Here is a 72,089-nt window from a genome sequence, read left to right as displayed (position 1 = left end):
GGAGAATCACTTGAACCCAGGAGGTGGAGGTAGAAGTGAGCCGACATCACACCACTGCACTCCAGGCTGGGCAACAGAGCAAGACTCTGTCTCAAAAAAAAAAAAAAAAAAAAAAAAAACACAGAAAAAAACAAAAAGAAAACAAGTCTACTTGGTTCCTATCTTCCCCAGCCATCAAAATGCATCTTTCTCTTCCTAAGACAATTCCAAGGAATGCTTAAGTGAGAGTTCATAATTTCACATGTAATAATTTGCAAGCACCAGTCCAAATGGATCTCAGGTGCAGCTTCTATAAATGGTAAACTCTCAAGGCTTGCCAGCTGCAGGTGTGACCTGTAAGCAAACCAGTTATAAGAGCAATTCATTCTGTGAAAGATACTGCGCGATGACTTCTCTGAAAATATCCCATGGATTAAAAGGGGTTCTGTTTGTGCAGAAGCACAACTGACAATTGCATCCCAATAGAAACATTAAAAACAAACAATCTAATGGAGATTTGAAAGAATCAGAACTCTCCTGAGAGCCTGGTAAATCCAGGTGCATACTCTCAGCTTGTGCTGTGGGGCCCAAGAAGAAAAACTGGGCAGTAACTCAGGTTGGCAGTTTTGCAGGGGGAGATGAGAGGCCTCTAGAGGGAGAGAAGCAGAGATGATGACCAGCAGAAGCATCCACATCTGTGCAGCAATCAAAACAGTTGGATGGGGTCGGGTGCAGTGGCTCACACCTGTAATCCCAGCACTTTGGAAGGCCAAGGCAGGTGGATCACATGAGGCCAAGAGTTAGAGACCAGCCTGGCCAACATAGCGAAACCTCATCTCTACTAAAAATACAAAAATTAGCTGGATGTGGTGGTGTGCACCTGTAATCACAGCTACTCAAGCTAACCAAGGCTGTGGCATGAGATTTGCTTGAACCCAGGAGACGGAGGTTGTGGTGAGCCAAGATCACGCCACTGTACTCCAGCCTGGGCAGCAGAGAAAGACTCTGTCTCAAAAAACAAAACAAAACAAAAAAAAGCTGGATGGGAGTGAGCTGATGGCTACGTGGCAGGGTCCCCTTTGTGCCAGGAGCAGGTCATCATTTCATGACCTCTGCTTCCCTTTGATAGCTTTTATTCCTCTCCCTACAAACACTTCTACCTCTGCCTGGCATTCCAGGCATTCCTGCCTGCTGTCCAACAGGCCAGAATCCGCAGACACTAAATCAACCTCATGACACCATTGCATTAACAGTGGGGCTCCTGAGATGAAATGAGGAGACAACGTTGTTTTCTCACTTGGCCATTCGAATCCATCTTTTGGGCTGGTTCTTCCTCTACTGTTCAGATAAAAACTAAGATGAATCACTTAGCTCTTAGTCACTGTCAAATAACAAAAAGTCTTCCGATGATGTCATCATTAAAAATTAGTCTCGGTTCAGTGATGAATATGTCCAGTCTAGTGCAATAAGTAAAACTGTAATCTTCATTAAAAGTTAAAGTCTTCCCTCTCAGCTAAGGTCTGCACAGGAACAGGAGGCTTGTGGCTTCTCTCTCTCATTTCTGGCCTTCCACTCCCACAACTGGACACCCCCTCACTTAGGTGCATCTGGTTCCCAGGGACCGAATTCTCCAAAAATCCTCTTCAGCCGTTCTAATTGATGCCAGACACTTTTATGCCTTTCATGTGGGCAATGAATTAAGAGTTGCAAAACTGGATTTGACCCCCTAAATCATTGATTCATTCAACCAATTCATTAAAATATCCATTTGACTTTTTGATTTAATAATTATTTATTAAATATCTGCTGTATACTGAACACTGTGCTAGATACTGCAAGAAGACACACTCCCTACCATCCAAAAAATTTCCCCGTAGTTCAGATGAGAAAAGATCTACACAATGAGACCACAAGACCATGTATGCTAAGGGCCTTGTTGTTCATGAGGACGTAAGTGCTACAATAAATCAGCGAAGGAAACTGTCCTTTCCATTGGGGAGTATTGGAGATGACTTTACGAAGAAGTGGGATTTGGTTTTTTGTTTTTGTTTTGTTTTGTTTTTTTGAGATGGTGTCTTGCTCTGTCACCCAGGCTGGAGTGCAGTGGCTCGATCTCGGCTCGCTGCAACCTCCACCTCCAGGATTCAAGTGATGCTCCTGCCTCAGCCTCCTGAGTAGCTGAGATTACAGGCACCCACCACCACACCAGGCTAATTTTTGTATTTATAGTAGAGACAGGGTTTTGCCCTGTTGGCTGGACTGGTCTCGAACTCCTGACCTCAGGTAATCCGTCCACCTTGGCCTCCCAAAGTGCTGAGATTACAGAGGTGAGCAACTGCACCCGGCCTGGAAGGGGGATTTGAACTTGAATCTTAAAGGCTGTGTAATAATAGCTCAATCGATGTTTTACATGCATATTATTACTTAATCTCTGTAACAACTTTATGAGGTAGGGACTATTATTATCTGCAGTTACACATAAGAAAATTGAAGCATAGCAATATCAAGTAACACGCCCAAGTTCACATAAGTGGGAGGTGAAGTATCAGAGATTCAAGTCTAGAGCACAGGAGAATTTTCCAGAATGAGAGGTAGAGGTGGAAAGTGTTATAAACCGGGAAACAAAGGGAAGAAAGATACAAAATGCTCATGGTGTGGATTAACATGACATCCCATTTTGACATAAGGGAATAATCTCAGGAGGCCTGTTCCTGCTTAACAGGCAGATGGAAGATGATGAAGAATTAGATGAGGCAGTTTGGACTCAGTCATCTCCAAAGTGAGCAGCCATTAAGCACCTTTCACAAAAGAGCACGTCCGGTAGGTGCTGCTTCCATCTATCTTCTCCCACTTCCCCTAGTGCTAACTGCATGACATTTTCTTAAGCTCAACCCTGTCTTCATTTCACCTCTTTATTTCTTTATTTTGGAAGCAGGATTTGATCTGACAACTCCTATATGAGGAGAGTCTCTATCTGCACAGTTCATTTTTGTTACTTTCCTTTTCCATAATTCAGATAAATAAAAATGCCCATCAAAAGTCTCCAGTAGGGGGCTGGGCACAGTGGCTCACACCTGTAATCCCAGCACTTTTGGGAGGCTGAGGCAGGTGGATCACTTGAGCCCAGGAGTTCGAGACTAGCCTGGCCAACATGGTGAAACCCAGTCTCTACTAAAAATACAAAAATTAGCCAGGCATGGTGGTGTGTCCCTGTAATCCCAGCTACTCAGGAGGCTGAGGCAGGAGAATCGCTTGAAGCCGGGAGGCAGAGGTCGCAGTGAGCCGAGACTGATAGCACCACCGCACTCCAGCCTGAGCGACAGAGCAAAGACTCTGTCTCAAAAAAAAAATAAAAGGCTTCCCAATAGGGAAGCCTGCTTGAGTTTAATCTTTTAGTTTGTTTGGGGGCTGGGTGCAAAAAGTGAGACGTCTGAGAGAGGAGGAAGAGTAGCCAATATTAAGGGATAAAATAGCTGGATGACCTGGAGGGATAGAGCTGTCAAAATGGAAGAAAAATTCATTTATGTGCTCAGGAAAGACAGTAGCTTATGATTTTCAGTGGGCCTTAGGAACTGTAATCTAAACTGCCATTTAGCCACAAGGATGCCTTTTTATTTATTTTTTAAATTGCAAATTGCCTATTGCTATGATTCATAGAGTGATGTCCTTATACAATGATGAAAACTAATGGTTTTTCTTCAAAAATCAACTTCAAAGTGCTGCTCCTTCATCTCTCCTGTATCACCATTTCCCCTCCAAGCCAATGTCTACCCATATATGCTTTTCATCCCGAAAAATAGTCAAATGCATCACTAAGATTTGGGTATCTGATAATTCCCCCCAACTCCAATGTATTTGACTAGACTCCCTGACTACTACTTTTTTTTTTTCTAAATTAGAAAGAAACGAACAAAACAACAAACAAGTGTGAGACAGCTGGAGAGAGAATGAGTTAAAACTTCAAAACTCGAGTGTGCAGGCTGTTCCTGGGTCTGGCCCTGTCATTGTAATTCCTGTAGGGGTTCCTATAACTTCTCCTGTGAGTGAAGTACAAGAGGGAATTCTGAAAGCATTAGACACAAACTACTTGATATTTTTCCATGTGGTTTTCACCACTTCTTAGAGTAGGTATGGTCTCAAATTTTGGATTCTTTCTTTAGGCTTTTTTTTTAAAAATAACTTTTGAAACCCTGTTTGTGATTTCTAAAAAGAGCAGAAAATGTTTCAAGGAAAAAAGGAAAAAAAAAAGGTACATGAGAGGCCAATCTAGGAGATTTACAGTGAGGAGCTGATAAGTTCTGTAAAAGTTGTGTTCAGTTCTGTTTCACCTGTGAGTTCCTGTACTTTTTTCTTTTTGTAATCACAATTATTATCCTGTAGCCACATGATAGGAAATGCTGTTATAGATGAAACAAAGACAGGCAGCATCTGGGCCACAGATTAGATAATAATGAAATTCTTTGTGGTTGACAAGAGAAAAATAATGGGTAATACAAAACTATAATCATATTTTTCATGCATTAGCTACCTATAAATTGCATACCCTGAATATAAGCTGTTGCTGTGAAACTTTAAATGTTTAAGATTTAAAAAATGAACAAATCAGAGCTTATCATTTCAAGTCTCAATTTTGTGCTTTTCCCACAGAAATATACTCTAGGTTTCCAGAAAGTTCTCTAGAATTTTTGTTAATGGACGTCCAAAAGGTACCTGAGTTACCTGCCCTGGCTTCTTTTTTTTCTTTGAGACGGAGTTTCATTCTTTTTGTCGTGGCTGGAGTGCAGTGGCGCTATCTCAGTTCACTGCAATCTCCTTCTCTGGGGTTCAAGGGATCCTTCTGCCTCAGCCTCCCCAGTAGCTGGGATCACAGGCGCGTACCACTAACGCCCGGCTAATCTTTGTATTTTTTGGTTGAGACGGGGGTTTCACCATGTTGGCCAGGCTGTTCTCGAACTCCTGACCTGAAGTCAGGAGTTCAGCATTCCTCCCGCCTCGGCATTCCAAAGAGCTGGGATTGTAGGCATGAGCCATCGTGCCCGGCCACCCTGGCTTCTTTTTTCACGTTTATAAATAGGCGTGGCCCATTGAAGACTGCACAGATACAACTGTGTACCAGAAAGTATGACTGCAGAATTTTCTTTTCCAGAAACTGCAGTGGAGCCCTCCTGTGGCTAATTTAATCCAGCCAATTTTCCCTGATCTAAGCAGAAAAACGTATAAAGAAGCAGCTGTAGCTGCCGCCGTCGCCTGAGGGGAGCGAGAAGAGGCCGCGGCGACCAGGGAGAAAACGCGGAGTCGCCACCGGAGAGCAGCCGCCGCCAGAGAGCCGCCCGCCCACCCGTTCGCCCGTCCCCTTGCCCCATTCACAATGCAGCCTGCTTTTGCAAAGTGGTACGATCGAAGGGACTGTGTCTTCACTGAATCTTGTGTTGAAGACAATAAGGATGTTAATGTAAATTTTGAAAAATCCAAACTTACATTCAGTTGTCTTGGAGGAAGTGATAATTTTAAGCATTTAAATGAAATTGATCTTTTTTACTCTATTGATCCAAATGATTCCAAGCATAAAAGAACGGACAGATCAATTTTATGTTGTTAACGAAAAGGAGAATCTGGCCAGTCATGGCCAAGGTTAACAAAAGAAAGGGCAAAGCTTAGCTGGCTTAGTGTGGACTTCAATCATTGGAAAGACTGGGAAGATGGTTCAGATGAAGACAGGTCTAATTTTGATCGTTTCTCCGAGATGATGAACAACATGGGTGGGGATGAGGATGTAGATTCACCAGAAGTAGATGAAGCAGATGATGATTCACAAGACAGTGATGATGAAAAAATGCCAGATCTGGAGTAAGAAATATTTCATCACCTGGATTTTGAGAAAGAAAATAACTTCTCTGCGAGATTTCATAATTGAGAGAATTCCTCAGTTGATAGCCCTAAAGGCAGATGCTGTATTTGCCTACTTTAACCCATTTTTCAACCTGTTTTTTTTTTTTAAAGGCTTCACTAAGGGTTTATATGTACCATTGTATGGGGTAATTTGAAGTCAGCTAAGGCAATAACCTTATGCATGAACATTTCCCAGACTTTCATGAAGCTGTTGAGGTCCTAGGCAATTGATGCAGCAGTTGTGGTAAATAAAAACATCTCACCTAAGTCTCCTTTTCTTCATAACATAGATACTGACATGATAGGAAGCTCTGGGCTTAGGTAAAGAGAACAAAATTTTAGTTTATAGGGGAGAGAATGACATTACTCCCCATATCACAGAGAATGCACACCCCCCTGTGATATTATTCGTAATATCCAGGGAGGGAGAGGGTGACATTAGTCTCCATATCGCAGGGTGAGTACATTCCCCTTGTGATATTGTTCAAAATATCCAGGGAGTGGGAGAGGATAACATTACTCCCTATATAGGAGGGGTGTGCACCCCCCTGTGATATTGTTTATAATATCCAGGAAGGGAGAGGATGACATTACTCTCAATATCACAGGGGATGTACCCCATCCCGTGATATTGTTCATAATATTCAGGGAGGGGGAAGATGATATTACTCCCAATATCGTAAACACCCTGTGTGTACGCCTTCTGTAATATTTTTCATAATATCCAGTGGGAGGAGAGGATGATATAACTCCCAGTGTTGAAGGGGGTGTACACCCCCCTATGATATTGCTGGTAATATCCAGAGAGGGAGAGGATGATATTTCTGCCAATATCGCAGGGGATGTACACTCTGCTGTGATATTGTTCATAATATCAAGAGAAGGAGAGGATGATGTTACTCCCAATGTCGCAGCGGGTGTACACCCCCTGTGATACTGTCTGAAATATCCAGGGCGGGGAGAGAATGATATTACTCCCAATATCATAAAAACCCTGTGTGTACACCCCCTGCTATATTGTTCGTAATATCCAGGGGAAGAGAGGATGATATTACTCTCAATATTGCAGAGGGTGTACAGCCCCTTGTGATACTATTTGTAAAGAGCAGGGGAGGGTAAGATGATGCTACTCCCAATATTGCAGGGTATGTACATTCCCCTGTGATATGGTTCCTAATTTCCAGGGGGAGATAGGATGATATTACTCCCAATATCGCAGGAGGTGTACATACCCCTGTGATAGTCTTCGTAATATTAACTAGAACAGAGGATGATATAACTGCCAATATCGCAGAGAATGTACACCTTCCTGTGATATTTTTCATAATATCGAGCGGGGGGAGAGGATAAAATTATTCCCAATATCACAGGGGATGTACACAACACTGTGATGTTGTTTGTAATATCCATGGGGGGAAAGGATGATATTACTCTTAATATCGCAGGTGGTGTACATTCCCCTATAATATTGTTCATGATATTCAGGGTGGAAAAGGATATTACTCCCAATATCGCAGGGGATGTACACCCCCTTATGATATTGTTTGTAATATTCAGGGTGGGAGAGGATATTACTCCCAATATCGCAGGCGGGTTACATTCCCCTGTGATATTGCTCATAATATCCACGGAAGGAGACGATGATATTTCTCCCAATGTAGCAGAGGATGTACACGCCCCTGTGATATGATATACAATATCCAGGGGGGAAGTGAATGATATTACTTTCAATACGCAGGGGGTGTACACGCCCCTGTGATATTGTTCGTAATATCCAGGGGGAAAGAGGATGATATTACTCCCAATATCCCAGGGAGTGTACACCCTCCTGTGATATTGTTCGTAATCTCCAGGAGAGAGAGGATGATATTACTACAAACATCATAAGGGGTGTACATCCCCTTGTGATATTTTTGAAATATCCAAGGAGGAAATAATTATATTACTCCCAATATCACAGGGGTTGTACATCCCCCTGTGATATATTTTGTAATATCCAAAAGGGGAGAGGATGCTATTACACCCCATATCGCAGGGTGTGTACACCCCCCTGGGATATTGTTCATAATATCCAAGGGGGAAGAGTATAATATTACACTTAATATCACAGAGGGTGTACACCCCCATGTGATATTGTTCGTAATATCTAGGGGGAAGAGGGTGATATTACTCCCAATATCGAGTGGGGTGCGCACCCCCCTGTGATATTGTTCATAATACTCAGGGTGGGAAAGGATGATGTTACTCCCAATATCGCAGGGGTGTACACCTTCTGTGATATTGCTCATATTTTTCAGGAAGGGAACGGATAATATTACTCCCAAAACCCCCCGGGTGAACACGCCCATCTGATATTGTTTGCGTTATTCAAGGGAAGAGAGGATGATATTACTCCCAATATCGCTAGGGGTGTACACCCCCCGTGACATTGTTCGTAATATCCAGGGGAGAAGAGGATGATATTACTCCCAATATCCCAGGGAGTGTAAAACTTTGTCACATTGTTCGCAATATCCAGGGTGGGGAGAGGATGATATTACTCAACAATATCGCAGGGGGTGTACACCTTCTTGTGATATCATTCGTAATATCCAGAAGGGGAGAAAATGATATTACTCCCAATATCGCAAGGGGTGTACAGCCCCCTGTGACATTGCTCATATTATCCAGAGAGGGAGAGGACAATATTATTCCGAGTATCACAGGGGTGTACATCCCCCTGTAATATTATTCGTAATATCCAGGGGGAGAGATGATGATATTGCTTCCAATATCCCAGGGGGTGTACAGGCCCCTGTGATATTGTTCGTAATATCCAGGGGAGGAAAGCATGATATTAATCCCAATATCGGAAACATGCTGTGTGAACAACCCCCAGTGATATTGTTTGTAATATCCACAAGGGGTTAGGATGATGTTACTCTCAATATCGCAAGGGTTGTTCACTTCCAATTGATACTACTTCCAATATTGCAGGGGGTGTACACCCCCCTGTGATGTTGTTTGTAATAATAAAAGGGGGAGAGGAAGATATTACACCCAATATCAAGGTGGTGTACACACCCTTCTGATATTGTTGGGAATATCCGGGAGGGAGGATGATATTACTACTAATATCGCAAGGGGTGTACATCCCCCTGTGAAGTTGTTCGTAATATCCAGGAAGGGAGAGGATGATATTACTCACAATATCGCAGACCCTCCTGCGATATTGTTCGTAATAAGCAGGGAGAGAGAGGAAGATACTACTCCCAATATCGCAGAAGGTGTACACCCCACCCCATGATATTCTTTGTAATTTTCAGGGAAGGAGAGGATGATATTACTCCCAATATCGCAGTGGGTGTACACCCCCCTGTGATATTGTTCATCATATCCAGAAGGGGGATAGGATGATATTATTACCAATATCACAAACGGTGTACACCCTCCTGTGATATTGTTCCTAATATCCACGGGGGAAGACGATGATATTACTCCCAATATCATAGGGGGTGTACACCCCCCTGTGATATACGTCATAATGTCCAGAATGGTAGAGGATGATATTACTCCCAGTATCGCAGGGGGCGTACACCCCCCTGTGATATTGTTCATAATATCCAAGGGGAGTGAGGATGATATTATTCCAACTATTGCAGGGGGTGTATACCCCCTTTTATATTGTTCCAAATATCCAGTGAGGAGAGGATGATATTACTCCGAACATCACAGGGAATGTACACCTTCCGGGATGTTGTTCGCAATTTCCATAAGGGGAGAGGATAATATTACTCCAATATCATATAAGGTGTACTCCACCCTGTGATATTGTTCGTAATATCCAGGGGAAAAGAGGATGATATTACCCCCAATATCCCAGGGAGTGTACACCCCCCTGTGATATTGTTGGTAACATCCGGGGGGGAGAAAATGATGTTGCTCCCCATATCCCAGGGGTTGTACACCCCCCTACGATATTGTCCATAATATCCAGGGGGGAAGGGATGATGTTACTCTTCACATCATAGGGAGCGTACACCCCCCTGAGATATTGTCCGTAATAACCAGGGGGCGAGAGGACGATATTACTCTTCATGTCACAGGAAATCTACACGCCACAGAGATATTGTTCATAATATCCAAGGGGGGAGAGGATGATTTTACTCCCCATATCAAGGGGGGTATACCCACCCCTGTGATATTGTTCATAATATCCACAGGGAAAGGAGATGATGTTCCTTTTCATATCGAGGGGGGTGTACACCTGCTACGATATTGTTTGTAATGTCCGGGTGGGGGAGAGATATTACTCCCAGTATCATAAACATTCTGTGTGTACATCCTCTGTGATACTGTTTGTAATATCCAGGGTGGCAGAGCATATTACTCCCAATATGGCAGGACGCGTAAACCCTCCTGTTATACTGTTCCTAATATCCAGAGGAGGAGAAAATGATATTACTCCCCATATCGCAGGGAGTGTACACTCTCCTGCGATATTGTTCATAATTTTCATGGGGTGGAAGGATGATATTATTTTCAATATCCCAGGGGGCCCACACCTCCGTGATATTGTTTATAATATCCACTGGGGGGGAAATGATATTACTCCCAATATCTCAGGGGTTGTACACCCCCTGTAATATTGTTTATAATATCCAGGGAGGGAGAAGATAATATTGCTCACAATATTACAGGGGGTGTACACCATTCTGCAATATAGTTCATAATATTCAGGAGAGGAGAGGATGATATTACTTCCAATATCGCAGGGTGTGTACACTCCCCTGTGATATTGTTTGTAGTATCCGGGGAGGGGGAGATCATGATATTACTCCAAATATCGCAGGGGGTGTACACACCCCTTGTGATATTGTTCCTAATATCCAGGGGGTGAAAAGGATGATATTACTCCCAATATCACAGCAGGTGTACACCCACCTGTGATATTGTTGCTAATATCTAGAGAGGGGAGAGAGGATGATATTACTCCCAATATCGCAGGGGGATGTAAACCCTTCTGTGATATTGTGTGTAATATCCTGGTGGAAAGAAAATGATATTACCCCCAATATCGCAGGGTGTGTACACCCACCTGTGATATTGTTCATAATTTCTGGGGGGAGAGGATGATATTACTCCCTATATTGCAGGGGAGTGTCCCCCCTCTGCGATATCAAGAGTAATATCCTCTTTTGGCCTGGATATTAGGAGCAATATCACTCTGTAAGTGTACATCCCCTGCGATACTGAAAGTAATATTATCCTCTCCCGCTTTGGCTATTAGGAACAATATCACAGGCCGTGTGTACACAACCTACGATATTGGGAGTAATATCATCCTCTCCCCCCCTCGATATTAGGAACAATATCACCAAAAAGGGTGTACACCGCCTGTGACATTAACAGTAATATCATTCTCTCCCCCCCGGACATTAAAAAAAATCACAGAAGAGTGTAAACCCCCTGCAATATTGGGAGTAATATCATCCTGTTACTCCCTGGATATTACGAAGAATATCACAGGGGGGTGTGCACTTCCTGCGATACTGTTCGTATATCATCCTCTCCCACCTTGGCTATTATAAACAATATCACAAAAGGTGTGTACACCCCCTGTGATATTGGGAGTAATATCATTCTTCCCCCCCCTGTATATTATGAACACTATCACAAAGGGGCGTACACCATCTGCGATATTGAAAGTAATATCATCCTCTCCCCCTCTGGATAATACAAACAATATCACAGTGGGATGTTCCCCCCTGTGATATTGGATATTGACAGTAATATCATCCTGTCCTCCTCCCGGGTATTATGAACAATATCACATGGGAGTGCACACCCTCTGTGATATTGGAAGTAATATCATCCTCTCCCCACTTGACATTACGAACAATATCAGAGTTGGGTGTACACCCTCTGCGATATTGGGAGTAGTATCATCCTCTCCCACCCTGGATATTATGAACAATATCACAGGAGAATGTACACCCCCTGCGATATTGGGAGTAATATTATTCTCTTTCCCCTAGATATTACGAATAATATCACTGGGTGTGTACACCTGCTGCGATATTGGGAGTAATATTATCCTCCCCCTCGGGTATTACGAACAATGTCAAAGGTGAATGTACACCCCATGCGATATGGGGAGTAGTATCATCCTCTTCCCTTTTGCATGTTACAAGCAATATCACAGAAAGTAATATCATCTTCTCTCCGTCTGTGTATTTCAAACAATATCACAGGGGGGTGTACACTTTCTGCAATATTGGGAGTAATATCATCCTCTCCCCACCTGGATATTATGAACAATATCACAGAGGTGTGTACACCTCTTTCAATATTGGGAGTAATATGATCCTTCCCTTGCCGCTGGATATTAGGAATAATGTCACGGGGGGGTGTACACCACCTGCGATATTGGGAGTAATATCATCCTCTTTCCTCCTGGATATTACAAACAATATCACAGGGGGTCCACATCCCCTGCGATACAGGGAATAATATCATCCTCTACCCCCTTGGATATTATGAACAACGTCACAGGGGGGTGTACAGGCCTTGTGATATTGGAGGTAATATCATCCTCTCCCCACCTAGATATTACGAATACTATCACAGAAGGGTGTACACCCCCTGTGATATTGGGAGTAATATCATCTTCTCCCCCACTGGATATTAGCAACAATATCACAGGGGGGTGTACAGCCCCTGCGATATTGGAAGTAATATCATTGTCTCCTCCCCCCGCCCCCGGATATTACGAACAATATAACAAAGGGGGTGTACACTTTCTGCGATATTGAGGGTAATATCATACTCTCTACCCCTGGATATTACAAAGAATATCACAGGGGGGTGTACACCCCCTGTGATTTTGGGAGTAATATCATTCTCTCCCACCCCTGAAAATTATGAACAATATCCCAGGGGAGTGTACCCTCCCTGCGATTTGGGGAGTAATATCCTCTCCTCCCCTGAATATTGCGAACAATATCACAGGGGGTTGTATCCCCCTATGATATTCGGAGTAATATCACCCTCTCCTGTCCTGGATTTTACGAACAATATCAAAAGAGAGTGCATAAATCTTGCGATATTAGGAGGAATATCATCCTCTGCCACCCTGGATATTACAAACAATATCACAGAAAATGTACACGAAGGGTGTTTACAATATTGGGAATAACATCATCTCCCCCCTGGATATTATTAACAATATCGCAGTGGGGTATACACCCCCTCCGATATGGGGAGTAATATCATCATCTCCCCCCCAAATATTACGAACAATATTGTAGGGGTGTGTACATCCCCTGCGATATGTGGAGTAATATCATTTTCTCTCCCCCTGAGTATTATGAACAATATGCAGGGGGATGTACACTACTGGCAATATGGGCAGTAACATCATCTCCTCCCCCCGTGGATATTACAAACAATTTCGCAGGGGTGTGTACACCCACTGCGATATGGGGAGTAACATCATCCTCTCTCCTCCTGGATATTACGAACAATATGGCAGGGGGGTGTATATTCCTTGTGATATAAAGAGTAACATCATCCTCTCCACCCCTGGTTATTACGGACAATATGGCAGGGGGGTGTATATTCCTTGTGATATAAAGAGTAACATCATCCTCTCCACCCCTGGTTATTACGGACAATATCGCAGGGGGGTGTATATTCCTTGTGATATAAAGAGTAACATCATCCTCTCCACCCCTGGTTATTACGGATGTATTGCAGTGGGGTGTACATTCCCTGCAATATGGAAAATAACACCATCCTCTCCCTCCCTGGATATTATGGACAATATCGCAGGTTGTTTATGGGGAGGAACATCATCCTCTCTTCCCCTGGATATTACGGACAATATCACAGGAAGTTGTACACCCCTTGCGATATGGGGAGTAATATCAGCCCCTCCCCCTCTGAATGTTACCGACAATGTTACAGGGGGGTGTGCACATTCTGTGATATGGGGATTAATATCATCCTCCCCTGCCCCGGATGTTGCGGACAATATCACAGGGGACAATATTCCCCTGCGATATGGGGAGCAATATCATCCCCTCCCCCTCTGGATGTTATGGACTATTTTACAGGGGGGTGAACACCCCTTGCAATATGGGAAGTAATGTCATCCCCTCCCCTTCTGGATGTTACGGACAATATTACAGGGGGGTGTACACATTCTGCGATATGGGGATTAATATCCTTCCCCACCCCGGATGTTGCGGACAATATCACAAGGGGGTGTACACCACCTATGATATGGGGAGCAATACCATCCTCTCCCTCCCTGGATGATATGAACAGTATCACAGCAGGCTGTACACACTCTACGACATGGAGAATAATATCATCCTCTTTAGCCTTGAATGTTATGGACAATATTACAGGGGGGTGTATGCACAATGCGATATGGGAAGTAATATCATCCTCTCCACCCTGGATATTATGGACAATATCACAGAGGGGTGTACACCACCTGTGATATTGGGAGTAATATCATCCTGTCTTCTTCTGGATATTACGAACGATATCACAGAGGGGTGTACACCCCCCTGCGATATAGGGAGTAATATCATTTTCTCCTTCCTAAATATTACAAACAATATCAGAGGGGGGTGTACAGCCTCTGCAATATTGGGAGTAATATCATTCCCTCCCCACCCCACCCCCGGATATTACGAACAATGTCACATAGAAGTATACAAACCCTGTGATATTGGGAGTAATATCATCTTCTTTCCCCCTGAATATTACAAACTATATGATGGGGGGGCGTACAACCCCTGTGATGTTGCGTGTAATATCATCCTCTTCCCCCCGGTTATTAGGAACAATATCATAGGAAGGTGTACACCCCCTGCAATATTGGCAGTGATATCATCTTCTGCCCCCTGGACATTATGAACAATATCACGGGGAGGTGTACACCTCCTGCAATATTGGGAATAATATCATATTCTCCCCTTTTGTATATTACAAACAGTACCACAGGGATGTGTACAACCCCAGCTATATTAGAATTAATATCAACCTCTCCCCTCCTTGATATTATGAAGAATATCACAGGAAGGTGTACACCCCCTGCGATATTGGCAGTAATATCATGCTCTTCCCGCTTGGATATTATGAACAATATCACAGTGGGGTGACATTATTCATAGTATCTAAGGGAGAAATTATTCTTAATATCTCATTAGGTGTACACCCTTTCATATTATTTGGAATATCTGAGGAAGGCATTACTCCTAATATCACAGTAGGTGTACATCGTTTGATATTATTCATAATATTTAAGGAAAATATTCCTTTTAATATCGCTGAGGCTGTACACCCTGTGATATTATTCGTGATACCTAAGACAGATATCACTCTTAATATCACAGCAGGTGTACACCCTGTGATATTATTTGTAATAGCTAAAGGAGATAGTACTCCTAACATCAGAGTAGGTATCCCCCCGTGATTTTATTTGTAATATCTAAGGGAGATATTACTCCTAATATCACAGTGGGTTTATACCCTGTATATACACCCTTTGATATTATTTGTAATATCTACGGGAGATATTATTCTTAATATCATAGTGGTTATACACCCTGTGACAATAGTCATAATAGCTAAGGGAGATATCACCCCTAATATCACAGTAGGTGTACACCCTGTGATATTAATAAGTTAGAAGTAATATCTAAGGGAGATATTACTAAATTAGAAGTAATATCTTCTAGTAATATCTAAGGGAGATATTACTTCTAATTTCACAGTGGGTATACACCTTATGATATTATTCGTAATATCTCGGGGAGCTATTACTCCTAATGTCATGGTGGGTGTACACCCTATGATATTATTTGTAATATCTAAGAAAGATATTACTTCTCATATCACAGTGGGTGTACACCCTGTGATATATTATTCATAATATCTAAGAAAGATCTTAATGCTAATATAGCAGTGACTGTACACCCTGTGATATTATTCCTAATATGTAAGAGAGATATTACTCCTAATATCACATTGGATGTACACCCTGTGTTATTATTCATAATATCTAAGGGTAATATTACTCATCATATCACAGTGGGGGTACACATTTTGACATTATTTATAATATATAAGGGAGATATTACTCCTAATATCACATTGGATGTACACCTTGTGTTATTATTCATAATATCTAAGGGTAATATTACTCCTCATATCACAGTGGGGGTACACTCTTTGACATTATTCATAATATATAACGGAGATATTACTCCTAATATCACAGTTGGTGTACACCTGTGGTACTGTTCGTTTTATATATAAGGGAGATATTACTCCTAATATCACAGAGGGTGTACACCCTGTGGTATTGTTCATAATATCTAGGGGAGATATTACTCCTAATATCACAGGGGGTGTACATATATTATTCATATTATTCATATATTATTATTATATTATACTATTCATATATTTAAGGGATATATTATTCATATATTGAAGGGATATATTACTCTTAATATCAATATTAAGTGGCTGTACACCCTGTGATATTATTCATAATATCACAGTGGCTGTACACCCTGAGATATTACTCCTACTATCACAATGTGTGTACACTCTGTGTGTACACCCACAGACACATGGCTTACAGTGGCTCCCAGGAGAGTTTGCAGCCATGGGGAGTCCAATTCTAGGACACTGAACTTTTTCTTTTTTATTTTATTTTATTTTATTTTTTATTATTATTATACTTTAAGTTTTAGGGTACATGTGCACAATGTGCCAGTTAGTTACATATGTATACATGTGCCATGCTGGTGTGCTGCACCCATTAACTCATCATTTAGCATTAGGTATATCTCCTAATGCTATCCCTCCCCCCTCCCCCCACCCCACAACAGTCCCCAGAGTGTGATGTTCCCCTTCCTCTGTCCATGTGTTCTCATTGTTCAATTCCCATCTATGAGTGAGAACATGCGGTGTTTGGTTTTTTGTCCTTGTGATAGTTTATTGAGAATTATGATTTCCAATTTCATCCATGTCCCTACAAAGGACATGAACTCATCATTTTTTATGGCTGCATAGTATTCCACGGTGTAGATGTGCCACATTTTCTTAATCCAGTCTATCATTGTTGGACATTTGGCTTGGTTCCAAGTCTTTGCTATTGTGAATAGTGCTGCAATAAACATACGTGTGCATGTGTCTTTATAGCAGCATGATTTATAGTCCTTTGGGTATATACCCAGTAATGAGATGGCTGGGTCAAATGGTATTTCTAGTTCTAGATCACTGAGGAATCACCACACTGACTTCTACAATGGTTGAACTAGTTTACAGTCCCACCAACACTGTAAAAGTGTTCCTGTTTCTCCACATCCTCTCCAGCACCTGTTGTTTCCTGACTTTTTAATGATTGCCATTCTAACTGGTGTGAGATGGTATCTCACTGTGGTTTTGATATGCATTTCTCTGATGGCCAGTGATGATGAGCATTTTTTCATGTGTCTTTTGGCTGCATAAATGTCTTCTTTTGAGAAGTGTCTGTTCATATCCTTTGCCCACTTTTTGATGGGGTTGTTTTTTTTTCTTGTAAATTTGTTTGAGTTCATTGTAGATTCTGGATATTAGCCCCTTGTCAGATGAGTAGGTTGCAAAAATTTTCTCCCATTTTGTAGGTTGCCTGTTCACTCTGATGGTAGTTTCTTTTGCTGTGCAGAAGCTCTTTAGTTTAATTAGATCCCATTTGTCAATTTTGTCTTTTGTTGCCATTGCTTTTGGTGTTTTAGACATGAAGTCCTTGCCCATGCCTATGTCCTGAATGGTAATGCCTAGGTTTTCTTCTAGGGTTTTTATGGTTTTAGGTCTAACATTTAAGTCTTTAATCTGTCTTGAATTAATTTTTGTATAAGGTGTAAGGAAGGGATCCAGTTTCAGCTTTCTACATATGGCTGGCCAGTTTTCCCAGCACCATTTATTAAATAGGGAATCCTTTCCTCATTGCTTGTTTTTCTCAGGTTTGTCAAAGATCAGATAGTTGTAGATATGCGGCGTTATTTCTGAGGGCTCTGTTCTGTTCCATTGATCTATATCTCTGTTATCCACCATGATCAAGTGGGCTTCATCCCTGGGATGCAAGGCTGGTTCAATATACGCAAATCAATAAATGTAATCCAGCATATAAATAGAACCAAAGACAAAAACCACATGATTATCTCAATAGATGCAGAAAAGGCCTTTGACAAAATTCAACAACTTTTCATGCTAAAAACTCTCAATAAATTAGGTATTGATGGGACGTATCTCAAAATAATAAAAGCTATCTATGACAAACCCACAGCCAATATCATACTGAATGGGCAAAAACTGGAAGTACTCCCTTTGAAAACTGGCACAAGACAGGGATGCCCTCTCTCACCACTCCTATTCAACATAGTGTTGGAAGTTCTGGCCAGGGCAATTAGGCAGGAGAAGGAAATAAAGGGTATTCAATTAGGAAAAGAGGAAGTCAAATTGTCCCTGTTTGCAGATGACATGATTGTATATCTAGAAAACCCCATTGTCTCAGCCCAAAATCTCCTTAAGCTGATAAGCAACTTCAGCAAAGTCTCAGGATACAAAATCAATGTACAAGAATCACAAGCATTCTTATACACCAATAACAGACAGAGAGCCAAATCATGAGTGAACTCCCATTCACAATTGCTTCAAAGAGAATAAAATACTTAGAAATCCAACTTACAAGGGACGTGAAGGACCTCTTCAAGGAGAACTACAAACCACTGCTCAATGAAATAAAAGAGGATACAAACAAATGGAAGAACATTCCATGCTCATGGGTAGGAAGAATCAATATCGTGAAAATGGCCATACTGCCCAAGGTAATTTACAGATTCAATGCTATCCCCATCAAGCTACCAATGACTTTCTTCACAGAATTGGAAAAAACTACTTTAAAGTTCATATGGAACCAAAAAAGAGCCCACGTCGCCAAGTCAATCCTAAGCCAAAAGAACAAAGCTGGAGGCATCATGCTACCTGACTTCAAACTATACTACAAGGCTACAGTAACCAAAACAGCATGGTACTGGTACCAAGACACTGAACTTTTTCATCTTTTTTTTTTTTTCTATGAGAAGGAGTCTCGCTTTTTATCACCCAGGCTGTAATGCAGTGGCTTGATCTCGGCTCACTGCAACCTCTACCTCCTGTGTTCAAGCGATTCTCCTGCCTCAGCCTCCCGGTTAGCTGGGATTACAGGCGCCTGCCACCATGCCTGGCTAATTTTTTGGATTTTTAGTAGACATGAGGTTTCATTATGATGGCCAGGCTGGTCTTGAACTCCTTACCTCAAGTGATCCACCCGCCTCGACCTCCCAAAGTGCAGGAATTACAGGCATGAGCCACTGTACCCGGCCTGACACTGAACTTTTTCAAAACCTACTTCTGCATATATGTCATCTCTGGCTCACCAGCACCCTTCTAAGAACAGAATCTGTCCAGAGACACGGCCACTGGCCAAGAAGGAGGGGACAGAAGCACTGACAGTCTCAGCCAGGATCAGGAAGCCAAAGAACTCACTCTTCTGTCAGTGTTTCTTCCTTCCAGTCACATGGAGAAAACAGATTTGCTTTACAACCACTTGCTGACCACACATTGTCTGCAATCATGAATCTTAGAAATAAATCATTCCCAATGCTCTTTTTACAAAAATTTTTAAAATTCAATATTAAAACATTAAACATTAGCTGGTCATAATGGTGCGTACCTGTAGTCCCAACTACATGGGAGGCTGAGGCGGGAGGATCACTTAAGCCCAGGAGATGGAGGCTGCAGTGTGTTGTGATCGGGCCACTGTACTGCAGCCTATGCAATAGAGTGAGACCCTGACTCAAAAGTAAATAAAATTTTAAAAATAAAATAACACCCAATTTCTTTGTTCTTGTACATTCTTTCAAGGCCTAACCCATGACCTTCTAAGGCATCCTGCATCAATATCCAGTTCACAATGATCTCTTCTTACGAATTTCAACATTGCCACTGTCCCAACAGCTTTCATAGTTGACTATTCCAACTCAGCTCTAAACTCTAGGCTCATGGTGCACAGGGGCTAGGTTTTCTTTCAACTTAGTCTCAACATCTCCTAAAAATTACTCAATACTTAAAAATTAGCCTGATCACATAATAAGGAGACTAAATGTATGAAAGAAAATACCCCAAACATAAGCCATCTCAAAGTCCATGCTGCGGATTATCTAAACCCTTGTCCCCCAATTAAAGAATCCAACTTCATTTCTTTTTCTTCTTTTTTTTGTGTGTGTGGGGGGGTGGGGCGGGGTGGTGGGGTGGGGGATGGAGTCTCACTGTGTCGCCCAGGCTAGAATGCTGTGGCTCAATATCAGCTCACTGTAACCTCCACCTCAGGTTCAAGCAATTGTCCCACCTCAATTGTCCCACCTCAGCCTCTCCGAGTAGCTGGGACCACAGGTGCATACCACCTGGCCTGGCTAATTTTTGTATTTTTAGTAGAGACAGGGTTTCACCATAATCTCCAGGCTTGTCTCAAACTCCTGACCTCAAGTGATCTGCACGCCTCAACCTCCCAAAGTGCTGAGATCACAGGCGTGAGCCACTGTGCCTGGCCCCAACTTCATTTTCTTTAAATGGCCATACACCTGATAATGGTGGGACAGCAGATTGAAATCAAAATGTTATGAATCATTTAACTTCCACTTCTCTTAACAGGTGGCTGACCTGTCCATTGTATCCACTCTTGGAGTTTATGCCTTGGTTAGAAAAATGCGCCTTTCTTAACGATGAAGGCAGAGTGTGAGTAGCACAAGAGTCCACTCTTCTTGTACTTGGCTCATGGGACATACTTGGCTGGGTTCATTCATTTATTCATTCACACAACATTTACCTAGCTTCTCCAAATGCCAAGCAAGTTAACAGGTGCTGGTATAACAGATCCTCACAATAGAGCTATGACAGCAGGGCTGCAGATTTGCTCCACACAGTGAGACAGGAAACATTAGCTGCTGGCTTTACTGACAAGGGATAGAGCTTCAGGTTAAAAAAGAAGGAAAAAAAAAAAAGTCATGGCCGGGAATTCTAGCATCTTGGGAGGCCAAGGAGAGAGGATAGCTTGATATCAGGAGTTCGAGACCAGCCTGGGCAAGATAGTGAGACCCTGTCTCTACAAAAAAAAAAATTTAATTAGCCAGGCGTGGTTTTGTGGACCTGTAGTCCCAGCTACTTGGGAAGCTGAGGTGAGAGGATCACCTGAGCCCACGAGGTCCAGGCTGCAGTGAGTTATGATGGTGCCATTGCACTCCAGCCTGAGCAACAGAGTGAGACCCTGTCAAAAAAAAAAAAAAAAAAAAAAAAAAAAAAAATGAGAGAGAGATAGAAAGGGAAGGAAAAAAGGGAGGGACGGAGGGAAGGCAGGAGGAAGAAAGGAAAAACGGAAGGAAGGAAGGAAGGTAGGAAGGAAGGAAAAATAAGTCACTAGTCTTGCACCAGAACGCTCCTAAGTGTAAGGCTAATCTTGTCCATCTGATCTGAGATCATGGTCAGAAGGACAAATAAACTCTAAATTTTGTCTAAGCCACAAAGATCAGCCGGCTAGGTCAGCTCCTCCCCCTTGCTCTTCCGAGGCCCCTGCCCTGGGGACGGACAAATGGACTCTGGGGACCTCTCCATGGGCTGGATCCAATCTCCGATGCTGCTGCAGCGCCGAGATCTCGACGCATTCACACCACGGTGCAAGAGACGGGCAGTCACTTCAGGAAAGGGAGAGAGGAGAGGACAGGTACAAGGGCAATGGTAGGCGGAGCTTTCCCAAGAAAGGTGCCCAACCAAGGAGAACGCGTTAAAAGCTGCGTTCTTTCTCCAGGAGGGGATGGGAGAAAGCAAAGACCCCTGATCGTGACCGCAGGAATGCAGCCAGGCCCTTAGAAACGGGCGGCGGGCCCCTCCCCTGCGACCTGGACGTGGATCCAGGAGCCCGGCAAGCTGGGCCCCACGGCCACCCGCATTTCCAACAGCTACATGGCGGACCCCTCCTCCGTTCTCCGCACGGGGGCGCCCAGCTCGCCCACCCACCCTAGGGGGCGCGTGGGAACCGCGGAGTCCGCTGCGCACACTTCGAAGTCCCTTCTGGGCGGCTCGGAAGCCTCATCTCGATCGCGGGCCTTCCAGGAGACGCCCCGGTCCACAGCAGGATAGGATGGGGGCTCCCCAAGGGAGGAACTACAGGAAGATGGAACGGGATTTCTTCACCTGCCCTTCATCGCCTAAGTGGGCCTAGATTCTAACCGGCTGTCCCTTCTGTGTCATCGCCACAGTCCCCATGTGCACCCCGTTTGTCCTCCCCACTTCCTGCCCTGTGTCGCCTCCCCCAACTCCACCTCCCTTCGTGACCGCTGGCTGGGTTGACCCTGCCGGGCCGGCGCTCTGGACCTTCAGGCCAGCCTGTCCTCTCTCCCTGTGTGCACCCCAACACCTCCCAGCTCGGCCTGGAGCATCTATTAGGTTGGTGCAAAAGGAATTGCGGTTTTGCGATTTTTTTTTTAATGCCAAAAACCGCAATAACTTTTATACCGCCCATAAATAGGCAGGGGGAACCTGCAAGAAAAGCCTTAGAGAAGGGGCCAAGATCCAACCGCCTAGCCCACCAGGAGTATGGGTTTGCCAGAGGCATATGATATATTGAAGCAGGAAAGGAAGAAAAAAGATTAAGGAGACAAATTTTTCGTGATAAGGGGTTTCGTGATAAACTCAGAAACAGCAACTACCAGTTATAGGGCACTTAAACTGACACTATCTCATTAATCCTCACAACGGTCCTCTGCAGGTGGCGGTTTTGTTTGTTTTTTACCATCTTACATGCCAGAGCTGCAGTTGGTATGCAACAAAGGCAGCATTTGAACCCTGGCCTGCTCATGCCAGCGCGGGGACATCTAACTGCACCCGCCACAAAGGACAATGGAGGAATACTGTGTCATTTGTAATATGAGCAAGTGGGGAAAAGACAAAACAAATGCCTGTATTATGCCCAAGTTGTAAATTTATAAACATGAATGAAATAAACATAAAAGAGGCTAACCGTTTTTTGTTGTTTTTTTTTTTGTTTTGTTTTGTTTTGTTTTTGAGACAGAGTCTTTCTCTGTCACCCAGGCTGGAGGGCAGTGGCACAATCTCAACTCACTGCAACCTCCGCCTTCCCAGGTTCTAGGCGATTCTCCTGCCTTGGCCTCGGAGTAGCTGTAATTACAGGCATGCACCACCACGCCCGGCTAATTTTGTATTTTTAGTAGAGATGGAGTTTCACCACCTTGGCCAGGGTGGTCTTCAACTCCTGACCTCAGGTGATCCATCCATCTCGGCCTCCCAAAGTGCTGGGATTACAGGCGTGAGCCACCACGCCCAGCCATGGCTAACCATTTTCTAAAAACAAAGAGAGTAAATGGGAATTGTCCACAAAATAAAGTTTTAAATTTATGTAGTTTCTTGTTGATTTGTAAAGGGCGCCATTTGTTTGAAATCATTCTTACACGCTTGGATTAAAACACTGGTTCCTTCACACACTTGTATTTTGAAGGGAGTATAAAATGTGATTCCCTCACACCTGTGATCCCAGCACTTTGGGAGGTCGAGGCGGATGGATCACCTTAAATCAGGAGTTTGAGACCAGCCTGGCCAACATGGTGAAACTCCATCTCTGCAAAAAATACAAAAATTAGCCGGGTATGATGGTGGGCGCCTGTAGTCCCAGCTACTCAGGAGGCTGAGGCAGGAGAATCACTTGAACCTGGGAGGCAGAGGTTGCACTGAGCTAAGATCGCATCACTGCACTCCACCCTGAGTGACAGAGCAAGACTCTGTCTCCAAAAAAAAAAAAAAAAAAAAAAAAAAAAAAAAAAAAAAAGTTGTGATTCCATATGATACAAATGTTAGAAAAAATACAGATGTTAGTTTGCTGACTCTGGCAGTGAGTTACCTGTCGGGAGGTAGTTCCCACCACAGCCCAGGATGCTAATGTTTTCTCTAGTTACATGTTAAGGTCTCCAAATCCAGGCATCCCTCCTCAAACCATGCTAGTCCTACACTGCTAAATGTTTACTGAATGAATGGATGGATGAAGGCAACATTTTTAGATGTGGGAATCCCATAGTGCTTGGTTCTCTAGATGAATCTCTGGCGGCCTCTTTTGAACTTTGTTCTTGAACCTCCTCAGTTGCCCACATACTATGTCCTAGAGTGAGGCATTTCTCCAGAGCTCACTTATTACCTTGAAAGTGCCATACTCCTACATGTAGGCCTTGACATGGTAGCTCTTTTGCCTGAACTCTCCCTGCTCCTCTCCCCGCATTCCCCACCTGTCATTTACCTCTATCCACTCTTTTGCTCAGGCCAAAAACCTAGGAATTTTCCCATTACCACTTTGCTCCACTGCTATAACCAGAGGTGATAGTGACTCGTACCAAGGATACATGCCCACCAGCAAGTTCTGGTTACCAGAAAAAAATTAAGAGTACATTTGGTCACCATGTAACAGAAATGCAAATCTAGCGATGGCAGCAGGAGTATCTTGACAGGAGATATAAATTTGGGAGCTTTGACCTGTGATCTGCCATTATCAAAACTGTCCAACCCTGTTTCCAAGCAGGGGTTGACTAGCTCCCTAAAAAAAAAATCTCAGGACATTCTCTCCTAGTATCCCAGAGAGCTCTGGGAGCATTTGAGATCAGTTTCAAACTCATGACCATGAGTCATTAGTGATGTACCAGGGAATAAAGAACTATCAAACTTCTCTGGGTTTTCAGATCTGTGTAATACCAACATCACTTTGGGGTATGTTTTTGTTTTTGTTTTCTTTTTGTGTGTGTGTGTGTTTTGAGACAGAGTCTCACTCTGTCACCCAGGCTGGAGTGCAGTGGTGCAGTCTCGGCTCACTGCAACCTCTGCCTCCCGGGCTCAAGCAATTCTTGTGCCTCAGCCTCCCAGGTAGCTGGAATTACAGGCACGCACCACCACGCCCAGCTAATTTTTGTATTTTTAGGAGAGACAGAGTTTCACCATGTTGGCCAGGCTGGTCTCAAACTCCTAGCCTCAAGCGACCTACCCACCTCAGCCTCCCAAAGTGTTGGGATTACAGGCGTGAGCCACTGCACCCGGCCTGGGGTATGTTTCTTAAAATATTCCTCTGTAAAATGGAGCTAGCTGCTTTGCAGAATTGTGAGACTAACATTTAGATATGTACAAACATACATGTATGTGTGTAGGGTAGGTGGAAAGACAGAAGATAAAGGCGCCCTCTACTATTACATTTCTCTTCTCTCCCCCTTCAAGGCCAAAATGACTCAGAACACAAACTCAAATATCAGGCCAATTAAATATCTGCTTAAAGTTTTGCCCTGAAGGACTATTTTGATTTCGCATTCTTTAAAGTGTGTTTTACTTATTTAAAAAATATGGCCGGGCACGGCGGCTCATGCCTGTAATGCCAGCACTTTGAGAGGCCAAGGCAGGCTGATCACCTGAGGTGAGGAGTTCGAGACCAGCCTGGCCAACATAGTGAAACCCTGTCTCTACTAAAAATACAAAAATTAGCCAGGAGTGGTGGCAGGTGCCTGTAATCCCCGCCACTTGGGAGGCTAATGCAGGAGAATTTCTTGAACCCAGGAAGCAGAGGTTTCAGTGAGCCAAGATCATGCCACTGTACTCCAGCCTGGGTGACAGAGTGAGACTCTGTCTCAAAAAAAAAAAAAAAGAAGAAGAAGAAGAAAAGAAAAGTTATTTCTAGTTCTACTGAAACCTCAAACTATTTACTCCTGGGAGCATTTCAGATCAGTTGCAAACTAATGACAATGAGTCATCAGTGATGTACTAGGGATTGAAGAGCTATCAAACTTCTCTGGGTTTTGAGATCTGTGTAATACCAACATCACTTTGGGGTGCGTTTTTGTTTCCTTTTTGGTTTTTTGTGGGTGTTTTGTTTTGTTTTGTTTAAGGCAGAGTCTCACTCTGTCACCCAGGCTGGAGTGCAGTGGTGCAATCTTGGCTCACTGCAACCTCAAACATACATGTGTGTAACCTCAATTTATGTTCATGACAGTGGGGATTTGTTTAAATGTCTACATTCTTTCTAATAAACTGTTGGAAGACTTCTTGGCTGTCCTTTTAAGTGTCTAGCTTACTGTAATTTTTATGTATTTACCATTTACTGGAATGGAGTTTTTAGTTTTATTTGAGGAAGAATTTGGGATTATTCCTGTTTGAAAAAAGAGGCTTGCTGTAATGTCACAGGAAACCTTTTTAAAGTGGATCTGTAATAGAATATTGTAGATGCACTTTGTAGCAGTTGGAAAAGAAAGTGTTGTGATTTGATAAAAATAAAACTAAATGTGTTGTCCTCCTCTAAAAACAAATAAAAAAGAAGCAGCTGTTCTGCAGCTGTAGCCATGACAATGTGCTTTCCTTCTAAGAGTCCTGGGAATAAGCAGCCCTATGACAAACATGTATTTCCTCCAAAAGAAAATAATGCCTAAAGAGCAAAGGAGCAGAGTTTACCTCTTTATTTTGCAGACAGCATCTGAAACTATTGATAAAGCCATTTTCATCAATTTCATGGTGTAGTTTACCAAAGAAAAAGATCTGAAATTTAGAAGTTATGTCAGCAGTGGGAAAACAGATGTACCTAAAAAAAGCAAAACCACCTATTTCCATGACTCTAATTTCCCAAATGTAAAATAAGAAAACAGTCTCTCATTTATCCAGAAATAATTTATCTGGCAGGCCTCTATTTATCTAAGACACAGCTCAAAAGCAGAAAGTAAGAACAGAAAAAAAATACTGTTCTAATTTTGCCTTATTTGATGATTGCTCCTTGTTAAAAACCAGGGGCAATCATCAAATTCTATCTTGTCTGACAAGGAGCTATTTTGGTCTGCTTGCGTTTGTATAACAGAATACCTGAGACCGGGTAATTTATAAAGAAAAGAGGTTAATTTAGTTCATGGTTCTGCAGGCTGGGAAGTTCAAGCGCAGAGCCCTGGCATCTGGTGCTGCATCATAACATGGTGAAGAAGGTCAAAGGAAGAACAAAATGTGTGAAGAGGCCAAACTCAAAGGCTGCCTCTTAACTTTATAATAACCCACTTTGGTGCGAAAATTCCCATGGGAACTGATCCAGCCTTTAGAGAGTGAGAACTCACTCACTACTGCAAGAACAGCACCAAGCCATTCATGAGGGATCCGCCTCCATAACCCAAATAACTCCAAGGCTGCACCTCCCAACGCCATCACATTGGGGTTCAAATTTCAACATGAGTTTTTGTGGAGACAAATTCAAACCATAGCAGAAGCATTCAAGGACCTGCTCATACATTTACAGCAGAACTGCAAAGACTCACTTCTCACCTAATTTTCCACACATCTCTCAATCTTGACTCACTTTCTAATGACATTTTCTTATCTCTCTTGGCTCAAAGATTCCACGGACCACCCTGATAATGTCCTGGTTCGTTGCTGCCCGTGGAATCCCCTTCCCATACACTGTCTTTATGTACAATTACTACCCTCTCTCTCACCGTCATGTAGCAGGTAGAAAAGTGCATGAATAATTTTGAAATCTTACCTCCTTCCCAGAAAAAAAAGCTCCTGATAAATCTGTTTGGAGCAGACTACCATTGATTCTAGGTAGGGTGGTATACAGTGGCTAAATGATTTTGGAATTTATAGAGACCAACACAATGCCTCCCATATAAGTGACCCCCAATGAATATTTGCTAAATGATGGCCAGGTGGGTAGATGGATGGATAAAAATGTGCTGATTGGTGTTATGCAAGTATTTTATTCTTAATTTTTAATTAATATATTAAATCATTAATGTTGATTGCAACATATATATGGCTTCTACAGTTAAATTTAAAAGAGGACAGCTTGCTGCCTTCCTTACCTGATAATCTTATGTGGATTCCTATATTGAAAAGGACAATGCTAGCTATTATTAATATAATAAGTGAATACCAACATTAATTTATAGTGGGTTAATATAATAAAAGTTTATTTCTTGCTCATAAAGAAGTCCAATCAAATTCAGCTGTTGTGAATTATCAGGTGGCCTGCCTGTGTGTGGTGGTAGAGGCTCAGGTTCCTTCTAACTTTGGCTCTGTTATCCCAAGAGCCTCAAAGCCCTCTTTATCTAGCTGGCAGAGGAGGGAGAGAAAGTGAAGTCACCCTTGCTTCTTGAGAAAACCTGGCCTGGAGGTGACACGCATCTCTCCTACTTACTTGCCATCAGCAACAGTTCATCATGTGGCCGCATCAGGATGCAAGGTAGGCTGGGAAATAAAGTCCCTGGCTAGACAATCGCCTCCTACCTACCACAAATTCATGCTAAGGAAAGCTGAGCACAAAATAGCCATCTCACTGTTTAACCTCAAAAAAAAAATACTAAACAAAACAATTAGCAAAGATTGCGTTTCATGACAATGCTATTTTGAAAAGAGCACTCTCCAATACTGCTTCTAACTGATAAAAACACATTTTCATTCCATTTTCTTTTCTTCTTTTCCAACATCTTTATTTTACAGTTTGAGAAACTGTTTCAGAACAATTGAGTGATTGCTCAAGATTTCTGAGCAGACAAATGCAAGGATGGGACTAGAACCTGGGTTTGCCAATCCTTCATCCAATGCATTTTGTAAAACCTGACCTTCAGGTTATAACTCTGAAGGGGCTGAAGACAAGTAGAATGGAGATAAATCAGACAAGCCCTGACTTTTTTATCCTACCATGTGTAGGTTATTCCCAAGCAGCAGTGCCCTTAACTCATACCAATGGGAAAATAACATATGCTCTTTTTATTTTGTCTCTGTTTATTCATTTATTTTAAAACGTTTTTATTTTACTCTCCTTCCCCACCCCCACCTTATTGAGATATAATTGACAAATAAAAATTCTATATAGTTAAGGTGTACAACTTGATGTTTTAATATACATATATTTTTGTGAAATTATCACCATAATCAAGCTAATTAACATAGCATCACCTCACACAGTACCTTTGTGTGTGTATGTGGTTAGAACATGTAAGATCTGCCCTCCTAGCAAATTTTAAATATGCAATACAATATTCTTAACTGTAGTCACAATGTGGTACATTGTTTTGTTCAATGTCAGACTGCCTTGTTTACAAAGCAATTTGGGAATATGGATTATGACACTAAGTTTATTCCTGTCTGTGAAGCCAGCAGTTCCTCTAAGAACTTAAACTAAGGTAATATTCCAAAATATTTTTTAAAACGTTATGTACAAAAATGTTGACCACAGGGTTATACATAGCAATAAAAAGTTATGACACACAGTAAAAACTTATAACTACGAGAACAGTTACTTTATCAAACATTTGTCCAATGGCATATTTATGTAGCCGTTAAAATATTGATGAAGCATTTTTACAATGTTTATTTGTTATTAAGCTTACTTTTTAAGGCCTATTACCAAATTTTATGTGCAGCATTATTTCATTTAACAAACTATAATAAGATACATGTAGAAAAATACTGAATATACCAAATATTGTCTGAGGCTGCATCTAGGTGGCATAATATAATTAATTTTCTTTTTATTTTTAGATAGTATTCAAATTTTCTAAAATTATTACTACTTTTTATAGAGACAGGGTCTTGCTATGTTGCCCAGACTGGTCTCGAACTCCTGGACTTAAGTGATCCTCCCACCTCAGCCTCCCAAAGTGCTGGGATTACAGGAATGACCCACTGCACCCAGCCCTAAAATTAAGTATAACTTTATATTCAGAAATTAAACACATAACTTGGAAGGTGAGGAGAATGACCTTATACAAGGCAATTACTCAATAGTAATATCCTGTTGGATCCTTCTAGTAACTGCTCCCTACATTCCCAGCTCCTGTTTCCTTGGCTATTTTCCACGATCTTGATCTCAGTTGCTGCTTTTGATGTTCCCTTGTAACATCACCTCGCAAACTCCTCATATTAACTGAGCTTGCTCTCTACCATATCGCCCTTTGTTGTGTCACTTCTTATTTCCTGGTGGTAACACTAGTCATTCAGAATTTTTGCTCTGATCAACTCTGATAGTCACAGAGTAAAATGATTAGATGATTAGATCAATTCTTTTAAAGAGACTACTCTGGAGCAATGTGTCTGGAAGGTTGGAGTGTGATAAAGACTTACATAATTCTTACACTGCTTCTATGTGACTAGCAGGAATACTGACTGTACATTTATAGGACTCCTCAGTACACTATAAGCTCCTGGAACATAGCAACTGTGTCATCTTGGTCTTTTCAGTGCCTAACATAGTTCTGACACATAATTGGGACTTAATAAATGTTTTGAATGAACAAATGACTGAATGGATGAAAGGATGGGCAAGTAACTATTTAATGATGGTGACTGCTATTCATTAAAGAGGTTGATAAGCCAATTAATATTTACCGAGCACCCATTATGTGCCAGTTTGTGCTCAGAGCTAGATTCTAAGAAATTGTGGTAGGAAAAGAATTGGCGAATCAGCTGGAATTTTCATCCACTGTAAATATGAAGACTGGAGAACCTCTGGGGCCTGTCAAAGATGTGTTTGGATCATCCACCTAGTGCTAATTAAAGGTTACATGGTCCCAGAGTAACTGATCTGGATTAAGCATAATTGGGCAGACCAGTTTCACCACCATTTAGCTGTATAATTTGCCAGAGTCAAAGTGGCCAAAGGTAAGGCCAAGAGTGCAGTGTCAAAGATTAATGCTACAGCTCATTTGCAGCCCATCAATAACAATTGTCTGGGATCAGCTCTGCCTGAAGCTTCTGCTAACTTTTAATACAGCAATTTAGAAAAAAAGTTTATCCTTCCCAAATCCGTTTCTTCTGCAATACAATCACCCATATCTCCCAAATTAGGTCCCCCTGCTATGAACAGCCCCTAAAAGAAGTCCTATTTTACAGCCTATTTGGGAATCAGAATCATAATGCTATGGGGGCTCTGGGCCTTCTCAAAGCTGATTTATCCTCCAGGGGTGGCCAACAGCGTGAGTCACAGGACTCAGCTCAATCCTGACTGCCAGAGTGAATGACTTCCATCATTTAGAACCTTAGAAATTCAATTGGATAAGCCTGTAATTCCTTACACATGTGCTGCTCTATGTGGTTATCCTGCCCTGAATACACGTTAATGCTGAATGTCTGTCTGGCTACACTCTCAAGTCCTGGGATCCTAAGTGGCATCCTGTCTTGTCTTTAATTTTCAGCAGCTCTCATAACAAAGGCAGAAAGAAATGCTTAAGACGCTAGCTATGACATCTATGGCCTTCAAAGTGCACAAAGATTGAAAAAAAAAGAAAAACTTGTAAAAATATTCTCTTTTTTTTTTTTTTCTTTTTTGAGACAGAGTCTTGCTCTGTTGCCCAGGCTGGAGTGCAGTGGTGGGATCTCGGCTCACTGCAGCCTCTGCTTCTCAGGTTCAAGTGATTCTCCTGCCTCAGCCACCCAGGTACTAGGATTATAGGCATAAGCCGAGCCCGGCTAATTGTTGTATTTTTTAGAGACGGGGTTTCACCATGTTGGCCAGACTGGTCTTGAATTCCTGACCTCAGGTGATCCGCCCGCCTTGGCCTACCAAAGTGTTGAGATTACAGGCATGAGCCACCACACCCAGTCTAAAAATATTCTCTTTGATCTAGAGCTTAAATTTAGATGAATACTAGAATCAGATGCTCTTAAAGAATACATAGGAACTCTTGCTTCCATTTTCTGTCTTTTATTAATCCATGTTTCACCAAGGACTACCACCTACATAGCAAATCCAGTAACTTTTAGACCTGAAAAGTATACATTTCATAGCTACTATTGTTGTGTGTTCTCTAAATCTGTATTGTGATTAGGATCCTTTTCTTTTTTAGCATTTTATTTGGTTTGAGAACCTCGAACCGTGCCATCCTTACATTTCACTGATTTTACTTGTCACTCTATAGTTCTGGTAGCCCACATCTGAATTCTCATTTATTAGTATTCTACAGAATCACATTCTATATATCTTGTTTGACACAGATTTCTATAAAAACACATATTTTAAGTTATCATAATTATTAAGGGAAAATCAAAGGTGCTGGCAACGACCAATCAATTCTGCTTTCATACAGATAATTTTTCCACATAAGCTCACTAGCATCATCCCCAATGAAGACATAGATCTAAAAGTATATTGATGACCATTGTGTCACCCCAGATTTGACAAAAAAGGAAAAAATAATACAAACAAATATAACTTTCTCCCCAAGCAAAGTCAGCAATCTGATACAAAGCTATGGACATATTATGGCTTAATTCTAGGGAAACTGGCAATTTTTAAATTATTTTTTCTAATAAAACTGATATCCTTCTAGTTTTTTCTTTCTTTCTTTCGAGACAGGGTCTCACTCTGTCACCCAGGCTGGAGTGCAGTGGCGCAATCTTGGTTCACTGCAACCTTTGCCTCCTAGGCTCAAGCGATCCTCCCACCTAGGCCTCCTGAGTATCTGGGACCACAGGCATGTGCTACCATGCCCAGATAATTTCTGTGCTTTTAGTAGAGACAGGGTGTTGCCGTGTTGCCAAAGCTAGTCTCGAACTCCTAAGCTCAGGCAATCCACTTGCCTCGGCCTCCCAAAGTGTTGGGACTACAGGCGTGAACCACTGCGCCCAGACACCTTCTAACTTTTTCTTTGTTTCACTGAGAAACTTAAAAAAAAAGTCTTTCAAAGATACAAATCTCAAAAGAAGATATTATTTATGTCAAACTCACTAGAGGAAAACAAAACATTGAGAGGCTAAAAATTCTGCAATTTCAAACCACTCCCAGTGAATTTTATTTGAAAATTTCCCAGCAACCATAAATACATGAGAAAAGCTCCTGTTAGCCCTAGTGAATAAGAGAAGGTAAGTTATCTTCCTGAAGTAGTGACAAAGAGGTCCTCAATCAACTTAAAGAGGGCAGCAGAATAGTTAAACACTGCATTTCCTCATTTCCTCTTTTACTGGCCGTTTTGAAAATGAGGGACCCACAGTTTTGTCCACTCTCTTGATTAAAGGGAGGTTCAGAGGATACAGTAAAACCTATGTATCCTGGCAGGACGTGGTGGCTCATGCCTGTAATCTCAGCACTTTGGGAGGCTGAGATGGGAGGATGGCTTTGAGCCCAGGAGTTTGAGGCCAGCCTGGGCAATATAGTGAGATCCTGTCTCTCTCTCTTTTTTTTTTAAAGATGCATCCTTTAGACACAAATTTCCTAAGTTAATTAAACTAGGATTAAAAATGCAAGTGGCTCTGTGAACTACAGACTTTATTCAATCCGGCTGATTGCTAGACAGACAGTATTGCATAGCGTTGAAAGTACTCTGAAAGGATAGACTATTCAGGTTTGAATCCCACCTCCAGAGCTTGCTGTGTGACTTTGGAAAATTCACTTAACCTCTTTGAATGTTAGCTGCCTTATCTGTAAAATGGGAGTACAAATAGAAATTACCTCACATGACTGGTATGTGGCTTATATCAGTTAGTCTCAGCAAAGCACTTAGTACTATTGTGGTTTATTCAAAAATGCTCAACATTGCTAGTTATCAGAGAAATACAAATTAAAACCACAATGAGATAGTACCTGACACCTGTTACAATAGCAATAGACATTATCAAAGATAACATGGGTTGGTGAGAATGTAAGAAAAAGGAAACCCTTGTACACTGTTGGTGGGAGTGGAAATTAACACAGCCATTATGACAGTGTGGAGGTTCCTCAAAAAACTAAAACTAGAACTACTATATGATCCAGCAATTGCACTCCTGAGTATATACACAAAGGAATTGCAATCGACATGTTAAAGAGATATCTAGGCATCCATATTGATTGCAGCATTATTCACAATAGCCAACATAAGTATCCATCAACAGATGAATCGATAATGTGGTACATATACAATGGAATACTATTCAGCCTTAACAAACGAAATTCTGTCATTGTTGACAATGTAGGTGAAACTAGAGGACATTATGCTAAGTGAAATAAGCCAGTCACAGAAAGACAAATATTGCATAATCTCACTTATATGTGGAATCTAAAAAAGTTGAACTTACAGAAGTAGAGAGTAGAATGCTGGTTACCAGAGGCTGGGGGTTGGAAATGGGAACTGCAGAGATACTGTCAAAGGGTACAAAGTTTTAGTTAGACAGAAGGAATAAGTTTTTGAGATCTATTGCACCACATAGTGAACATAGTTAATAATAATGTATTACATATGACAACATTGTTAGAAGAGTAGATTTGAAATGTTCCCACTCCAAAAAACAATAGGTATTTGATGTAATGAATATGTAAATTAGCTTGACATAATCATTCCACTGTGTATATATATATATATCAAAACATCACATTGTATTCTATAAATATACACAATTATCTGTCAATTAAAAATAAATATTAGAATAGTATTGCATAGTAAGTACTAGATATAAAACATTTATTAATAATAACTTTGTTTCAAAATGACAGACACTGATAACCTGAAGAAGTGTACCAAATTTGGTCAACTCTACCCATTCCTTCAAAATCACTGTGGAGTAAACATATGAACAGGATAAAATATATTAAATGTCAAATGTTTGAATTAAAATAGAAATTTAATTCTATAAAAGATGGTTACAAATTATTATTCAGAGCAAAGTTTTAGTTCTGAACTTGAACTTGCGTATAATAAGTGCAGTTTTACAGGTTACAACTGCCAACCTGATGTTATTCAACTGAAAAATAGCAACAATAAATCCTCCAGTTAACATACTTAACATACCTTGAAAACATCCACTTTCCTCCACTCCTTAAGAAGCCTCACTAAAACAAAGATAAAGAAGGTTAAAAAGGGGGACAGAGGGACCACATACTCATAAAAACAAAGAAAACTGGAGAAGAGACAACTGAAAAATGTCACAAAACTTTAGAAATCAGTTGATGTGGTTGAATTGCATCCCCCCAAAGGATACATTGACTATAACCATATTTGGAAATAGGGTCTGTGTGGATGTGATCAAAATAAGATAAAGTGACAGCCGGGTGTGGTGCTCACACCTGTAATCCCAGCACTCCGGGAGGCCGAGGCAGATGGATCGTTTGAGGTCAGGAGCTCAAGACCAGCCTGACCAACATGGTGAAACCCTGTCTCTACTAAAAATACAAAAATTAGCTGGGCCTGGTGGTGCGTGCCTGTAGTCCCAGCTACTCAGGAGGCTGAAGCCAGAGAATTGCTTGAACCTGTGAGGTAGAGGTTGCAGTGAGCCGAGATGGCACCACTGTACTCCAGCCTGGGCAACAGAGTAAAACTCCATCTCAAACAAACAAACAAAAAAAGATAAAGTGATACTGGATTAGGGTGGGCCCTAATCTAATGGACTGCTGTCCTTACAAAAAGAAAGTTAGACACAGGCAGATGCACAGGGAGAACACGTAATGACAGAGGCAGATATTGGAGTGATTCATCTGCAAGCCAAGGAACACCAAGGACTGCCAGCAGTCACCAGAAGCTAAGGCAAAGGCATGGCACAGATTGTCCCTCACTCCCCAGAAGGAACCAACCTCCTGACACCTTGATTTTTTATTTCTAGCCTCTGTAACTGTGAGGGTATAAATTTCCATAGTTTTAAGCCACCCAGTTTTTGGTAATTGTTATGGCAGCTTTAGGGAGCTAATATACTGGCGAACATATGGACTTCCCAGAGAAAACGGAAACCCAAGTGTTTTCAGAGGTGATGCCTGGAAGCAAGCTCACTGACACTGCAGAACCTCACAATGGCTCAGGTATTGGAAGTACCATATCTCTTCAGTGGGTTGAGCTGAAAAGAGACCATTAAAAGTCCCAGAAGCAGTTAAGACTCCTAGATTTCCTCCCCTGGCAAAGTCAGGGAAACATTCTCTATCCTCCATTCCCAACCTGAAGATTGTTTCTTTTGGGAGATATGGAACCAGAATATGGATTCAGGGACACCAGACACAGCTGAAGGTAAAAATGCTATTATGAAACAGTGGTGTCAAGTGAAGGTATGCATAATTATATCTTATCTTATTTTTGTTTGAGACGGAGTCTCACTCTGTCGCCCAGGCTGGAGTGCAGTGGCGTGATCTCAGCTCACTACAACCTCTGCCTCCCGGGTTCAAGTGATCCTTGTATCTCAGCCTCCCAAGTAGCTGAGACTACAGGCACGTGCCACCATGCCTGGCTAATTTTTGTATTTTTAGTAGAGATGAGGTTTCACCACATTGGCCAGGCTGGTCTCGAACTCCTGACCTCAAGTGATCCACCCTCCTTGGCCTCCCAAAGTGCTGGGAAACAGGCATGAGCCGCCACACCCGGTGGAGAGTTAATTTTATGTGTCAACTTGACTGGACCACAGGACGCCCAGATACCTGGTTAAACGGTATTTCTGAGTGTCTGCGGGGGCACTAAGCAAAAGAGATTATCCTCACCAATGTGGGTGGGCATCATCTTATCCATTCGGGTCTGAATAAAACAAAAAGGTAGAGGAAGGGAGGATTCACTCTCTCTCTGCTAGATTCTTGAACTGAATCTTTGATCTTTTCCTGCCCTTGGTGATCCTGGTTTGCAAGACTTCAAACTCGAACTGGAATCTACACCATTGGCTCCCCAGTTATCAGGGCTTCAAACTACAATATGGGCTTTCTGGGTCTTCAGCTTGCAGACAGCAGATTATGCAGCTTCTCAACCCCCATAATCACATGAGCTAATAGATAGCTAGATACAGAGGTAGGTATAGATATAGATAAATAGATATCTATTTGTTCTGTTTCTCTGGAGAACCCCGACTAATACAGTGCATATAATGAAATTATTAAGACTTCCAGCCTCCTTCCTGCATTGGGCTCCAAGAAGTCTGTATATTCTGAAAGTGAGTAATTAGAAGATTACTCTCTAGAAGAAAATAAACAGCTGGTTCTTTCCACATCATCTTACACCTTGTCCAGCAGTGAACAAGCCTTGCCTATGTCCCCAAAGCACCTTTTTAGAGCCTCATTTTTACATATAAATTGACAGCAAGGATCACCACACAAGATGAAGAATGCCTCTGGCAGAAACAACAGGAACCAAATATAAACAAACAAACAACCAAAAAAGACTCAAAAGAATCAAAGTCAATGCAGAGTTACGTAGAAAGCATTTTTAAAAACGCTATAATTGACATGTTCAGAGATAAAAGGAGCTATATTCATGAAAAATAATGTAATGCTATAAAAGAACAGAGAATAAAAAGAGCACTGAGAAATAAAGGTATAATACAGAAATTAAGTAATTAATCTTTATTAAGTATAATAAAGAAATTAAGTAATTGTCCAATTAAGTTGAGAAAGTCACAGAGAAAGTAGAATAAAAATATGAAGACATAGAAAATAGGACAGACAGGTAAGAAAAAACATCAGCCAAGAAGGTCCACGATCTAAATAACAAATTTCAAAAAAGAAGAGATACGATGGGGGGTGGGGGGGAAGAAATGATCAAATAAATAATACCAGAAGAATTCCCATAACTGAAGAACATGTGTTTCAGGATTGAAAAACTGGTCGATAGGAATGAGAAAAGACCCATAACCAAGACACTCAATACTGTTTTAGAACACTGGGAATAGGCCGGACGCGGTGGCTCACACCTGTTATCCCAGCACTTTGGGAGGCCGAGGAGGGCGGATCACGAGGTCAGGAGATCGAGACCATCCTGGCTAACACGGTGAAACCCCGTCTCTACTAAAAATACAAAAAAAAAAAAAATTAGCTGGGCGTGGTGGCGGGCGCCTGTAGTCCCAGCTACTCCGGAGGCTGAGTCAGGAGAACGGTGTGAACCCGGGAGGTGGAGCTTGCAGTGAGCTGAGGTGGCACCACTGCACTCCAGCCTGGGCAACAGAGCGAGACTCCGTCTCAAAAAAAAACAAAACAAAACAAAACAAAAAACACTGGAAATAAAGAAAAGATCCTAAAGCTTCCTGAGACAAAACAAAACAGAAAGGAAAGCAGGTTACATATCAAGAAATTTAGTGACCTGTGAAGGAGAAGGAAATATAATGACATAGTTTCTTAACAATTCTGGAAGCTAAAATATTGCGGAGCAAGCCCTCCAATATTCCGAGTGAAAGTTATTTTCAACCTAGAACTGTGCTCAGCCAGAATAAAAACATTTCCAGACATGCACACTCTGTGGGAAAAAAGACCTGGCAGCAACCTCCCTCAAGGAACTATTGGCGGATATGTTCCACAACATGAGGGTATATAATCAAGAAAAAGGAACACCCAGATTGAGGAAATAGAGAACTCATCTCAGGAATGAGGAATAAGACCTTCCCAGGATGGATGTGAAGGAGGCCCAAGGACATCAGTTGAGAGTTGTGCCTTCCAAATTTTATGTGCAAAGGAATTACCAGGGGATCTTGTTGCAATGCAGATATCGATTCAGTAAGTCTGGGTAAGGCCTGAGATTTGGCGTTTTAACAAATTCCCTCAGGATGCTGAGGCCGCTGGTTCAGGGACTACACTTTGCATATCAGAGGTGTAGAGGAAAAACAGTCCAAATTGTACCAAGAAGACGACGGTACAGAGACAGAGACCGACAGACATTTATTTCCTTCTTGGAGACAATCGGGAATGAATTAGTGTAAGCTAATAACCGTAGAGTAGGGTAGGGAGAGGGATGGAGGAGAAGGAGAAAAGGATTAATATTTTAAGTAAATATAAATGAAGAAAAAACAAGGGAGGGGCTGTATTGAGAACAGCCGCATACATCCAACCTTGCCTCTAGTAGACACCTGAAGAGGAAGGTTGGACCACTCTAAGGATTCAGATTCAGTAGTCTGGGGGGGTCTCTGGAGCGACCCTGGAAGATGCTCCAGAAAGCCTAGATGCAGACTACGCTGACAGAAGACGCTCCTTGCACGCGCCCAGCACGGCAGTGGGCGGGGCCTCAACGCGTCCGGTGCCAGGTCTCAGGGGGCGGGGAATGGGCGGAGCCTTTCCCCTAAATTGGCGCGCCCGGGCGGCGCTGAAATTCGGCTTGGAGGCTTTTGAACCCGGAAGCAGTTGGCGGCGCTCGGAAGCGGCCGCGGATCGGGGAATTCTGCTGGCGCTGCAGCTGCAGAATGGTCGGCGGTGGCGGGAAGCGCAGGCCCGGCGGGGAGGGGCCGCAGGTACTGCCGGAAAGGCTGTGCGGGCTACGCGGGGCGCTTTGGGTGACAGCCAGGGCACCAGGAGGCAGCGCTTTTCATTCATCCAGTGACTATTAAGCTTGCTGTGTGTCCAGGGGCTGCGGTTTGCTGCGGGGATCCTGCCCAGGGCCGCTGTTTCGCGCTCTGCAGGGGGTTGGACCAGGAAAGTAGCTCCTCTGCATCTTCTGCCCAGCTCCTCTTGGAGCATTTCCTGGGGAAACGGATTAAGCCAACCAATGGTTCATTCGCCCAGCCAGATTGATTGGGAACCTATTACATACCTGACATTGTGTGGGGCGCTGCGGATTTGGGGGTCAACCTGCTTGCTCCTGCTCCTTGTTGAGCCCCCGGCCTGGGGAGGAGGGGCACAAGCAAATATGCATTCTACTGTGACTTTTTTGTTTGGGATTATAACGCTGGTGTGTAGAAAGTGCTATGGAAACACTGAAGGAGGATTTAACAAGTCCCAGGGGGTGTTAAAGAAGACTTTTAAGACAACTCTTTGAAAATTGGTTTTGAAGGCAGAGAAGTAAGATTCTGAGACATAAAACTGTAGGAGATGTTTGGGCGTAGCGGAGCGTTCGGCTTGGCTGGAGCCAGGGAAATGGGAAAATAAGAGGGACCTGATCATAAAAGCACTACTGAGAGGGGAGGAGGAGAGAGTATGTGCATTCTCATACTTTACTACGATTTCGGAAGTTCTGTAACCACTACAGTAGCAATAAGGGGAATCAGGAAAGAAGTGCCATTGTGATAACTAAAGTTTTAGAAAAGTTACTCTGGTAGTGTCATAAATCGGACAGGGTGAGACATTCTTAGAGGGCTTAACTAACTGTTAAAGGCCATGGGTATAGGCATCCTTCATATTGGGTCATGCATTCTAGGAAGACCAGGGTAAAGAAGAAGTGTAGCCTCTGAAGGGGACAGCTGTTCTAAATCCTAGTTGTTAGGGCTATGGAGATGCTGAACTAGTGTGTGAGTAAAGGCACAGCTGAAAAAATTCTCTTTTTGAAGGTGCAGTGAAGAACTGCTTTGGTGGAGTGATGTGCTTAACTAGAAATACAATACCAGAAATGAAGATGAGTCTGTAGAGACTATAACCGTAATGGCCAGCATTTGTATATTATGTGCTAGGACCGTTCTGTGTATTTTTACATATAATAACATTCCTTGTAACAACCCCGATATAGGCACTGTATGCCCTTTTTGCAGATGAGAAAACAAAGCACAGAGAGGTTAAGTAACTTGCCTAAGGTTGGAAATCAGTAGAGTCAGGAGTCAACCCAGGCAACCTAACCATTATGCAAAACTGCCTTTCAGCAAGGCATATTAAGCCTTTTCTAACATCTTAAGTTGGAGCCAGTCTTTGAACATCTGAACAAAGACAGTTATGAAAACAGAAGATAGGATAGCTCAGGACTTCATATGTTCCTACTGTTCTATATTTGATGTTGGAGAAGCAGCATAGTGAAGTGGTTGAGGATCTGCTGTGGACCCAGATTTAAACCTGAGTTTAAATCCCTTCTCTTCCACTTCCTAGTTAGGGACGTAGGGAGGTTAACCTCAGTTTCCTCAGCTGTACGATGAGGTTAATGGTATCTAGTGCATGAGACAGTTGAGGACTAAATGAGTTAATCCACAGAAGGTGCTTAGAACAGTGAAACAGCACAAAATAAGTTCTCAGTAAGTATCACTTAACTACTTGTTTTTACTATTATATTATCTTTACTATTACTATTTGCTATTATTGATACTCACTTTTGGATTCATTGTTCAACAGGCTTTTTGTTGAACGTAATTTTTTTAATAAATCAGACACATTATAATCCTTGGCATAATAAACTGTTACCATATTCATGATCGTCTTTGACCTTATTTATGTTAAGTAATGTAACAAACACCAGTGAACCCATTGCCCAATCCCAAAGCTGAAACAGACAATAGCTCTACATCTACACGTGTTCCTCTCCTATCGGTTCAGCCTTCTTCCTGTCAATTATGTTCAGTGTAGCTATCCTGAATTTTGTTTTCCCTTGCCTTTTAAAAATAGGCTTATCTCCCATGAGTGTATACCTAAACAATATTTATTCTTAGTTTTTGAACTTCATAAAAAGGCTATCATGCTGCATATAATCAAGAGCTTTTTTCCTCATTAAAAATATTGAATATAGATTGGTCCATATTGTGTAGCCATACAGTAACCATTCGGTAAATGACGGAGATTGGTTCCAGGACCTTAGGAGAGCATACACTAATTTTTAAAGCAACAAGAAAACAAACCATCTCATTAGCCAAAGATAACACAGTTAATAGTCTAGTATACAGTAACAAATTTCCATATATCCCCAAATCTGAGCATACCCAAGTTCCAAAGTTGGTCCTGTGGAACCCGAGTATACGAAAAGTTGGCCCTCTCTATAAGTGGATTTCACATCCCAAGAATACTGTATTTTTTTATTTGCATTTGGTTGGAAAAAAAATTCATGTATAAGTGGGTCCACAAAATTCAAACCCTTGTTGCTCAAGGGTCAACTGTAATATTAAGTGTAATAGTCTATTGTTTGAAAACCTTATAACTGTTCTCCTAACAATAGGTATTTCATTTGTTCTGTTTTGTTTGCTCTTGGAATTAATGCCACCATGACCATTCTTGTATCATCTGATTACATTTTGTAGACGTTGAATGATACCTAACGTTAATAAACTTCAGACTACTGAGAAAATGGAAGAATATAAATATGAGGGGGAGGAGGGAGGGATAGCATTAGGAGATATACCTAATACTAAATGACGAGTTAATGGGTGCAGTACACCAACATGGCACATGTATACATATGTAACAAACCTGCACATTGTGCACATGTACCCTAAAACTTAAAGTATAATAATAATAATAAATATATATAAATATGAGAAACATCTAGCTCAGAATTTCTCAACTTGAGCACTGTTGACATTTGGGGCCAGTAGTCTTTGTTGAGGATGCCTATCCTGGGCATTATAGGATGTTGAGCATGCCTGGCCTCTGCCTCACTAGCACCGTTTCTTCCAATTGGTGACAACTAAATAGGTCTCCAAATGTCCCCTGGGGGGCAAAATCACCACCGGTTGAGAACCACTGCTCTAGGTAGGAAGAATAAAAAGGAAAGAACTTAATCCAAAAAGAAAGAATCTAGGTTCATACAAAAACAGATTGCTGCTTAGAAAACTAAACATACGTAACTTCCAATTAAGCATATTGTCTTTACAGAAATTTATCAAATATCTAGTAGGCATTATAAAACCTAGTATACTTATATAATGAACCTGTATTGTGGTGGTCCTAGAGATGAGTATTATAACTTCATCCTGGCATTAAAAGGCCTTTTCTGAAATAATTGGATATTTGGCCCAGAGTTTAGTGCTATTCTGCTAACTTTATTAGGAACTATAGATGTTTAACATTGTCACTAACCTTCCCTCTTTATCTGGAAAATCAAAAGGGAGGTATCTGTTTTTAAGGCTGGGTAATGATTGTAGTGAATAGCTCAGACACAACTCTAGAAGTTGCTAAAGAAACAGCTTTTTAACTGATGAATTGCTTATATCCAGTTACTTCTATTTGTTTCTCATTTGATCAATGAATCTGTTTAAAAGACTCACACCTTTAACCAAAAGAGGGCAAAATCTGCCCTTTCTTTATTCCTCTCTTCCTGCTCTTTATTATTTCTTTTTTTTACCTTTTTGTTTTTTGTGGTTTCCATTATCTTACAAAAATATATTTAAAGACTTGCTGTGTGGATTCCTCTTAACCACCATATAAACTACTCTTTTTTCCTGTGCCCAAATGAATTCCCAGATTTTACTCAAAGACCATTTAGAGAGTTTTAAGGAAAACACATGTATTTCATAGAGTTGGGTGAACAAGAGTGATAGATACTGTTATGCAAGGAGAGTTACTGAAATTTGGAGAACTAAAGTTTGTGTGCCAATTTTCAGTGTGAAAAAACAACTGATGTGAAGAAAAGTAAATTCTGTGAAGCTGATGTCTCCAGTGACCTTCGAAAAGAAGTAGAAAATCATTATAAGCTTTCTTTACCTGAAGATTTCTATCACTTCTGGAAGTTCTGTGAAGAACTTGATCCTGAAAAGCCATCTGGTGAGTTGCTCCAGAATCATTCTTGTATTAATGGAAAGAGTAATGTAATAGGAAACCAGCTGGGTGTGGTGGCTCACACTCTGTAATCCCAGCTGAGGCAGGAGGATCGCCTGAGGCCAGGAGTTTGAGACCAACCTGGTCAACATAGTGAGACCTCCACAAAAAAATTAAAAACAAAAACAAAAACAAAAAACTAGACGTGGTTGTATGTGCCTATAGTCCTTGCTACTTAGGAGACTGAGATGGGAGGATCCCTCCTTGAGCTCAGTGGTTTGAGGTCGCAGTGAGCTCTGATCACTCCAGCCTCAGTGACAGAGCAAGACCCCGTCTCTAAAACATACAATAATTGGCCAGGCATGGTGGCTTATGCCTGTAATCCCAGCACTTTGGGAGGCTGAGGCAGGCAGATCACTTGAGGTCAGGAATTCGAGACCAGTCTGGGCAACACAGTGAAACCCTGTCTCTACTAAAAATACAAAATTTAGCTGGGCATGGTGGTGCACACCTGTAGTCCCAGCTACTCGGGAAGCTGAGGCACGATCATTGCTTGAACCTGGGAAGCAGAGGCTGCAGTGAGTCGAGATTGTGCCAGTGCACTCCAGCCTGGGTGACAGAGCAAGACCCTGTCTCAGAAAAAAAAAAAAAAAAAAAAAAAAAAAAAAAAAAAAAAAAACCTAACCAAGGATATAAACTGTTCATAGAAAAGGAATATTTTCCAAGATGTTTCTTCTAGTAAGAGAAAATATAGAAAGAAATATAGATTAATGCTATAGTAATGCCACTGTCACCTAGTTTATTGGCAAAGGTAATTTCATCACATTCTGGGGGAATGTGAAGGAAAGCAAGCTCTTTCATGTGTTGCAGGAGTTATAACAGTTCTGCTTCCAAGAACTTGTCTTATGGATTACATAAACTAAGAATTATGTTTGAGGATATTTACTTAAAGAAAAAATGGGAAATGGCTTAAATGCCTACCAATACCACATCTATTCAGTAGATCTTCATTGTTTTAAAAGAATGAAGCAGATTTTTAGGAAATAATAAACTATCATGCCTGAAATATGTTAAGTGAAAAAGAAGAGTGTATACAGTATGCTACTATTCGTATTTTTTTAAAAATAGCATGGGGGAGAGAGAGTACACACATATCCCTGTATACTTTTCTGTGTGCTTATTTTGTCTCTGAAAGGATAAAGAAACTGTTAATGGGCTGTGTTCATTACTTTGCACTATACTATTTAAATTTTTTAACTAGTAGGCACTGTCATACACTATTGATGGAAATGTATATTGATACATATTCTGAATTTTGCCAGTAGATCAGAACAGAACTGTGTAGCTGTTTCTTTAAAAATAGTCATGCCTTTAGCTGCGCGTGGTGGCGGGTGCCTGTAATCCCAGCTACTTGGGAGGCTGAGGCAGAGAATTGCTTGAACCCAGGAGGCAGAGGTTGCAGTGAGCCAAGATCACACCACTGCACTCCAGTCTGGGTGACAGAGCGAGACTCCGTCTCGAAAAAAAAAAAAAAAGTCATGCCTGTATACAAACATTTATTAGCAAAGATGTTCACTGAAACATTTTAGAACAGAAAAAAGAAATAGTAAATATCCCTCAGTAAGAGAATAGATGGGTACCTCTTTATAATGCAGTATTATGCCCTATTAAAAAATCATGTCAAATAACATTGAATAGCATGGAAAAATATTCAGAACATTTAAATGGGACAGGATGGAGGACAAAAGCAGATTACAATACAAAACAACCCTTCTCAGTTTGTTTCATGTTTGTATCTGTTCATGGGGGTGGAGAGTATGGAAATTTGTTACTGTATAATAGACTATTAACTGTTATCTTTGGCTAATGAGATGGATGGTTTTAGTTTTCTTCATGCTTTAAAAATTAGTGTATGCTCTCCTAAGCTTCAGTTAAGCTGAACTATTTTTCCTGTCAAGTTATCTCCATGCTTCTGTTCATGTTATTACCTCTTCCAGGAATTTTTTTGTTTTCTTCATCCTTGCCTCCTTATAAAACTGGGTCCTGTCTGGGGTGCTTCCCTCCATCTTAGAAGTAAGGACCCATTTGAAGTTATGCATTGTACACTTGCACAGACTTCATGTCTTTGTGGTTTATGAACGCTCCCTGTCTGTGATCTGTGAATAGAGAAGGAAGATGGAATCATCCAGGGTTAGGGTTGGCCAAATAGATTGTCAAAGAGTCAGGGGAATCTGGTGTGATTAGCTGAGGTAGAGGAAAGGGGATAGAAATGTTTTTTACCTTTTTTTTTTTTTTGAGACAGAGTCTCACCCTGTCACCCAGGCTGGAGTGCAATGGTGCAATCTCGTTTCACTGCAACTTCCACCTCCAGGGTTCAAGTGATTCTTGTACCTCAGCCTCTCCAATAGCTGGGATTACAGGCGTGAGCCACCACACCCGGCTAATTTTTGTATTTTTAGTAGAGACGGGGTTTTGCCATGTTGGCCAGGCTTGTCTCCTCCTGACCTCAGGTGATCAGCCCGCCTCAGCCTCCCAAAGTGCTGGGATTACAGGTGTGAGCGACCACACCTGGCCTGTTTTTTACTACTCTTAATCCACACATTTTTGCTGTCTTTCTCTCCCTTAACCTGTGTGTACTACAAGTATTTGAGGCTAACTGCAGTGTGGTAATGGGCCTATAGGAATACAAACCAGTCTTGCTTTGGCCAAAATAAGAAACAACAGGAATGTCTGAAATGTTAGGCTAATTCAGTGGTAAATTTAAGAGGAAATCCTAAATGTAAATACCACTTTTCCTGTTACTCTGACTTCTTTTCCATTGAATGTTTATAACTGACATCTTCACACATAACTCAAGATTTTCTTTTAGTTTAGAAACTTTTTAAAGACAATTGCTTAGAAATAGTTTACTAAATAAAAGCATTATTTCCTACCTGTCTCCAGAAAGTATTGTCTAAATTTATTTTCTTTATAGATTCACTTTCTGCAAGCCTTGGACTTCAATTAGTTGGTCCTTATGATATCCTTGCTGGAAAACATAAAATGAAGAAAAAATCAACAGGCCTGAATTTTAACCTTCACTGGAGGTTTTACTATGATCCTCCTGAGTTCCAGACCATTATTATTGGAGATAATAAAACTCAGTACCACATGGGGTATTTCAGGTAAAGGATCTTTTCTTCGCCTCTAAAATACAGCTGCTGTCCTGCTAATGAGGATAAATAGTTATTCACTGGCCTCACCCAAGGTGAAAGGCATATTTTCCCCTGTTGGTGGATATATGAGCCATCTGTTGTTCTTGCTGTTACCGTTTTAACCTTCCCTAGGATGGGTAAACTCTTTAGGTTTAATCTCACTGGTTTTTCCTTTCCTTGTAAACTTTTTTTCCCTTTTGGGTTCAGAAGAGCTCTTTTGGCCCAAGAAAGATAATTTAGAGCAGCTGTGCTTAATAAGCCGTGTGCTTCCAGGTGCCAGAGTGGCAACTGGTAGTTAAGAGTGGTCTCTGGAGTCACACTGGTCCTCTTGTTTATTATCTGTGTGACCCTGTATCATTAGTGACTGTGACTTTCTGTGACTCGGTTTCCTGTCTTGTAACAATAGGGATAACTGTACATACCTGATAGGAATATTATAAGAATTAAATGAATGCATGCAAAATACTTAGAAATAGAGAAACTCCAGGAGGAAAATACTTGTCCGCTTGTACCAGTAGAAATGCTATCCTTTAAAGTGAAGATTAAATGTAAGGTAATAGAAGGAACGTGCCCAGGAAGAAGTGTTGTAGTACAGCAGAATGCACATGCGGCTAGGAATTGAATTATACTGTAGCCAAGGTCCTAACTTACTAGGTCCTTGGCTGAGTAATTTAACCTCTCGGTATTTGTTTCCTCAATTTTAAAATAAAAGGTTTGGTTATATACGTGAATAGGATCCTTTCATCTCTAATGTTTTACAATCCTTTTTCTTGTTTTTCGTTTTTTTTTTTTTTTTTATTTGAATATAAAAGCAACTAGGTCCTAAGAATCTTAGTTTTAGGTTCCATTATATAAGATTTATCATAGATATTCCTAAGAAACTTGGAGCTTAAAACTGGCAAATTTGTTTGAATTTTTCAAAAAATGCCCTTATAGAAAAGGCATCAACCTAGATCCTTGGGAGGGACCTGGCTTTCCTTTTTAAAAGATATTTTACTGAAGAGCTGATGAAAAATGACTAGTGTGGGGTTAGCAGATCGAATAATTTGAAGTAGACCATGCAGTATTCCTACCACTACAATGTAATCATCCTATTTGTGACAGAGAAAGGGAAAAAAATGTAATAATAGGACGATGTACCTATAATTTGAATAATTTTGAGCTATTGAAATGTCTTTGTAATTTTCACAACTGTTGTCCGTTGTTTGAGGATGCTACCTACTAAACTGAAAACATTCATTCCATATCTACTACATATACACCAGCAACAGTATAAATTTAAGCCTAACTTTGCAATATTTATAATACTTTAGTGATGGAATTTTTTAACATGCAGTATGTAAATGTGCAGATTTTATGCGTGTTGACAAAATTTTTCAGCTTGCAAAATGGGACTGCAATATTACATTTTTCACTTAAACAATTTTTTACATCTACGTTGTTGCTTTCTAAAATGAATGTGAATGCCATCTTTTATGACTGCAACTTGCCTTTTCCATTACAGAAATTTTTGTTTGATGTAATCAATAAATTTTGGTATGATTAAAAAAAAAAAAGGGCCTCCAAAAAGGAAAAAAAATAGGTGTAAATTGTTGTCCGTAGACCTGAAATCCCACTTGCCTGATAATATAAATTATGGGCAGCTAAATTTTTAATGTCTTTTGCTTACACAGGGATTCTCCTGATGAATTTCCTGTATATGTTGGTATAAATGAAGCAAAGAAAAATTGTATAATTGTTCCAAATGGAGATAATGTATTTGCTGCAGTCAAGTAAGAATATTTTAATTTCTCTTATATTTGTTTACAATGTTTATACTACATTAGTCCATTACAAAGGGGGTTTGAGGGGCTGGGCACAGTGGCTTACACCTGTAATTCCAGCACTTTGGGAGGCCGAGGTGGGCAGATCGCTTAGGTCAGGTGTTCGAGACCAGCCTGGACAACATGGGGATACCCCATCTCTACTAAAAATACAAAAATTAGCTGGGGGCATGGTGGCACACACCTGTAATCCCAGCTACTCAGGAGGCTGAGTCAGGAGAATTGCTTGAATGCAGGAGGCGGAGGTTGCAGTGAGCCGAGATTGTGCCACTGCATTCCAGCCTGAGTGACAGAGTGAGACTCTATCTCCAAAAAAAAAAAAACAAAGCGGATTTGAGACAAGCCCATAATTGTAGATTTCTAGAGATAATTTCCATGACTTTTGCAGGTAGTCTTATCTATACTGTTATTTTGTCACTCTTCACCAAAAAAATACACCTCTTATGTAACTATTTTACTTAATGAAAATAATACTTGACCTCAGGTGTTCCATGGCAACATCAACAGTTTTGTTAGACATCTGATTTTAAACACTTGTTAAGAGTTCATTTCTTATGTATGGTTCAAACAGAAAGGCTTAATAAAGTAAAAAGAGGTGGTCATAAAATCCTTAGAAGGGTTGAGGGAGCAGGCTGAGCTTCCAGGAATGACAGTTGTGTGGCTCACAGTGGATTTTGTCTCTGCCACCATCAGGGAGCTGGGAAATTGAGAACTGCTGCCACAATGAGTGGCTCTAGGACCACATTATCTTTGGTATAATCTGGGCCAGGTAAATGGATGCCCTACTCTTTGCCTCTCAGCCCCCGTGAAGCTAAGAACCAGGTGCTGGGATCTCAGCTACAGCTGCTGCAGAACCATCAGATGCCTCTACAGCTGTGCTCATTGATGGAGATCGTGGAAGCACAGCCTCCACCTGGTATCTCTTCTGCCTCTGAGATTTCAAAGTATTGCAGCTGCTTGGAAGAAGATAGGTCCCATGTGGAGCCTGAGCTAAAGAGTAGTATGGGAAATGCAGTGAACTTTCATGGGGAAGGGGTTGGAATAGAGGTGAGTGAGCCAGTCTGTGCTATATCAGCCACAGACATGACTCGAAGCCATTTTATTTGTCAGCGGCTGTGTAGTTTGCCTTGTAATGAAGAAAGCAAACTTTATCACTTCAAATACAAGTAGATTATCTTTTCTTTGACCTCTTTTAGTACTGTCTCTTTAAAGGGCTGTTGTTCCCTGTGATTTGATCATACAAATTTGCAGTAAAGCGAATTCAAACTAAATCAACCTACTACAACCCCTGGACTATGCTACGTACATCCTGGTGTATCTACAAGGCAGCTACATTGTAGATGTCCAAAAATGTTCTTTCTTTTCTAATACCTCTCAGTTTCCTATAAAATGTTACTTGGTATTTGTAATTTATAACTTCTTTTCAACTCTTTGGATTTATCATTCAGTTTAAATTGGTGCCATCTTTATTAGAAACTCTTGTTGTTTTCTTGCTTATTGTCTGTCTCTTGCACTAGCATGTAAGTTCCACGAGGGCAGAGGGTTTGTTTTGTGCACAGTATCTGCCCCATACTAGATGCTCCATAAATATTAATTCTATAAATACCTTGGCATGTAAAAACACCTAATTTTTTCAGGCTGGGAAACATAGTGAGACTGTCTCTTTTTAGAAAAACAAGCCTAACTTTTCATTTGTGTTATTAGTCATGTTTGAATCTTTTTTTAAAAAAAAGATAACATAATAGTGGTCATGTAACATAACCCAAGACTCTTCTGGTATCTTTTTTTTTTTTTTTTTTTAAGCTAATTGGAGAACATAGACAATGAAAAAGAAAAAAAAAATACATGGGTGATATTTATAACTTAGGCGAAGATCAGCAAGTGAGTATTTGAGGAACTACCTCCAATAATTTATCTCAAACAGGGGTAAAAAATTACCTGAGATATAACTATTTTAGTACTTTTAAAGTGTTATAACGGTTTTAGTTTTTTAGGTACTACCTCCTTAAATCAGCTAACCAGAACACTTAATTTCTTTATATATTTTAAAATTTATTTTTATGGCAGACTGAATAAGGTCTTTCAAGGCATACCTTTGATCAACACATTTTTATCTTTAGTTATTATTAAATCTTGTGTCTGCAAGATTTAATAGTAACTAAAGAAATGCAAATTTAGCCAGCAAAGTGTTTTTTAAAGGTTAAAGAATGGTAATAACCAATGATGGTTAGGGTATAAGAACCCTTACTGATGTGTTAATTGGTAAAACTTTTGTAGAAAGCAGTTTGAAAAATGTTTAACCAACCATATTCTAAGATTTCTTAATAGGTGACATTGTCAGGTACTATATGAAGTACACATTTATACCCTTAAGTTAGCAATTTCACTTCTAGCTGTTTATTAAAGGGATTTTGGACAGGTACAGAAATATGTGTATTACAGATTGTTTATCAAATGAAAAATTGGCAACATATCCAGCAATAGGGAAGATTAGGTAAATATAAACTATCCATATACTATAATACTTTGGTATTGATTTGTTGAATTTGTTATGAAGTGGGCAAATAACAATAGTGTAGAATGATTCCATTTCATACTGTCTAATGCATATGGAAGTAAACATAATTCTTAACTAACTTTGAACAACAAAGGAATGATTTTTTTTTTCCTTCTGCCTTATTTATTTTCCTAAAATAACTGGGGTAAATAGTTTTGACCTTGGGTCAGGAACCCTTAAGGTCAAAACTATTTGTGATAATAAAATGTTATTTTTGCACCAATGGCACAAAGTAAATAGTGGATAATACTGTTGTCACCTTGGCAGGAATCAAGATAGTGCCACCAGGGTAGCAGCAGTCATTGCATTATTCACAGCAGTAACATGCAAATGTATTTAAAAATGTTTGTGATGGAGCCAGGCATGGTGGCTACTCGGGATGTTGAGGTGGGAGCATTGCTCGAGCCCAGGAGTTCAAGTTCATCCTAAACGACATAGCAAGACCCTGTGCCTGAAAAACGTCAGTAATGGACTATACATGTATTAGATGTCTACCATTGAGTTCATCTCTTTAACATTCTGTGATGAAATAGGAAATACATAGAAAGCGTTTCTCATACTGAAGTACTGTGGTTTGTCTCAAGGGAAAAAAAAGCCCTTGTATGATTGAATTTTGAGATGAACTTTTCCCCACTTTTAGAAAGAGTGACTCATTGACTGTGTGCCTGTCAAGATTCCCTCTGGTTTTCTGGCTAGAAAGCTCACCCATTTCCAGTTGCTAAGAGTCAGTTCAGTGGCAGAGCCACCAGGGACGAGTAAGACTCTTGGGGGTGCTTTGACCCTGCCTACCTGGGAGCACACTTTTCCCTTCCCTGATGACCTGGGATGGTGGCCAGGCCGTGCCCTTGCTGTCGCTGGGCAGTGTCCTTTTGGAAAGGGAGCTGCCCCAGGCTTTAGTGCAGCTGCCAACCCTGTTAGGCCCGGCCTCTCGAGGCCTCTTCCAACTTCAACGGTCACACACCCCCAAAGATCCTCTCACCCATGGTGGTTGCTGTGCATGGTTCTGTCTGTCCGTGCACCTATGCACACACCCCACCCCACCACCCTACTCTGAAATTGGCGAGTGAGTTGAGAGCCAGCTCTGTGGGGTCATCACGCAGCCATGGTTGTGCCTGTCCTTCATGGTGGTCTTTCAGGTTATCTTGGCAACATGTACGTTGCTTTTCTTTTTTTTTCTTTTTTGCTTTTATTGTACAGTCAGTACTATAAAATTTCTCTTTGAGTTTTATACCTTTGTAGCATTTTAGATGACATTGTGTTTGTACTTTGTTGTGTAGAGTGGAAGAATTGTGTTGAGTAAACCCAAGATTGGAATGCAAAAAAAAAAGAGTGACTCATTGACAAACTGGTTATTTGGGTCTAGGTACTGGCAGAAATTCTCTCAAATGAACCAAAGAAAACAACTGACTATATTTTTTGTCAGTGATAAAATTCAGGGTTTCAAATAAAAATTAGATTGAGAAACTTGTAATACCACTGTGAGCGCAATAGCTTTTTTTCATAATGTTATGTAATGAATTTGATATATAAGTTTCAACACTTACATCTATGTAACTTAGTAAACCACTATTTCCAAAGGGCCATTGCATGATGCCATATAACATGCATGGGTACAAGTTCATTTGCGTTGAAGACATTCTAATGGATTTAAAGTCACAGCACAAAATGTTCACGTTCATGGTTATGGCTTCAGTCGCACATCACACCTTATCTTTAAGCATCACACAGTAAAGTGTTAGAGTAGGTTTCGGCAGAGACAAAAACTTACAGAGATAGTCATAATAATGTCATATGTATGGGAAGGCAGCTACCAAGTGCCTTCAATAGTGGCAGAGGTAAAAGAGGATATTTTATGTGGGCTTTGATGAATGCCTAAGAACTTACTAGAAAGAATGGGAAGAAGGATGTTTTAGGTAAGGGAGCAGTATGTGTGTGAAAGTGTGAAAATACGTGGCACAGGGTACTTGAATGGCTATATTGCCGTGCCAGAGTGTTGAGGAAGACTGTAAAGATCGATTGATTCACATAGGACTGACATGATCAAATCTGTATTTTATGGTTGATATAAACATACCCTCTAGACATACAGCTGGTAATAATTGAAGGTAAGATTTAGTGTAACCGTGTGCTGTAATCAGAAGTTAGATTTTGATGGCTTGGGTTTCTGTGGCATTTTAATCTACCAGTTCTACTGGTAATTCTACTGGTTTAATCTATTAGCTCTCTCAACTTGGGTAAGTTGACTATCCTCTGTGCCTTTTTTTTTTTTCCTGATAAGTACAATGAAGCTAAGACTAGCACCCACTATAAATGTTCTAACTCCCTAACAGTGTTGTAGGGAATACTACAAACTCTCAGATGTTGGCAGTGAATAGAAGTGAGTTTCTTCCTAGGAGTTGTTACTCCCTCAACTTTCTTCCTGGGAGTCTGGCACACCCTTGCCGCTCTTCATTTTACTCCTGACCTTTTATATTGATGGCAAAAATCTTAACTTGTTTATGACAAAATATAAAATTATTTCCATAAGTGGCATTAACATGATATATATTCACATACTTTTGAGAACTACTTTGGATTATGCTTTTGTATAAGCTTACAAAGTAGCTTTGCTTTCCTTTTGTGTTTTCTAAATTTTTCTTAACACAAACTTCAACATTAAAAAAAAAATCTATTGACCTTTAGTGTTATAATAGTGTCCTGTCTCTTTAAAAATGAAAAAAAAAAAAGGCCGGGGGCAGTGGCTCACGCCTGTAATCCCAGCACTTTGGGAGGCCAAGGCAGATGGATCACCTGAGGTCAGGAGTTCGAGACCACCCTGGCCAACATGGGGAAACCCTGTCTCCACTAAAAATACAAAAATTAGCTGGGCGTGGTGGCATGTACCTGTAATCCCAGCTACTCGGGAGCCTGAGTCAAGAGAATCATTTGAACCTAGGAGGTGGAGGTTGCAGTGAGCTGAGACCCTACCACTGCACTCCAGCCTGGGCAACAAGAATGAAACAACATCTCGGAAAAAAAGACAGTTTTTTTTTTTTTTTTTTTTTTTTGAGGCAGTCTTAGGCTGAAGTGCAGTGGCACGATCTAGGCTGACTGGTTGGCTGCAACCTCTACCTCCCGGGTTCAAGTGGTTCTCGTACCCCAGCCTCCCGGGTAGCTGTGAATACAGGTGCATGCCACCATGCCCAGCTAATTTTTGTATTTTTGGTGGAGACAGAGTTTCACTATGTTGGCCAGGTTGGTCTCCAACTTCTGACCTTGAGTGATCCGCCCACCTCGGCTTCCAAAAGTACTGGGGTTACAGGCATGAACCACCACGCCTGGTCCCTGAAAATATATATATATATTTTTTTGAGACGGAGTCTTGCTCTGTGGCCCAGGCTGGAGTGCAGTGGCGCGATCTCAGTTCACTGCAAGCTCTGCCTCCCGGGTTCACGCCGTTCTCCTGCCTCAGCCTCCCAAGTAGCTGGGACTACAGGCGCCCGCCATCACGCCCGGCTAATTTTTTGTATTTTTAGTAGAGAGGAGGTTTCACCATGTTAGCCAGGATGGTCTTGATCTCCTGACCTCATGATCCGCCCGCCTTGGCCTCCCAAAGTGCTGGGATTACAGGCGTGAGCCACTGCGCCTTGCCTGAAAAATTTTTTTGATGTCTACTTTTTTTTGATGTCTACTTTTTTTTCTGTTAGGTCAGACTTCTCCAAAGTAGTATGCCATATCTTAGTATCAAGTGATACAGTTTAAACCTAGACTGATCTCAGCTTTGCAAATACCCCTTATACTTTTATTGTAGACATTAGAGTACTAATATAAATTTGAATCGTATTTGCTCTTTCTCTGACTGGCAGTTTTTTTATGAATATTGCTTTTCTCTTAGTTGAAGAAAACTATTAGGGATTTTGAGAGAAGTGTTGGTAATTATTCTGTGGACTTATTCTTGTGTGGAATTTGACATTTTTACCTTGGCTCAACTTCCAAAGGTCTTTGTACTTAGTACAGTGGCCTGCCACATAATGCGGACTTTTACTTCTTTTTCAGATTATTTTTGACGAAAAAACTTAAAGAAATAACGGATAAAAAGAAAATCAATCTCTTGAAAAACATAGATGAAAAACTCACAGAAGCAGCCAGAGAATTGGGGTATTCGCTTGAACAGAGAACCATGAAGATGAAACAGAGAGATAAGAAAGTATGATTTCAACCTGTTGGTCTCTGTTTTGCTATAGCATATTTTTTTCCCCTCTTGATTCCTTCCCATCTCTACTTTACCCTTCTCTTCCCTAGTCCTATCTTAAGAACTGGATGCTGTCCCTTAGGGATGTTAGGAGGATGGCACTGAAAGAGGATGGCACTGAAACAGGGGTCAGATGGCTCCTTTGAGTTGGTACACTGATTGAATTGCGCAATTCACAATATCACAGCAGTGATATCACTGCTGTGGTTGAATAACTCATGCCAGCATTTACCACTCTTTTAATCTTGTTTACCATTTAATCACTTCATAAAGTTAAGTGAAAGCTGCTTTGTACATAATGAAATTTACATACATACATTTTCTCCAGTAAACGTGTATATAAGCAGTGCTCCTTTCTTTTTCCTTATTAATCCTGTCATTTCCTTTTGCATCTCTCCTAATGTCTGCAATATGAGGGGAGTATTCTGTAAAGGAGCAAATACTTGTTAGTGTTGGATTCTTTTGGTTTTTCAGCTATAGATTTCAGAGTAAGTTAATGACAAGCTGGAAGATTTCTGGTTTGGAGTAAATGAGAATTCTATAGGAGTTTGTTCTTATGGCCTCTGGGGAAAAAACAAAAACAAAAAAAATATTTGTCACTGGAATGAGGGCTCCCCAGTCTCCTCCAGCCTCTCACCATTTGTCTGCCCATGCTGGTTCATCTGAATGTTCTAAGCTAAATGGAGAACTTGTTATTCCTTAATAAACTAGCACTGGTAATGAAGTACCTTAGTCTACTTAGGCATTAAATCCTACTTCAGTTCCTTCTCTGATCTTGATTCAGCTGCAGGGGTGATATTTGTATCAAGCTGTAGGCACTCTTTAGTCCTATAGACTGGAAAGTTTCTTAAAACATACATTTTAATGAAACCCATTACAATATGGCATTTTAAATATTAAGATTTTATATTGCCATTTACCTTTCTGGTTATCACAGGAAGCTTCTTCCACTTTGTGACTAGGAGGAAGGGTAGCATTTGTAACCTAGTTAATGTATTTCTAATTTGTTTTGACTAAAGTCTGAGCATCCGTACACATAATAGCTGTTAGCAAATTATTTAATCAGTCTTTTTTTATTTTTCTACCACAAGCTATGATTTATTTCAGAGGAGATTTTCTTAATTCTTCCCCATAAAGAAGATATGATTGAGGTTTAAATTTCATAGATATTTTTGTCCTAGACCCCTCCCCTATGAAGTTTCATTTTAGTATTTGTTTTTTATACAAAAACAGCTGGTAAAAACAAAGACAAAAAAGAACTTTCAAGACAATCATGTTTTTAATCCTCCCCTGTTAATGACTATACTTTCAAACCCTTTTCTGTTATATGCAAGGTTGTTCTTTTATTGTTTTTGTGAGATCTTCATTGAATTCATATTTTTCTACTGAAGAATTCAATTCCACTAGTATATGTGAGTTAGTGGCTTTGTCCTTGTGTGTGAGCGTAAGCATATTTCCACTCTAGTATGATAGAGCACTGTGCAGCACACTAGAAATCAGTGTTTTTATACTGATAGTAACTTAGCATACTTTGGAATGCAGAGTCTTTATGAGTTATATCATTTGACTCCCTACAACAAATCTGCAAAGTTGGAATTATCCTATTTTATAGATGAGTAAATTGAGGGTTATAGAGGTTTTGTGTCTTGTCCAAAATCTTAAATGACACATGTAAAACCCAACTTCATATTTTCCATATTTAGCATTCTTTCCACCCCATCTTCTTACTAATTGGCTCTCTGCCACTTCACCTTTTTCATACCTGGATTTCTTCATAAGGAACGTTGGTTAAATGATGCGTAAAATGATGGTGTGGCACTCCATCCACCTGTGATCCCATGCTTCAGGATGTCACCCACCCCTATACAGCTTTCCTAAATTTGTAATCTTATTCTTCTTAATTTCTTAATAAAATTACAATTCTGATGACTTCTTAATTGATTCCTCTTCATGGATAATTAGTACAGGTAATCATCTGTGAAAAATCTGAACATATTACCATCATTCTTTATGTTGTTCAGCCTGAGCTGGCAACTATAGCACTGCTGTCTTTTTCTTTCATTATCAGTGCTTTATGTCCTGCTTTTTACACTTATGAATATGGTATGTTTATCATTTCATATTGCCAATTTAAGATCTACCTCATAATTTTGAGCGGCTGCAGAATACTGTGCTTATGGTCAAAGTTTGGGTTGCTTAAGATTTTTCACAAACACAATCCTGCCATAGATATCCTTTTATACCTTTATTCTCATACTTATCTGGTTATTTTTTTAGAAGAAATTCCTAGACGTAGTATTGCCAGGTCCAAAGTAGTTTGTGTGTGTGTATGTGTGTTTGTAGTTTTTCTTTGCTTGTTTCTAATTCTGGGGGGTTTTCTTTAGTCTTTTTAGTTTTTTCCATGCTGGTAGGTATAAAATTCTGCAGTTTTAATTAGCATTTCTTTAATTATAAAGGACGTTAAATACTTTTCTCTGTTGGCCATTGTATTTTTTTTTAACTGCCTGAACTCTGCCCATTTCTCTATCAGGGTTAGAATTAGTCTTTTTCTTACATGTGTTCTAATTTGGATGTTAGTCTTTTCCTTTGTTAGACTCCCTTATAGTTTAAAGACATTAATTTTTATTTACTGTTACATTTTGCAGATATATTTTATCAGTTAATTTGTCTTGTGTACTTGATTTCACTGGATAGACTTTTTATTTTTATATAGTCAACTCTTCTCTATCACAAAATTATTTTTTAAAATTTACCTTCGAGTAGTTTTATGGCTTTATTTTTTATTTATTTTATTATGCTTTAAATTTTAGGGTACATGTGCACAACGTGCAGGTTAGTTACATATGTATACATGTGCCATGTTGGTGTGCTGCACCCATTAACTTGTCATTTACATTAGGTATATCTCCTAATGCTATCCCTCCCTCCTCCCCCCACCCCACCACAGGCCCCAGTGTGTGATGTTCCCCACTCTGTGTCCAAGTGTTCTCATTGTTCAATTCCCACCTATGAGTGAGAACATGTAGTGTTTGGTTTTTTGTCCTTGTGGTAGTTTGCTGAGAATGATGGGTTCCAGCTTCATCCATGTCCCTACAAAGGACATGAACTCATCCTTTTTTATGGCTGCATAGTATTCCATGGTGTATATGTGTATGGCTTTATTTTTACATTTAATTCTGAAATCCAGCTGCAGATTATCTTGATAGAAAGATTAAGATAGAAGACAATGACTTCATTTTTTTCCCAAGTGGTAAGCAGTTGTCTGATAACTTCCTTTGAATAATCTGCCCTTTCTGGCAGCTTAATAAAGGATAATGAAAGAAGCAAGAGACTGGGAGAATAGGGAGATTAGAGAGAAAAAAATCTTTAAGATATAGAGACTTAGGTGAGAGGCCTTTAAAATTGGAGTTTGGTTTTTGGGTTGTGTCCTTCCTCTGCCTTGGAAACTTTTCATTGAATTGCACAAAGAAGTGGAATATTTGTACAGATGTTTTGCTAAGGAAAGACCTAAAAATAATGTCACTAACATGAGCTAAAGGAAGAATGGAAACTGGAAGGGTTATGGTGGTAGTTGTAGTTGGGCCTGTTTTTGTCTTTGAAGACTACCACTTAATAAAAGCTCACTGGTTATGTGATTTGCCTCCATAAAGGACACCACAAACCTAGAAACTGCCCTACTTTTGGGAAGTTTGCAGAGAAGCCTAAATATTCCAGGTAAAAATAGGGGGGTCTGAATTTGGCAGGATGGATGAGAGGAGTTCTGTCCTACCATATCTTCTTGCTGACAAGAACTATTTCTTACTCTTTTTCTTTTAGACCCAGGTTCCTCTGTGCTTTCTACCAGAAGGTACTTTGACCTTAGAGGAAACCGATATTTTGGCTTGCCTTCTAGGATGTATTGGGTTCTTCCTTAACAAATCAGGATGCAGACTTCCAAGTGACTGGCACAATTAAGAAAAGCCAATTATTTCACTGTTCTGTGATTACTTCAACTGTTTAACTTTTAGCTAATTTTCAAGAAAAAAATAGTGTTAAATTTTTACCCTGGAGTCCAAATTTACTGAAATAAAATGTGATTGAATGTTACATTTTGGCAGAAATGTTGAGGGTTTATGTATTTGGGGATTTTTTTTTTTGATGTCTGCTTACCATGATTACATTTTATTCTTTTCTTTAATGTAGGTTGTGACAAAGACCTTTCATGGTGCAGGCTTGGTTGTTCCAGTAGATAAAAATGATGTTGGGTACCGAGAGCTCCCTGAAACAGATGGTAATGTATTTCATATGTAAACATGTGCATATATGTTAATGCACATGAATAAAGGTTTTACTTATATTGGGAAGTAGGTATGTCCATACACCTTTTCTGACACAGTCGCTAGACCTTAGTAATAAAGAGTAAGCTTAGGTTTTAGAGTCAGTCATTCCTGAATTAAAACCGAGTTCATAGCTGTGTGGCCTTGAACAAATTATTTAACCCTGTGAAATCTTGTCTTTTTCATCTGTAAAATGAAGCTAATCATATGCACTTCATAAAGGAATTTGGGGTATAAACAAGTATTAAAATACTTAACAAAATGCTTGCCTCAGTGTTCAAAATTCAGTGGTTTTTTTTTTTTTTTTTTTTTTTTTTGAGACGGAGTGTTGCTCTGTAGCCCAGGCTGGAGTGCAGTGGCGCAATCTCAGCTCACTGCAACCTCCGCCTCCCAGGTTCAAGCGATTCTCCTGCCTCAGCCTCCCAAGTGGCTGGGATTATAGGCACCCACCACCATGCCCAGCTAATTTTTGTATTTTTAGTAGAGATGGGGTTTCAGAATTTTAACCCATTGCCTGCTTCTTGGGAACTATTTCGGAACCTTTGACATTACAGTCAACTTGCAAAGTAGTAATTATTGAAATTGTGTTTTTATGGTTCTTTGTGAACATTTTTTCATCTGCCTATAAAATGATTTAGCTTTCAGAAGCCCAAGATCCTGAACTACGTCATCTGTAAGTATAAAAACACTTTGAAAATGGACCACTGCACATAATCTAGTTATTGCTACATTAAACATCGAGAATTAAAATCGCTTCTCAACTCTTTTCCCCTTGTCTCCATTCCCTTATCGTGAACAGCCCTGCTGGTATTCCTTTATTGATCATCCTCTTCTGGGGGGATAAAACTTAAAGGGAAATCAAACTTAGCATCTTCTCAAAGAACCACATATTCCTGCCCAACGCACGTATTTGGCCATCTGTTTTTCAGAACAGAACTAACTAGCCTTGGTAGTTACCAGTCTCTGGGGTTGTGACCTGGACATCTGCATTTAAACCAGTTCTCTAAAGCAGTTCTTCTCAAATTTTACTGTGCAGAGTCTCCAGCCAGTAGGTAGAGATGTCTTAGATGGCAGCTATTCATACGGACCTGTTTTTGCTGTACCCCTGCCACTTAGAGGAGTGCCATAGGGAAGACGAATGTGGCTGAGCTGTCCAGTGTGATGGCCACTGAGTGCCTCACAGGTGGCTCCTGCAACAAAATTTGTAACTCGTATTTATTTTTTACCTTTTTTTTTTTTTTTTGTGACAGGGTCTCACTCTGTCACCCAGGACGGAGCGCAGTGGTGCAATTAACCTGTCTTGGCCTCCCGAGTAGCTGGGACTACAGGTGTGCACCACCATGCCTGGCTAATTGGTGGGTTTTGTTTTTGTTTTTGTTTTTGTCCTGTAGAGATGGGGTCTCACTCTGTTGCCGATGCTGGTCTCGAACTCCTGGGCTCACGTGATCAACCCACCTCGGCTTCCCAAAGTTTTGGGATTATAGGCATGAGCCACTGAACCTGGCCTGTAATTTTGTATAATTTTAATTAGTTTAAGTTTGTAAATTAAAACAGGATTAAATGTTTCTTACATTGATTATATGTTGACATAATACTATTTTGGAAATATGGGTTAAATAAAATATCTTAATTTCACCTGTTTTTTGTTGTTGTTGTTGTTGTTGTTTTAGCTCCTTCTCCTGCCCCACCTGTTTCTTTTTTCATGTGGATACTGGAAACAATGTAACCCACACTGTATTTCTCTTAGACAGGCTGATCTGTCCTATATCTCCTCTTTGAAGCCAGAGTCAATTAGTCTCTGATGGGACCATTGTGGGCACTAGCTACTGGTCAGTCTTCTGCTTCTACACTAAGTCATCTTCTCTTCGTGTCTCTGCTCACAGAGAGAGCTTTAAAAAGCATGATTACTATCTCGTTTGGGAAAGGTTGCGCACATTTGTTGTAGAGATGGGCAGTCTCTAAAGCTTTTGGGGTGATGGATGTTAAATTGTAGTGCCCTGGAGTAAAGCCTGTTACCCGGCGGTAGTTGTGGTTCTGGGGTTTTATATCCAAGTCTACTATTCTAGGCATTAGATCCTTCTGTATTTAATTAGTTTTGAAGTGGTAGCAAAACATTAAGACTGAAGGACCTAATCTTCTTGCTCTTGCCAGTGTCATTTGCCAAGAGGTATAACTGACTGGCAGTTTGTTAATGTGACAATGATTAGCAAATCACAACTAAGTTTGTTCTTAACCCTTTGAAGCTTCTCACAATAACGCTTTAACTTAGCAAATAAGATACGTTTTATTGAGCAATTCTTAAATGTCAGTGTCATGATTCACTTTAACAAGTGATGTATTTAATTCTCACCCAACTCTTTATTGTAGGTCTTATTCCCATGTTCACAAAGGAAATAGACTCAGGGTGCTTAGCATTAGTCAGTAAGGGCTCTGGTTTTCTTTTTTTCTTTCTTTCTTCTTTTTTTTTTTTTTTTGAGATGGAATTTTGCTCTTGTCACCCAGGCCGGAGTGCAATGGTAGGGTGTTAGCTCACTGTAACCTCCGCCTCCCAGGTTCAAGTGATTCTCCTGCCTCGGCCTCCTGAGTAGCTGGGATTACAGGCACCCACCACCATGCCCAGCTAATTTTTGTATTTTTAGTAGAGACAGGGTTTCAACCATGTTGATCAGGCTGGTCTCGAACTCCTGACCTCAAGTTATCTACCTGCCTTGGCTTCCCAAAGCACTGGGATTACAGGCATGAGCCACCACGCCCGGCTGAGGGCACTGGTTTTCATACTTGGTTTTCTGACTGTAGAGTGCATACTACTATCCGAAGTAAGAAGAGTTGCCTGCCTAGTTGCCTGATTTTTACCTTGACAGAACTACTGTAGCTTAATTTAAGTATTCTAGTTGATAGTAGTGGCAGGGATATAGTAAGAATTCAGCAGTGAAACTCCTAACTCATTAAATTGAGTATTTTGAGTAGAAACATTTAAGTCATCATTTTTGAATAGTTAACTTAAGGCTTCACTCATGTTCTTTAAGTTTGGGTTTCAGTTAAATGAAATTTCTGTAGAATGTTTTATTGCTGGAAGAACATATTTTTCCTTGTACTGATGGTGAGCTGAATATTTTCATCTCTGTTCTTCAGTGTTTTTCTAGCTTAGTAATTCGCATAAGTTGCTTATTCTTTTTAGTCCATATGTGACTTGCCAGGTGTAAAAATAGAAAATAAGATACTGGAAAGCGATAAACTTTAAATTCTTCACTTCCATACCCACCCTGATTTGTAGTGGCTGACTGGAGCACAGCGAGAGAGATTCTAAGGGTCCCAGTCAATCAGTTACACCCACAATTACAGGGAGGAACCACTTATTTTCCATCCTTAAGGAGGTTTTTGGAGAAAGCTTCATCTGTTTTCTTGAAATGATCAGCACTGATTTTTCTGAAGAAAGGAATGTCATGAAGCTCATGTAAAATAATTTAATTTGTAAAAGGTTTCAAACCAACAAATATGTCACTACTGTTTATAGATAGTTAGAAACGTAGGTGGTGCAGTTTGCCATTCGTTCAATGCGATACTGGTCCACCAAAAGTGGGAAAGGGAACAAAACACATTTTGTGACTGGGGTAACAGCATGTATTCTGTACTATCATCAAGACTGAACCAAATGATATTCATAGACTGGGGTTAAAAGCACTAGTATATAGTATATTTTTAATACCATCCTTGGTAATTTTTTTTTTTTTTTTTTGAGACAGGGTCTTACTCTGTCACCCAGGCTGGAGTGCAGTGGCATGACCACGGCTCACTGCAACCTGCACCTCCTGCACTGGGTGATCCTCCCACCTCAGCCTCCCAAGTAGCTGGGACTACAGGTGTCCACCACCAAGTCCAGCTAATTTCTCTATTTTTTGTAGAGACAGGGTCTCACCACATTGCCCAGGCTGGTCTCCAATTCCTGGGTTCAAGCAGTCCTCCTGCCTCAGCCTCCCAAATCCTCCCAGTAGGATTACAGGCGTGAGCCACTGCGCTCAGCCCGTCCCTGGTAATATCATACCTGATATTTTTCGTTAGTCTCATCAGAACGTTGTGCCTCATACATAGAATTTAACATCACCTATCATTCTGAAGTATCATTGTTAATGTTTTAACCAGTCTTCCTCTCCCCCAGTATGGCAGCCACCTGTTTGGAAATGTTTTGTTGGTTTGTTTGAATAATATCCATTCTTTCATTCTCAAAGAAGTACTGTTTGTTAAAAAGGACGTACAATTTGTCAAAAGGAAGTCTAAATAGATATTGTTCATACTTCCATCTCATTTGCGTCCTGAAATCTGATGTACATTAACATCCAGAAAGAATGAAAAAAATCTTGAAAGCCAAAATTGAAATGTTAATTTGTAAAAATATATTCTTTAGGTAAATATTAGACATTTTCTCTCTATTCTTACCTCAAACGCATGCTTGCCATACCTACTCTTCTCCCAATTTGGTGAAGGTTTTAGTTAAAGGTTTAATTCTGCAGTGATTTCTTGTCTCTTACATTGTTGTCTTTTTCTGGGTTTAGTTCACCACAAGTCACAAGTCAGTAATTTTTTTTAGCAAACAAGGTAGGACAGGGCAAAAAGAACAAATTTTGCCTACTTGGATTATTTTTTAATCCAGTTGTCTTAGTATCAGGACCTCGAAGGATACCCAGAATCTGATGCTGAAGTCCCTCAAATAAGTTGGTGTAGAATTTGCATAACTTACGCACATCCTCCTGTATATTTCAAATCATTTCTAGATTACTTAGAATACCTAATATAGACACTATGTAAATAGTTGTTATACTGTATTTTTAAAATCCGTATGTTTTATTTTTTTCCTGAGTATTTCAATCCGCACTTGGTTTAATCCAAGGATGTAGAACCCTCAGATACAGAGGCAACTATATAGTGCATGAACCAGGCTGGCAGACTTTCCATGTACAGCCAGATAGTAAATGTTTTACACTTTGTGGGCTACATAATCTATCACATTCTTGTTTGATTTTTCAACCATTTAAAAACGAAAAAAACTTAGTTTGAGGGCAGTTAAACACAGGGTGAGCCAGGTTTGCCCAAAGTTTGCCAACTCCTGGACTAGTCTGCTGAATCTTTAAAGCTTATGTAAACGCATGATGACCACCATGGAATAGACTTTTTAAAAAAATCATGACGGTATCTGGGCCCAGTGGCTCACGCCTGTAATCCCAGCACTTTGGGAGGCCGAGGCAGGCAGATCATGAGGTCAAGAGATCAAGACCATCCTGGCCAACATGGTGAAATCCCGTCTCTACTAAAAATACAAAAATTAGCTGGGCATGGTGGCATGTGCCTGTAGTGCCAGCTACTTGGGAGGCTGGGACAGGAGAATTGCTTGAACCTGGGAGGCAGAGGTTGCAGTGAGCCGAGATCGCACCACTGCTTTCCAGCCTGGTGACAGAGCAAGACTCCGTCTAAAAAAAAAAAAAAAAATCGTGACTGTAACTAAATCCTGTGAAATAGTCGTTAATAAAGAAATACTTGTTAACCTGTTTTTAAGCTTGAATCCTAAGTAGAAAAATTACCAAATTGCCATTCTAAATTAGAGTGCTGAAGACTACTACCCAAGGTGGCACAAGTTGTATTAGTACAAAGTCTTAGGAGGAAAAACCCTCTTTATAATCTTCTTACCTTTGAAGACTGATTCATTTTCTAACTATGTAGATAATCTTTTATATTATTGATTTCTTTCAGCTGACCTCAAGAGAATTTGCAAGACAATAGTTGAGGCTGCAAGTGATGAGGAGAGACTAAAAGCTTTTGCTCCCATTCAGGAAATGATGACTTTTGTGCAGTTTGCTAATGATGAATGTGATTATGGCATGGGGCTTGAATTGGGCATGGATCTCTTTTGCTATGGCTCACATGTGAGTAAAAAAACCCTCCACCTGCTACCCACTGCCACACCTCCCTCCTCTCCCCGCGACATACATCCACACATGAATACATGCACATTTATACCCCCAAATTCCAGCAGAGGTAAGATAGGGATTCAGCTTGTATTTCAAAATGAAGTTTTTGAAGTGATTTTTTTAACATACATGTCCTAAAAATGTTTTAAATTCATCTTATATTCTGGCAAAGGTGAATATTTGCATTCACTCAAAGGTGAAGATTATTTGCATTCAGGCTCACATTAAAGTGAATTTACTCATTAGACACATTATAGGGACATGCCTTCTTGCCGTGTGTGTACGTTTGGGGCTAGGTATGGGGGTGTGTGCACACACCTTAGGCTCCATTTCGTTTCCATTGTGGTGGGGGTATTTGTTATTGTGCTTAAATTCTTAGATGAAAAATACACTTTAAATTATTTAAGCTTTATAAGAGATGCTGTTTTACTGTTAACTAATTGCTCATTAAATAAGAACATTTTACTTAATAGCTAAACCAGTGCTTACTCGACCATAGTTGCCTGAAGATCAAAGAGGCAATAAGGTGTAGCCGATATGACCTGTTTCTGGGGCCAAACTGGTTGTAAATCACATCTTCCCAGTGTGTAAGATCGGGCAAGCTTTCCAACACCTTTGCATCTGTTTCTTTACCTGTAAGATATGTGTGCACATGTGCACGAGTGCATACCCACACGCAGATCATTTAATTCTCATTTAACCTACTTTGTAACCAAGTCACAGAGAGGCAAAGCATCTTGCCCAGGTTCACACAAGCAGTCTGGCTCCAGAATCAGTGCCTAAATCAGTGCAGTAATTCCCAAACTAAAATGCATATGACTCACCTGCAGACATTGTTAAAATGCACTCTATCGGTAGGTCCAGGATGAGATCTGAGACTGCATATCTGTCATGCTCCCAGGTGACGGTCATGCTGCTGCTCTACAGACCACACTGGGAAAAGCAAGACCAAACCAGTAGCTCTCCAGCTTTAGCGTGCATCAGCGTCAATGGGAAGGCTTGTCCAAACGCACACTGGCAGTCTTCCCACCCTCCCCAAGTTTGATTGAGTTCTAGGGTGGGTCCTGAGAATTTGCATTTCCAACAAGTTACCAAGTGAAGTTGATGCTCCTGGTCGGAGGTGTACATTTTGAGAACCCTGCTACAAACCATATTATACTACTTTTCTTTGCCCACCTCATAGATAGTTATCAGTAAAAATAATCAAAATGTTTAACAGCCAGAATGACAGTCATTGACCAATCCAAATAGTACTTGACCTGCTAGAGAGGCCCTAGCCATAAATAAGTAGAGCCATAAGATGTGAACCTGTGAATAGCAAACTTGCTTGTTGTGAGAATGAAATAACATGTATGAGTTATAAAAAGGTTTAGCACAGTGCTTACCGCATGTTAAGGGCTAAATGTTTATTATGATCAGCAAAAAGGTGGTATATGTAGATAATAGCAGTAATCTAAAATCTTTTGATAAGCCTAAGGCAGTGACTCTTAACAGGGATTGGGAGGCAGTACGTGTTAGGGATGGGGGAGAGAAGGAATTTGAGGATAAAGGCAATACGATCTGAAAACTCACTTTCAGCATAGCTATTCTTACAGAATTGAGGAAAATAAAGCTTAAACTTTTGCCTGGGAATACACTGGAGAGAATAAAAGGTATTTGTGGGCATTGTTTGGGGTGAGAAAAAGTTGATAAAACCTAAGGGAATAAGGAAGCTCAGATTTAATTTGGTTTTCTTAATTTTCAAGATATGCCATTAGTCATCTAGAGCAACAAGACTGCCTCTTAGAATGCCAGGCGCCTGTCCTTAAATTAGGTTCACTAACCACCTGAGGGTGTAGCTAAAATGATTTTGGAAGTAGCCTTTGTTAAACAAGTGCTTTGTTGATATATTTTCTGCTACTTATTAGGATATCTGCTATATTCTCTGCTTAATGTTATATTTTTATTTTTCAGTATTTTCATAAAGTTGCTGGCCAGCTTTTACCTCTTGCATATAATCTGTTGAAGAGGAATCTGTTTGCAGAAATTATTGAGGAGCATCTGGCAAACAGAAGTAAAGAGAACATAGACCAACTTGCTGCATGAGTAAGGTGGCTTTGATTGGTGTACAGTATTTCAAAGGACTAGTATTAAACTTGTGATTTTTGTTTTGTTTTTAAGGAATACAAAAAATAAACATTTACTAAAAACGTTTATAAGGTTCTTCTGCCTGGTTTTCCTTCTTTAATGTGCAAAAAAATGGCAGTCAAATCACCTAAATGGTGACCCTAATCACATTTTGGAGGACAATTAAAGTCACCCTCTGATAATGTCACAGGAAGCCACTGTCTAATGCCTGTGGCTATAACTAGACCATCCTTACAGAGTCCTGTTTCAATATTTATCACATGGGCAACTAAGAATATTTCTTCTGAGTCTTGAGTTAATAGCTGTAGCTTTAAGGATTGGGTTTATGGCAGGAGAAGAGGGGAACAGAAGGAAACTTAGGAGACTCATGACACTGCAATAAGCACTCTTCCAGGGTGCCTGACCCCAACCTACCCAAACTGCATTTCGAGTAGTAGCTCCAGGTGACTCCCAGTAAGTAGTCCAGTTATCCCATTAGGCATATTATTTTAAATCTTCTCTTGACTCAGCCATTTACTAATATAGCTTAGTATATTGATACATAGTATATAGTTTTAGTATAAGATAGTAATCAGTATACCATTACTTTAGATTTTAAAGTTTTTCATTGCACATGATTTCAATTGATGTTTAGTACGAATCTGCGGATAGCTGTGTTTTACTAGATCCAGATTTTCCTTAAACCGGATTACATGTCTTTCACCTTAAAAGTAGAGGGCAGGGCCGGGCGTGGTGGCTCACGCCTGTAACCCCAGCACTTTGGGAGGCTGAGGTGGGCGGATCACCTGAGGTCTGGAGTTCATGACCAGCCTGGCCAACATGGTGAAACCCCATCTCTACTAAATATACAAAATTAGCTGGGTGTGATGGCAGGCGCCTGTAATCCCAGCTACTTGGGAGGCTGAGGCAGGAGAATCGCTTGAACTCAGGTGGAGGTTGCAGTAGATAGCCATTGCACACCGGCCTGGGCAACAAGAGCGAGACTCTGTCTCCAAAAAAAAAATAGGTAGAGGGCAGACCATGAAATGCAGAATAGCAAACTTCCTGGATGGGGCTGAGGAGTGTATAAGCTTTTTTCCCCTTTCTATGAAGTTCAAGATGGAAAAGCACCGTCCCCCCATCCCAGGTCATCTAGTTAAACCTCCACATTGTGTAAGATTGATGTGATTTACTCAAATAATTTATTGACTAGACAGTAGTTCTCCAAAGTTCTGTCAGCTGTCCCCTTAAAATATATTTGAGGTACTTACTCTTTTTTATATAAGGGTATGAGTAAACTATTAAAAGACAACACTTAGAATTTTAAATATAAGTAGCATTCCTCATCTCCCCAATTAGGCTGCAAGCTTCTTAAGGGCATGTATTTTATGGATGTATATTCCCCTCAGTAACACAAACCTTTGGAATTGCACTTTGTGAATAAAATGACCCTGTCACATGTTCTTCAGTGCTAGACAGAATCAAACTGGCAAGAGCTGGGAAACTGATAAGATGCCTGGGAGTTAAGGATTCTTGACTTCTCAGACAAAAAGTCTTCTGGGGTCAAAAATCTCTGCCACAAACAAAATCTGTTCCTTTCTGCCAATGGCTCATGTTGCCTTTGGAGGCAGGTAAGATGCTTTCTTCAAGGTAGGTATATTTTGTATAATATCTTAACCAAAATGAAACTGAAAAGATCTTCAGCTTCCCTTTCATAACTGTGCAGGAACTTTTACAGCTCTTAATGGGGAGGTCTCAGGTTTTAAGGAACTGCCATTTTAGTTAGGTAAGTAGCTCCAGGCCCTGGAACCATCTGAACTATTAACTTGTTTTATATTAAAACATTACAGTTACAGTTAGCTCACACGTATTTTATTAGAAAAAGTGACCAAATCACATTGATCTTAAATAATTTTAGGCTATAAATTTTAAATAAAATGTTAGAAGTTCGAGCTTTGTTCCTCAGATTTCTTTAGTTTCTAACGGGCTCAACCATTTCTAAATACTGCCCCTAATGTTAACACACTTAAAAAATATCCAAATTCATGTATCTCATTAAATATTTGTTTAGCTAGAAACTTAGATTCCTTTAATTTTGTCACTTGGTGATCCAACAGTCTCAACTGTATAGTTTGTAAGATTTTTTTATATGCTTTATCAGTAATATGGATTCCAGAAGGATTTTTTATCAAGGAACAAATGAAAGGGGACAAAAAAGGTGAATCGGCTTTTCATCCATTCCTTACAGAAACCTAATACGAATGTATCTTCAGGAAGCTGGGCACATCAGAGCCAAGATAGAAATTGGACACAAACTCTAAGAATATGGTGGTTATAATTCAGATGATACAGTTGTGAATGGAGTTTCCTGAAGACAGTAATAAGAAATGTGGATTTCCAGTCTCAAACTCCAACTAGTTGTGTCAGAGTGCTACTAACCTGTTTCAGGAGGTACTATCTTCCAACTACTGAACATTTTTCATTAAAGAGCAAGCTCCCTACAGGAAGATACCAAATTTTATCTTTTTCCTTAACTAAAGGCATAGTCCACTTAAACCTAGTTCACTAAATATTACCTAGGATCTGGTCACTCAATTGCTATAGTAGCTTCCAAATGGCATCTATATACCTCTGTTCTCTGAGAACACAGTTTAAGTGCCTAGGCTCTTTCATGAATGAAGAACCTTGATCCAATCAGGATTTAACAGAAAATCATTACCAGTTCAAATTTAGCTAAGCTCACCTCTTGGAGTTCAATAATGGAGTTTCTGTATAACCTCTCAAACATGTATGTAGAATGATAACACCCAAGGAAAAATGAAAGCTGCAAAACAGATTGCTATAAACTAATCTGCAGTGTCCTAAGACCTTTGCATTACCTCAAACACTGACCTTACCAGCTTAATGGCATTCTGTCCAAACTATTCCTATCATAATTAATTTTAATGTCTGGCTGGACACGGTGGCTCACAGCTGTAATCCCAGCACTTCGGGAGGCCAAGGTGGGCAGACAGCTTAAGGCCAGGAGTTCGAGACCAGCTTGGGCAACATGGTGAAACTCCATCTCTACTAAAAATAGAAAAGATTAGCCAGGCATGGTGGTGCACACCTGTGGTCCCAGCTACTCAGGAGGCTAAGGTGGGAGGACTGCTTAAGCCCAGGAGGCAGAGGTTGCAGTGAGCCAAGATCGTGCCACTACACTCCAGCCTGGGTGATGGAGTGAGACTCTGTCTCAAAAAAAAAAAAAAAAAAAAAATTATATATATACATACATGTATGTATATATATATATGTAGGTGATCCCTACAATACTCTAACCTCTCAGTTCCCTGACTTACTCTTTCAATGATCTAGATTAGGGATTGATTGACAAACTAGAAACTAGTACCTTCTCAGTACCAATAATGAAAACCTCCCAAATCTCAATCTCAAGCATCCTACTGTCTTAACATCATCACTCATCCATCTCTTTCCCTCTAGTACCCCAAAAATTTTTTCAACACGACACTCCCCTACAATTCACAAATGTAACCACCTTTTTCATTCTTCACCCACTCCATTCCTGATTCTCTCTTTACCGAGCCTTTAGATTCTACTCCCCATCATTACAATCACCCCCGCATCCTCCACTCCACTGCCCTTCTCTCCATTTGTTGTATTTATCTGTTAACCTTAAGGCAGATTTTTAAAACTGCCTATTCCTTACCAGAGTCTGCTCAGTATCAGGTGGCTGGAGAAAAAACACAACCATGGCAGCTCGTCTTATTTTAACCTCAAGTTGCCACACTGGATGCCCATCAATCCTACTTTCTCATCTCTCAACCCCCAACCCCCACCCTCATCCTCAGTTTATTTCACTGAGAAAATAGAAGCCACCAAAATAACTTTAACAGAATCCCACTGCCCTACCAACTAACTAACTACCCAAGGAAGGTTGAATGTGTGCCCAAGACCCCATCCTCCCTTGCCTACTCGAGGTCCTCTCCTCTATTTTTCCTCTCAAACATTCCTATCATTAACAAAAAGGCTATAATTTCCTGCATCTTAAAACCCGATCGTTCTGATTAATTTTCCCTGTCAAACCAACAACAGGAAAAGAAGCTATAATATCCTGCATCTTAAAACTATCACGTATTACTTTCCTGGAAACCTGATAGGAAGAATCGCAATCGTTGTCTTCAATTCTTCTTCCAATCTCTGTTGGACCCACTCCTTTCAGGCTTTGGCTTGCCACCATCGCGCTGAACCTACTCTGGGGGAAGTTATCAGTTCTCTCTATATTGGTCCATTTTGAGCCCTCATTTACTTCACCTATCAGCAACACGGGACAGTTAATCATCGCTCCTTGAAACTATTATTCATTTGGTTTAGGGGACTACCCTTGCTTTTTGAGACAGGGTCTTGCTCTGTCACCCAGGCTGGAGTGCAGTAGCACCATCTTAGCTCACTGCAGCCTCCAACTCCTGGGCTCAAGTGATCCTCCTGCCTTAGCCTCCTAAGTAGCCAGGACTACAGGCATGTGCTACCATGCCCAGTTCATATTTTTATTTCTTAATTTTTTGTAGAGTCCTAGTCTCTTTCCCACGCTAGTCATGAGCTCCTGGGCTCAGATGCTGCTGCCCCGCCTTGGCATCTTGAAGT

At 40.6% G+C, this 72,089-nt stretch overlaps 1 protein-coding gene, 1 long non-coding RNA gene and 1 pseudogene across 2 annotated transcripts; 2 read left to right on the top strand and 1 right to left on the bottom strand.

Moving 5' to 3' along the window:
- Nucleotides 1-5,347: 5,347 nt before the first annotated feature.
- LOC100608504 (prostaglandin E synthase 3-like) lies at nt 5,348-5,856 on the top strand (annotated as a pseudogene).
- Nucleotides 5,857-34,013: 28,157 nt separating this feature from the next.
- Nucleotides 34,014-38,791, bottom strand: LOC107974475 (uncharacterized). The gene is made up of 3 exons (XR_001717279.3): nt 38,716-38,791; nt 34,725-34,765; nt 34,014-34,078 (listed from the first exon to the last, which is right to left on the bottom strand). It is a non-coding gene; the product is annotated as an uncharacterized LOC107974475 (long non-coding RNA).
- A 139-nt stretch (nt 38,792-38,930) lies between these two features.
- HPF1 (histone PARylation factor 1) lies at nt 38,931-67,535 on the top strand. The gene is made up of 8 exons (XM_003954487.5): nt 38,931-39,111; nt 43,108-43,267; nt 46,236-46,425; nt 48,129-48,227; nt 54,871-55,021; nt 59,249-59,336; nt 65,125-65,297; nt 67,296-67,535. Exons 1-8 carry the CDS (start codon nt 39,064-39,066, stop codon nt 67,425-67,427), a joined length of 1,041 nt encoding a protein of 346 aa, XP_003954536.1. The 5' UTR covers nt 38,931-39,063; the 3' UTR covers nt 67,428-67,535.
- Nucleotides 67,536-72,089: the final 4,554 nt, after the last annotated feature.

This window comes from Pan troglodytes, chromosome 3 (genome assembly GCF_028858775.2).
Source record: "Pan troglodytes isolate AG18354 chromosome 3, NHGRI_mPanTro3-v2.0_pri, whole genome shotgun sequence".
Classification (NCBI taxonomy): Eukaryota; Metazoa; Chordata; class Mammalia; order Primates; family Hominidae; genus Pan; species Pan troglodytes.
The sequence above is the reverse complement of the archived record's forward strand: the minus strand, read 5'-3'. Positions and strand labels throughout refer to the sequence as shown.

Coding starts and splice junctions, on each gene's coding strand:
- HPF1 (XM_003954487.5), top strand. CDS start 39,064: ATGGTCGGCGGTGGCGGGAAGCGCAGGCCCGGCGGGGAGGGGCCGCAG. Junction 39,112..43,107: donor CCGGCGGGGAGGGGCCGCAG/GTACTGCCGGAA, acceptor GCCAATTTTCAG/TGTGAAAAAACAACTGATGT. Junction 59,337..65,124: donor AGAGCTCCCTGAAACAGATG/GTAATGTATTTC, acceptor GATTTCTTTCAG/CTGACCTCAAGAGAATTTGC.